We start from the raw sequence: 72,089 nt of genomic DNA, 5'->3' as shown, positions 1-72,089 counted from the left end.
ACTAAATTATCCCAAAGTAAGAACTTGTTGGCTTCATTTGATCAGGGGCCTCATGTCGTGGGCGTTGCCTCGGCTGCTCATATACGGCCTAACACATAGCCTAACAAGCAAAGCTCTGAAATCATTCCTTCACCTTTGCACCAAGTAATCCCTAGCGATCTCAAACGATCACTCTTAGCTGCAATTGCCCCAGAATTACTTGAATTATTACAAACTGCCATACAAAAAGAGTCTAAACCTTCACTGTTTATGCCATCCGTGCCCAGGGTAACTGGCAAGGGTTCTGCTGTTAGTCAAATATCAAAAAAACGCCCGGCCAATTTCTGCTTATTATTAAAATGCAGGCCATCGCCGTGCAATCAATATGTATTCAATTGTAACTCCATTCTGAACATCTTTGCTGATGTGTCGGAATTAGAAGACATCAGCTTGCATGACTTAACTTTGGTGGAATTTTTCGATAAAGCGAATTTGCATGTGGTGAAAATCTGGATGCATTCTCGAGTCATCCAGAATGCTATTTGGTCTGCAAGAAGGCATCTGTTTGATCTGAGTTTTGAGGTCTCTCTAGAAACAAACACCAATGTTGAAGTTTTACAACAGCCACATCCTATTAATCTGCACCAACATATCACTTATGAAAGTCTCACTTGTGGTCAAAAAGAGCCCAGAGTCCTAACTGAGAATAATGTTCAACATTAACTAGCTCTGGCGCAGAAGCCAAGTGAATTTATATTAATAAATTGGAACTCTAGGGGCTACTCTCATCTGTTGATTAACGATCTTAGCTCTTTAAGCAAATACAATCCAATTTTGCTACAAGAAACTTGGTTAACATCTGTCCCAATTTGGGACGCACATGATGTCCTAATAAATGCAGCACATAAAGGTCTCTGTGGAAGACCTTTTGGCGGGTTACTCATGGCAATTCAAGCTAACATTAATACCAGTATCATACCTTGGGCTTCACCCAATACCTTCATCTAAATGTCGAGGCTGAGATTGGTTGCTACATCGTATGCCATAATAAATGTATATTGGATCCCGGTGGGGATCACGGATGAATGCTTTCTAAAAGATCTAAGTGATATGATCAATATAATTCTTCTTGACAACACTGTGCACACATTTATGATTGCAGGGGATTTAAACCTTGATTGTATTTCTAGCAGTAACAAAAATAATCTAATTCAAACCAAAAAATGGATGCAATTTGTGAAACATCACAATCTACTTAGACTTAATTGAGCATTCAAATCCGAAATCCCCCCGGGCTCGACGTGGCAGAGGGCTGTATCCTCATCCATCATTGACTATATATATATGAACTTTAGTCTTTTTTCTGATGTGACAGATTTTGAAATTGTAAAATCAAATATGAGTGATCATAATCAACTAACTGCCAAGTGGCTGTTTGGTATTGATCCCAACATGCAGAGAGACAAATTTCATCATGGCCAGCTCACTGTCAATAATGCGGGTAACAAACTCTGATGGACGGGGAAGGCTTTGGTCTGTCTCCATGCACGGTTGGATCATGAAGCAAAAAAAACTTGCTTAAACCTTGGTGATCCCAACATCTGTTACTCTGACATGATCCAAGCCATCTGTCCCTCATTGCCTGGCACCAGGTCTAAATTCATAAATCAATCACCTTCTTTGCACGCTTTCGATACTGAACTCAGAGACCGCAAGCGTTTATTCAGATTTCAAAAGAGAGAAGCGTGGAAACTGCCTGCTAGCATTCGATAAAGTGAGCTTACAAACATCAAAACCAAATAAAGAAACTGGGTCAAGCTTAGACGTGCAAATGTATTCCATACGGATAGCCAGCTGTTACTGGCTACCGTTCAAAGCAAAAACATTGCCAATATTTGGTCTCTTCTTAATCAAGCCATTACTGGGCCTCAAGTGGTCATCCAAGCTAATGAAGTTTCAGAGGATGATTGGATCAAGTACTTCTCTGCTTTATATAAAGTTCCAGATGGAGGAGTTCCACTAGATACTATCATCTGCCCGATCAGTTTCCATCTAAACTTCGACTTGGACGACATTCGCTTCTTTATTAAGAAGGCTAGTCGGTCTGGTGCTTGCAAAACTAATGGCTTGTCCAATAAGATGTTGAAAGACCACCCCGAAATTTGGGCACACATATTGTTTCAAATTTCTACCATCATTATTAATACACAGACTCTTCCCCCTTCCTGGACTCATTCAATCATTGTCCCCATTTTTAAAAAAGGGGACAGGAAGGAACCATCTAGCTATAGACCAATAGCGTTATTAGACGCCCCCGGGAAGATTTTTTCCCGATTAATTTTGAGAGAGTTTCACAAGTGGACCTCGCAAGTTCAACTTAATGATCCCTTTCAAGTGGGCTTTGTGGCAGGAATAGGTACCATTCCTAATATCATTACATTGAACTTACTTCTATCTGGTCATGCTGCACGAAAACAGACTTTGTTCTTGGCCTTGGTCGATTTCAAGGTCGCTTTCGATTCAATTGATCATTCCCTCTTATATACTAAATTGGTTAAATGCAATTGCCCATCATCTTTAATAGTCCTAATCGTACTGCTTCACACTAACACCTCCATGCAGGTTAGACTCACCTTGGCGGGCGACATGACAGCGAAGTTCTCTACGTATAGAGGTTTGAAACAATGGTGCATTCTGGCCTCTTCTATATTTAATTTCTTTATATATGACTTGGGCGTTGCCCTCAGCCAAATTAAGAGTGACCCTCCCGGTTTGGGCCCACACAAAATCCCCTACCTCTTTTACGCAGATGACTTAATCCTTATCTCGAAAACTCACAGTGGGTTGCAAAATCTCTTGGACTGTCTAGAAAATTATGTGGGCATGAATCACTTGAAAATAAATACGAATAGAACTCAGATAATGGTCTGTAAATGGCACTCAGGTACTAAAGTTAAACCCTTCAAGTGGAAATTGCACAATATTCCCCTTGATAAAGTACCCATTTAGAAATATTTGGGCATATCCATTGTTGACACATCTTCAAGTCCAGGGCACGATGCAGAAATTAAGGGCAAATTACAATCTTTGGTTGCTCAAGCAAAAATATTAATGAGTAAATTTGGAAAATTTACAATAAAACATGTGTTAGCTTACTATTTGCAGAAGGTACTTTCGATCTTAACTTATGGTTCTGAAGCTCAAATTCCAAAAAATGACACATGGTGGGACAAATTAGAATGGTCCTTTTGGAAACAAGTTTTACATCTTCCAACATGTACTCCTTTACCATTAATTTGTTTTGAATTGGGCTCCCTCTCAATGTCCTCCTATGTCACGTGGAAATATTGTGCTTTTTTTCGGAAATGTCTTTTATCATCTAATCATACCGATATCCTAGGCAAAGTGGCCTCTCATGTGCTAAATCAAAATCAGGCATTTTCCCAGAAATGGTGTGAATTTACTATGAATGCACTAGCTGATGCAGCAATCTCGCTGGAGTTACTATTATCTAATGAAGGTCGCTCGAAAATGAAACTCCATCAACATGACTGGTGTGTCAACCAAAACGATGCTTAAACTATAAGGACTTTAAGCGAAACCTGTTTGACCATAAGCGTTACAGAGTCATGGCGGATTACTTGATCAAATTTCCTTGTCCAAGGATTCAACAGAAGCTTCTCCGCTTCCGTCTGAACCTACGACCAACTTTAGATGTCTTAGCTCGTAGAAACTTATTTCCATAAATTGACAATTTGTGCCGATTTTGTAAAAATCCAGATCAAAAAGAGACATTGGAACATTGTGTGGTTTATTGTCTGCAATTGAAAGCTATTCGTAAGAGGTATTTTAAAAACCTTTTTGAAGAACAAAATATGTACATAGAAAAGGATATGTGGCAATGCATTTTTTCAACATCTCAGCTATCCATAAAGATAGCCACTGTACAATTTTTGGATGCTCTGTTTCCTGATAAGTGTTACTGAATTGATTTAAGAATTGTTGTTATCAGAAGAGATTTGTCAAAATTAACTCCAATTGTACAGTGATAAGACCAGCATTCCTTTTGTTTTGCATATGTTTTTTGTTTGCATGTACTGATTAGTGAGGTTGAATTTTTGTCTTAGTTTTATTACAGTTTTCTTTTTGTATCTTTCTTGCTCATGAAAAATAATTTTAAGGCCATTTTTATACTGTATTCTGGTTTTGTATGTTGTGAAAATTTGAAAGGTTGATTGTATCAACCAAACAAATGAAAGAAAAAAAACAAATTATTGATGTGCACAGTGCATGCAAGTACACAGAAAACCTAACCAAACCTACTCTACCAGGAAATTACCTACCTAGTCTAGGTTATAAGGGGAAAATCTCCGGCATACACACAACTGACCCTCACACTAAACAACAAAACATAAAAAGCAAATAATAGACAACATAAATAAATGATTATCAAACAGCCAATGACTTGGAGAACCTTCACCTGTCCTGGGTAGATCCCTTCCCGGAATTGTCCAAAGTCACTCTCTCCAAGTGTCCATAAAGGAAACAAAGCCTTGAATCAGTTCCTGAAAGTTCCAAAGGAAATAAAAGTTCACCCAAATAAAAATCTACTGGCAACAGTTCTTTATCTATCTTTTGAACAGTTCACCTTCCAATTCCAATAAAGAAAACAGCACCAACGGTAATCCTGGAGGGACTAAATACAGTTCAAAATACAAAAGTACTGCTTCTACTTCAACCACTGTCCATATGTTTGTAGCCTCTGCAGCGTCTTTAATATCATTTGTCTGGATGCTTTTTCTTAGGGTGTTGGTCTCCTCTCGACAACCTCCCTCTGCTACGTTCACTGTGGAAACAGGCTTCTTTGCTCCACAGTATTCTACTGCTTCAACAACCTTCACTATAATGTGCTCTGACAATATTATACCACAGTTCTGTTAGCTCTACTTCTACTTGGTACTTAATGATTGTTAAGCAACTTAAAGACAAGACTCTTCGACCTCCACAGGTAGGCAAGGCACTCTTCCTTCCTATTCAATAAGAAAGGGTCAGCCTCTTCCGTCTGTCGGTGGGATTTACCAACCTAAACAAAACAAATGAAAGTCTGAGTCAGAAATTTCAACTTAAAAGTCTGTCTGTGTCCAAAATGTATCCTTGCCCTCAGAACTAAAGCTAAAAAATGTGTAGGGATATCAACAATAAAATAAATGGTGATCAAAGTTCTGAGCGGCTTCAAGCTCTTAGCATCCTTTCCACCTCCCCTTCCTCAAGTTCAAGAAACTTTTACAAATCCTTGGGGTTCCCTTCCCCAGGTTCAAGGGAATACCGTTTGAAAGAAAAGGATCTTGAGGGCTCTGCCCTCAAGACAGCATTAAAGTTCATACCGTCTCAGGGTTCCCTTCCCCAAGACTTCAACTTGCCAACTTGTACTTAGTCCTTTAATGTTCAACACAACTGTCATGCCTGCCAAGCCTAGCCTCTCCCCTAAGCCTACTCACACAGCCTAGAGGACAGCCATGTCATTTTTTACACGCTGGCGGCTGTTGGGGAAACTTCCTGGCAAACGAGTTTGTTAATATTTTCAAGCGTTTGCCTTACGCTTAATGTAACTTCGCATCTCATTCATCCCTACCTTTTTGAAGAGAACGTTCACCTTGCATGCGCATAGTACGGATCATGTGGATCCATTCCATGGCATACGTGAGTGTCAGCTGATCGAACGTCATTCCGCGTTACACGCGATCATCAGCTGATGTGTATTTAAATCAGAAGCTTTCCGAGTTCGGCGCTTCTGATCGTTGTTGAAATATTGCAAACGTTCCAGAGCTTGGTTTAATTCAAGCATCTTACTGCGTTCCCTAGCAGTACTCTTCCGGTTTTGCTCAACTCCTTGCCACGCTCGAGCAGCCGGAGCCACACCGCATTCCTCTGCAGTGCTTTCTTTCAGACGGTGGCTGTTCTAGCATTACGCGGAGCAGCTTCATCCCCAGTGCTACTCTACCGCGTTTCCTTGCGGTGCCGCTCACCTGCCTTCAGCCGCTCCTGTCCTGCTGTATTCACAGCTGGGTATTTTCCCTCAGCAATCCGAAGGTGAGAGCGGATTACTCAGCATTGTTCCAGCATTCACCCGGAGCAGCTTCATCCCCAGTGCTACTCTACCGCGTTTCCTTGCGGTGCCGCTCACCTGCCTTCAGCTGCTCCTGTCCCACTGTACTCACAGCTGGGTATTTCCCTCAGCAATCCAAAGGTGAGAGCGGATTACTCAGCATTTAGAAGGGTTCCTGCCAGTCTCTGCTTATTTGGACTTTCTTTACTTTCTTGACTCAAAGTCTATTCAAGGGCTAGACATTGGTTATTATACTCAGATCTTTCTTCTTCACCTCCATTCTCATTGGTCAAGACTTAAGGATTCAGTGCACTGGACTTCATGGACGCTACCCTGTGTGCACCAACCCGAATCTAGTGTGACCCCCATTCCGTTCGGTTTAGTTCCCTTACTAACTTCCTTTCCCTGTCGTTGGTTCTTGTTTATTCCTTGGAGTATCCTGGGTGACTGTCCTATTGAGCAGGTTAGTGTAATTCAGTAAGACCAATTCTTGTTCCCCTGATTTTGAGTCAGTTTGAGCCAATGTATTTGGCTTTCACAATTACGGGCTCCCTGGTCTAGGCAGAGTTGTCAGACCACATGGTCCACCCATCACAAGTCGCACAACCAGGAACCCTAGGCCCTTCAGCCTATTCAGGTTCTTCTGTCTTTGCCACTGTGTACAGATCCACATTCAATAAGCTTCTCCTTGTCAGCCTCTTGGCTTTATGTGCAGGTTCACACTCTCCTGGCTTCTCCTGGTTAGCCTCTTGGCTTTGCCACAATGTGTCACACATCCTCTGCCAGTCTATGGCTTTGCTGCACTGTATTTATGCATAAGGTTCACAACATGGTGGTTTTATTCTTGCCCCACCTTTCCGTCATGCTCTTTCACAAACTTCCACACTTGCTCTCTTGTTCCGTATGTTGCTTTCAAATTAGCACTTTTGCATTTATCTTTCATCAGAGTGTAGCTTTGCTCATAACGTTTTTATTCAGTTATTCAATATTTGCTTAATATCTGTTTCTCAACTGTTCACTACTTGCTTGGCTTTCAATTATATTTCAACAAGCCGATCGCCAGGGTTTTCAATTAATTCAGTATTCAAAAGTGTTCTGTATATCATTCAGGACTATGTTCCATTTGTCCAACCCCCTCTGCATTCACAGATTACTTGTTTCAGTTCGTTCGGCATTCCCATATGCGTATAAGCCTTAACTGGGTGCCCCGGACAGAGTGTTCCCTGGATTGCACTCGATGGTTGTACGCGATCACTTTCTACTGCTTTGCAGGTTCTCTGATCCTCCTGGATCCACAAACTTTTCCCCTCTTGCGGCTTCCACAGAGAGCTTCCCTCGCTCTCCCACTTGTCTGCAGCAGCTGTGGTCTTTGGGCAGAGTGCTGTAGTTATCAGCAATCGGAACTCAACTGGACAATTAGACCCTCTCGTGGCCTGCACTCAGCCTGGGCATCTCTCTCCTTCTCCGGTCTCACGCGGCTCCCACTTCTGGTTTCTCTGACATGCTTCTCTCCAGCCCGTTCTCTCCTCTGCTCTCTTCCATGGCGTGCAGCCTCACCTCCTATACTCCGTAGGAGTCTTAAAGGTCCACAGGTGTGGGTCAGTAGTTAGAATTGCCTGACCTCTATGCAGCCTATTTGTGGGACATGTCTGACTTCCCCAATGGTACTCTCTAATAGTTGTCTTCTTCATCTCAGTAGCAGAGTGGTGAAAATACCTGCTGATGTTCACTACTCCTAGTCGTCTCTTCCTCGTCCCAGTACTATAGTAGGTTGCATGAGGAAAATTGAGAGGAGCTAGTTCGCAGTAGTCCATAAAGACAGGGGGGGTTGAGTTTGTCTTCAGAAGGAAAAGGGGATACCATGTCTCACCTGTGGGTGCCCTCCTCCCAATCCCCAAGGACCCTGCGCCCAGGTGATCCTCCCTGACTCCTCCACCCCCAGGGTCTGTATCCAAGAGCAATGGCCTTTCCCTGGCCACCTGAGAAAGGGATCCAGGGGGAGTAGAAGTGAGGATGCCCTCAGGTTTCTCACAGTGGTTAGATTTTAATAGGTCTGGTTTCACTGTAGAAAGGATTCACCTACTGGCTTGGGTAATGCTTGACCTTCTCTTTACTTCAGCAACTTCTAGAATTATATGATACTTGTTCTGGATGTTACAAGATTCAAGCTTCACAAGAGAAACAGATTTAGATATTCACGACCATTCTTTGATGAATATTATTAGCTTCAAAGAATGGTAAGGAGTTGCATTCCCTTTCATTCATACGGATTGCTGCTTTGAGTCTTGTCAAGAATCATAATTGTCCATACATGACCTCTCTTTAGTGTGATAATACTTGCAACAATTCGTAAAAGTCATTGTTAACCTTCCGAGTGTTTTTCAAACAGCTTTCTCCCTTTCAATTCGAGACACGCGATCAATCTGGTAAAGGTATTTAGTCAACAATGGGTAAAAGGAAAGCTTTTCGTTTATGCAAGCATTCTAATGGGTATTAAATGTGCGTGTGATTCATTTCCTTTGTTGTTAGCACTTCTTATAGCCACAAACAACTTTTACTCGCTCCCACTTCAATGTGACTTGTAATTGAACTGGTTACAATTATCAGCAAGGGGCTTTCAGTGAATCTGAGTACAGAGCTTCACTCACTGGCTCCACAAACAATGCGGTTGTGGGTGGCTTCCACTTCCCGACTTTTCTTCCTGCTACTACTACTTCAGGCACACTTGGGACCCACCCCCCTCTGCAGCATGGGTATCTCCAGTCTGGCCTCGACCACGGGGAGTCTCCTTCACTCCTCTGTCCCTTGGCTTGCTTCTGCACACGGTCCTCGGGTTACAGCACAACCTCAGCTCTGCAGTCACAGCTACTAGGCGCACCTGGGAAGACTTTCAACTTCAGCACATCTCTCTCAGTGCACCCACTTGCACATAGGGTTTATAAACACAGGACCAACTCAGAACCTGCAGGTGAAATCTGTCCCTCTCTTGTCCCTTAAGTGATCAAACTTCCTCATGAACTGCCAGCCTTGTGCTCTTCTTCTAGTACTGCTGCCAGCCTTCCAGCTCCTGCACCAGCTCCTTCTCTTTGCTCCTTCCTGCTGCAGTCTTTTATGCCTCTCAGGTGGGAAACTTACGTCAGGTGCAGGCAGAGGTGTAGCCAGGATTGTCTAACAAGTGGGGCATGAAGCTAATGTAGCTGGGGCCACTGCAGGGACATTAACAACTGTAAATGCCCACAGAGCATTGCGCAGTGAGCATTTGCAGATTTTGGGTGGGCCTTGTCCGCTCAGGCCCTACCCTGTCTACGCCTCTGGGTGCAGGCCCTTAATGTTAATTGCCTGACTCTGGCAAAGGATGTTAGGCCTATTTGCCTGTCTTCTACTTCTGCATGCCTCCTCAGCCCTCTTCTTCGTCACAGTCCCTGAGGGGTTCTGGAACACGTAATTAATTTTAAGGAAATTAGGATTTTCCACGCCTTTTACATTGTTCAAGGTAGTTTTAATTTCCTTAATATTTTTAAAAGAGGGATTTCGAGTTTTAGTCTTATCAGAGGCAGATGGTATAGAAAAGGCCATATATCCTTCATTCCTTTTGGTGTACTCTTGGCATTAAGGACGATGTTTATTTTTAGGGATACAAAAGACCTGTTCTTTTGATATAAAAAGTTGATGGTTTACAACCTTGGAGCTTACCATTTCGGTCTTACTAGGAAAGTGACAATCAGCCAGAACCTCCCCTGGCATAGTGGCAAGAGTATCCCTCTCAGCAAAGAAATGATGTGTCTCATCCCACAGAATCTCCTCACTATCCTGGGCCCTGTCTCCACCCAGGTGATCCTCCCGCAGTACACCACGCCCAGGGTTGGGATCAGCAAGCTTCTGACCTCTCCTGGACCCCTGGGAAGAGACTCTAAGCAAGGTTTTGGTGAAGGATTTGTGCTCTAGCACCTTGAAGCGTCTGTATGCTAGATGGAATTACCAATAAAATAATGCAGGCCAAATAACCAGACAGACTCAAGGGAGATGGTAAAATACTGCTTTAATCTCAAAGAGGTAAAGCAGAGCGCATAAACACTCATCAAGTCGATTCATGCAGGATTGCACTGTCTTTTCAATCACACTTACTTTATATAATGCTGGATGCCTCGGCTATGATGTCATCCTACGTGACAAGTTGCAAACACCTATTGAGGGGTGAGAATGGATTAGGGAAACATGTCTACATATATAATGTATGATTGTTAGTCTGTCATTAGCGGTCTCTTGTCTGTGAGACACACCCTGAGCTACTTCTATACATGTGGTGTAAGGCACTCATCATAGCAGAGAATGTGGCAGCAGAATAATGCTTTGCAACATTGTATGTAAAAGGGCATGGCAGGCTATTCTAATTGGTTGGCAACCCAACTCCAACATTGGACATTTGGCTTGCTAGCAGCACATACATGATACCCAGGTGCTTGGAAATACCCATTGATTCCCCAATTAGTTTACCGTCTCCCATCTGTCGCAGTTTATTAGGCGGTGACACCCAACTCAGGGAGTCCCTTTCCCCCCAATGAATGTGGCTCACAATAAAGCATTTTTCATTTTTGTTTGGTTCACTGTGGTAAGGCCTCTGACCTGTCTTGCACCCAACCCCAACAAGTACCCAGTGCCACAATGGACTAGGAACCAGGCTGGTGTGGCAACACAAGAGCAAAATGACTTTTGTAAAGCACCAACACTGAGATATGGAGTCACACGTATTTCCTTTTAAATCACCCACCAATACAAGAAAAGAACAGTTCAAGGCACACAGTGATTTCAAATGTGATTCTCCAAGCAACCTTCACCCTCCAAACATCAACTAGACTTGACCCCTCTGAATGGAAGGCAGTGGCAGAGAGTGGGAACACATTGGGAAAATCGGATTTGGAGTTTTACTCACAGAAACAATATGAAAGAAAGAAAAGCAATGAAAATTCGTTTTGCCACACCTACAAACAACAGACAGGGCTTTGGGGTTTTAGTCAGCACACAACAGGAAAAATGTTTTTTTTGGATTATTAGCACAGATGCAATTTGAATGAACAAAATGCAAATAAGAAAATTCAGTTTTGCCACACCTACAAAGAACAGGTGGAGCTTATGGCGTTATGGTCAGAGGACAATGGCTACAAAGGGGCAATTTCGTTTTGCACGTTGCATATGGCTCTGATTTAAAATGGTAGCGGATCAATTTTGCACCCGACGGACTCACGTAGAAACAGGGTTTTGGGATTAATCCTTTTGGCAAATCTTTATGTCTATACGAGTTCAACACACACTGGGAAAAGCTTGTTGGTTTCAAATGCCAACAATACAGACACTGTGAATTCAATAGTGGAATTAATCGATTTACTTTGATAAATATGCTAGGGATCTACACAGACATACAGGACATTTTCCTATGTATTTATTTATTTGTATTTGTAAAGCAACTAGCAGCCCAAAGGCATTGAGGCGCTGTTGCATGAAATTGTCTTAGTTACAAGAGGATTACTTAGCTCATGGTTACAGTGAGCATGTAACCTAACAATGATACAATGATACTTTATCGAGGAGCATACATAGCATACATAAGTGGTTACAGTTTTGGTATTTCATACAGTTATAGTGAGAGTTACATTACATGTAGAATGGAACGTACAGTCTATAAAGGGCAATGGCATCAAAGATACTTATTTAAATGAACAGCATTGTTTTTAATGCTTTCCTGAAGGCTAAGTGTGACTCAATATTTCTAATGTCAGTTGGTAATGTGTTCCAATGGGTCGCTGCCATGACGGGGAAACTGGACCTTCCTGCGCTAATTCTCTGGGTCTTAGGAATGTGTTACGCTCACCTTGTATCCACGGGGGCGCCACACGACACCGGATGGGAGACTGTGCGCTGTCCTGGACCCCTTCTGCTTGTTTGTATGTTGGCTGGTGGACAGATCCTGTGACAGGGGAATGGAGGGTTAGGTACCGAGCCTGTGCTGGGGACTCCCACTTCCCACTGACCAAGTCCCATCCCTCGGAGGTTATGCCTCACCTTAGTTTCTTGTGCGTTGAGCTCTCCGTCCTGCGTCTCTGCTCAGGGCGTGTGTTAGTTGTGGGCGTTCAGAGGGCCTAGTTGCTTCACTGGTCCTGTGCCCTTGTGTCGGGTCCAGACCGGCTGTGACACCGACTCTGTTTATGGAGTTCAGGTAAGTCTTTCAGTTTCTGTTCCTTTTCCTGTCTCCTTTTCGCTCTCTTGTGCTCTTAATGTCTCTTTCTGTCTTCTACAGGGGTTGTTGTGGTTGCGGAGCTGCTGCGCCGGATGGATAAGGCTGAGGTAAGTAGTTTAGCGCGAAGCGCGGCGCTGCTCAATGTGAGCCAGTTGCTAACCTGTATTTCTTTCTCGCCTTCTTACAGGGTGCAGTGCGCTGATGGTCCGGTTTGAAGTTTAATCGCCGCCCGGTTATTCAGGTGAGTATTTATTGGTGTTTTAGTTTGTCACCTTTGCAGATTGCGTCGCGCAATGTCAAATCTGCTGCTTGCCAAGTACGGATTATTATTAATGCTGTCCTTTTCTTTTGCAGGTTACGGAGCACTCCGGCATTGGGCGAGGCCGCCGAGCGCAGATGGATGCGCGGATGGACGTAGGAGCTGCTACTCACAGGTAATGTCCTTTGTTAATGCTGTTCTTGTTCTTGCAGGTTGCCGATGGAATCCAGGTTGATGGCTTCAGATTTAAGCCGCGGGGAGTAGCTGATGAGCTGGAGCTGGACACGGTGAGCGTTATGCTGCAGGAGTGCAGAATAATGCGAAGCGGGAATCCCAGTTTGGGCGTGGTTTATATAGCCAACCACACCTGAAGATTTGACTACACCCAAAACACTAGTCTGAAAGGCTCAGTTCTTGGAACTGAGCTGTATAAAGGATCGCCATGTTGGATTAAATAATGAGCCTGGTGCCAAAGGTGCCAGGACTGACTCCATGTCTTCTGTTGATGGGCTTTAAAGGCACGTGGAGCCATTGTGAGGGGCTGTAGAGTCACTGCTGTCAGGGGGCTGTTGCATCTGAGGGGGTCAAGGATAGGGGTCGTGACAGAATGGAAATACTATTGGTGTAAGCAATGCATGTGGGTCTAGCTGATATAGGCTTGATTATCCTTTGGGATTATAGATGCATTTATGTGTCAAGGCAAGAGTTTTAAAGACTATTCGCTCTTTAATGTGGAGCCAGTGAGCCTGCTTCCTGGTTTCAGAGATATGTTCCCTCTTGGAAAAACCAGTGGCGGCCCTGAGGACATTATTCTGGACAGTTTGGAGTTTGGAGATGTTTTTAGCGGAAGTCCCTACAAAGAGGCCATTGCAGTAATCCAGCCGAGAACCAATGATTGCTTTCACAATAGTGAGACAGTTCTGTTCTGACAGAAAGGGTCTGGGTGCATTAAGCAATTTAGAATGGTAGGCAGAGGTAGATGCAATGGCATTGACCTGCCTTTTCATACAGAGGTCAGAATCCAGGTAGACCCCCAAGGTCTTTACAGCTTGCGATACAGGGATAGGAATGTTGTCAATCCTGAAAGAGCTGTATTGTTTATCCAGTTGTAAAAATGTAGGGCCTGTGCAATCTATGGTTTTGGGATAGTTCTACTTACAGGACAGGCCTGGAACTGAGCATCGGGACACTGCTGCCACAGCAAGAGGTTCAGTCAAGTGTCTCCTCTCTTTCCTCCAAGGGGTCCTAGTCAGCTTCTATGGTTCCTGGCTCCTGTCTCCAATGTAAGATTTAGGCATCGCTGATGGGATGTTTCTCACCAGATTTCGGCAGCAGGTTGGATCTCGGAATTAGTGGAAGATCCCCAGTTCTCATGCAAACGAGTTTATTTATAGGACAAATTACATCACTAACTTGTTATGATTCTCATGAAAGGGATTGGCTGGTTATCACTACCCACCTCCCACCTGTGTGTTGATAGGACAAGGGGATGGGGGAGTGATTTGGGAAAGCTGTGGGAGGAGAATGCTTCTTCATCCCATTTTGACAGGTGGGCTCAGCATACTTTAAAACACAGAAATCTCTCAACATGGCAAGTACCCTAAATTTACAAATCTTTAAATGTATGAATATATTTTTAAGAAGTACATTTCAAGGTGAATCAGATAAGACTAGTCTGAAATCTGCACACCCTTCCTATGCAGAGATACAGTTTTTCTTCATTTACTCAGGAGCCCTATCAGTGAAGAATATACCACTCTACAGTCTTTTACTAGCATGCTCTTACCAACTTTTGCATCTCTCGGAATCAAGGAAAGGCCCAAATCACATTTCCATCAATAACTTTAGTTATATTTATCACACTAAAATCATTTTAGCATGGTTACAAAGGGGTTACCATCACTTTTAATAAAAGCCTGGAATTACCGTTGTGACATGTACGCTGCCTATTTTATGCGATAACATGTATTTCTCCCCTTTTAATCAAATGCTGTTTCATAGGCCTCCTTCACTCCTGCCCCCACATTTTTTCAAAGTTTTGTTTCTCTTCAGGCATGTAACTAAGCAGAGGGGCTCAAGTTTAGGTTCCTCCTCCCGCTTTAATACCTGATGACCACACTAATGGACTTTTTATGGGACTTGTCACCTGGAGGTCACTCCTGCTGCAAGAACAGAGATGGGCTTATCTGGTCTTCACCATGTTTCTGATCTAAGAAGTATTTCTTTCTCGTATTTTAATGAAGGGCAATGATTGATGATGACAACCAGGCCTGTCTTCAGGACAGCAGAGGGGAGGTCCTGGAGCTTAATTTCACATGGGGAGAAATGACCGCCCATGTACCCTGCCGCAAATAGCCTTTAAACTTGCACATAATTGTAATTTTGCACAGCATCCTATAAGGCTTTCACAGTTTCAACATACATGAGAGTCGGTTCTGAATTGGCCATATGTATAATGCTGTTATGTGAGAACATCATATTCACACTTTGAAAGTCTGGTGAGCACTTCACTTAGCAGATTGTCAATTTGGATGAGGGAAAAACGAAATGACATTATTTTATTTATTTCACATGAAATGCGCTGTTTCACTTTAGCTGCCTGGAGCATCATTCTGGTATCCCATTGAAGATACTGTGCACTGTGGTTTCTTTATATGTCAGTGCAGCTCTCCATAGATTGTCAGCCACATGTCTTCCTTTTCTTTCCTGAAATGCATTGCGCACATCCTTGCACTTTCGGATTAAGTCCCACTTTCTTTCCTTCATGATTTTGGTTCAAAAGGCCTTATGTCTGACCTCATTTCTCAGCTGGCCTTATATTTCGGTAAGCATTACTCTGGCCTCTGTATTTCTGGCATCACCCCACACATCAGTAGGCCTCATGCCAGTGTCCTCTGTTTGAAGGCTGACCTTGCCAATCTGCAACTATCTTGGGACATTCGAGGCCATGTAGGCACATCATTATCTTAGCTTCAGGCTTAACGAATAGCCCTTGTTTGTGAGCTCTTCATCACGTGTTACAAGACCATGAAATTGTCCCTATCGACGGTGCATTTAACACCATTTGATTCAATTATGCTGGATGCAGTTGCTCCTTCTGGCATTTAGAGACTTGCTCACTGTATCCCATATTAAATTCATGCCCTTTTAATTGTCCAATATTTGGCATCAGCAAATGTTCTTGTTCCTCCTAATCTTTGTGAAATATGTCCTTCCGCATGGTTTGCTCGTAGACTCCATTTGTGCTATTCCTTCATCTCTTGAAATAGCTACTCCTTTATTTCGCAAGGGAAAACAGCTTCTTCATCATCTTTTCATGTTAATAGCCTGGGCTTGTATTTTTAGGTAGCTGGGTTGATTGACATAAGACGTTGTCCATCTTCTTCTAATGGTCATCCTAAATTTTGAATATAAACCTCTTATGAGGAAGCTTCTACATATTCTTTCTACCTTGCGTTTCAGCATATTTACAGTTATTGACCAGTGAGTCACTTCATTCTTGTTTGCTTTCACATGTACTGCATCATAAAGCACATATTTTTCTTTGTGCTTCAATTACATTGTCATTCTTAAGTATTTTCTTCTTTATGACATTTGTTTGCTCTCATTACCCTTCGTTTACTGCATTCTGACAACTCGGCAAGGGACATTCTCCATGGTAGCTTTCCTCTACTGTTTTAACGTGAGGGTATCTTCTGAATGGCTGTCTGAGTGCATATCGTCTTTCACATATTTGACTTGGTATGGACGTATTGCATAAGATTGTCCATGGGTTCCCAATTGCGGCTCCTCATCTGTTATTCCAATAGGGTGGGGATGAGGGGGGCGGTGACTAAGGAGAATGCGTGCACCTGCTCTTCTACATATTCAGAGGATTCCCCACAGCTGTCCTGTCTTGGACTGCTGTTTACAGTAAGTCGCCTCGCTAGGGGGACCCCATTCATAAGGTACGAGAAAGTGGTTTGCAGGAGCTAGAGAATCTGGTCCCGCCGCAGCTTCAAGCCAAACCTCCCGCTTTAGCAGGGACCACATAGAGAGGAGCATTAACCAGAGAGACTCTTTGAACACAACAGACAGGAAGATGGGTGGGACTTAGAGTCACAAGGGAGTGTGGCCAGATCTTTCTGTCGAGAGAAGGTTTCCACTATTTTAATTCTGGGGCACACCTTTTTACTGTTTTCACCCCATTTACCTTTCCTGTTGCAAAGCACTCTGGTTATGACCTCACACATGCAGGTGATTGTTGGTAGGGACCCCAGTATTGGTTCAGTAAGGTAGGCTTAGCCTACACCAATCAATGTGCCCCACTTGGCTTTAAAAGAGTGCTGGATCCCCTCTTTAAGCAGATCACCTGAAGACTTCACAAGAAGTAAGAAACAAGAACTCATCTTTGGACCCCGGCTGAAAGTACAGTCTGCCTTACTGCTTCGACCAGTGAACGAAGACCAGGACATCCAAAGAGGGAAGCAAGATCCCTCCCCAAAACTTCTTCCAGGGAACAGAGGGAGAAATAGAACTCAGAGGACCTTCTGGATGCTCCAGAACTGGTACCCAGCCATCACGGAGAGTGCCCTGCTAGGCTATGCAGCAAGCTCTCTGGATAGGAAGTGCCAGAAGACCTCTGAACCTACAAACAAGGATAAGGCAGCTGCCTGCAACACACTCCACAGCTATGGGCTGTCCTCCTTAAAGGATAACATAAACCTATTGAAGAAGCTGGGAGACGTGCCTCGATCAGCAACTACCAACATCTGCCTTGAAGGACATTTACGTGCCAGTTGAGTTCCTCGATCTGCAACTAACTGCAACGCTGACCGTAGTCAAGTCGCCATCACTTAAAGACATCAAGACATCTTGACTAGTGCTTCAGAACCGCTGATCAGCACTAAGACCACAATTCATGGCCTGAGCCGCCGTGTAGGCAAGCTATCAGCCGTTCATCCAGCTTTGCTCACTGAGCTGTCTTTCCGCCAGAGACCCACAGCTGACTCCTGTCTCGAACTCTGTCACAGAAGCCTGCAAAGTGCACTGAAGCCAACCTGACCCTGCTGAGCACCAAGAACACCTACAGCACAAGGTATATTGTGGTTCTGTCCCCCTGATCCTTCCCAGAAGGGCCCTAGACATATTTTAAGACCCATTGTTCCCTTTGTGCTGAAACCAAGAAACCTTAATCATACCGACTACCCTCCTGTCAGTATCCAGAGTGCATCCCTTTTATGTTCTTGAAACTGTCTGTCCTCTGCATTCCTTTACAGGGTCATGTGGGGTGCATTCAAACGCCCCAACCCGCAGGTCCGTTTCACCTAAAAAGCTGAATTTTTAACACTGACACAAAAACGGCGTTGGTGTGTATTTTTCAAGTTAAAACTGAAGGGCCATGTGGAAAGGCCTACCAGTCATTGCCAAAGGAAAAGCAGCATTTTAAGTCACAAAGCAAGAAGAAAATCAAATGGCCTTTCACATGAAAAACAGGAATTTAAACTCTGACACAAAAGCGGCTTTGCATGTGTATTTGCAGTTTAAATGCGAAAAATATAATACTGCTAACAGAAAAAGGTCAGGGAAAAAGACATGTGTGCGTGTTGACAAAAAGTAATGTATATTATGTTTTGCATGCAAAATAGCAGACATTTGAAAAGAAAAGCCCACTTTGTTTTCCATGGAAAGGTTTCTGTAGGCCAGAGGCAAACCCTTTTGCTGGCTGTCCGACACATGTCACAAAGAACCCCCCCACTGGAAGTCTGGCACCTTAGTGTTTACAACTGCCATAAAATGTGGCCTCCCTGAAGGCTTGGCTCTGTGCAGAGACAAATGGTCTTGGCTGGAGCATGACCAGAATGTAGACAGAAGGCGTGAAGACGGAGGGCTACAATTAAGAGAGGCTGAATCCTCAAATTCAAAGAACAAGCTTCCAACACAAAGAGACTGATAAAAAAAACTCTGGTTACAGGTGGGCCCAGTGCGAACAAATGGCCTGGAGGCAAGGGAATGGCTATTTGTCCCACATGAAGATTTGCTATTAATGTAAAATGACTATTATCATGTAGGCCTTTTCCCCAGCAACCATAAGTCAGATTGTCTTTATTTATGTGCCATTTTTTTAGATAATTTCCTAATGATTTTGGGTATATACTATTCCTCCACTTGCGACTCAGAGAACTGTAATTGCCGTCTAAAATGGGTTTCTGGCAGATCTGAAAATGTTCCACATTTGGGAGTTGGTGAACGGGTGGAGGGTAAAATTAGGAATATGGGGAATAATTGTATCTTTCTAACAATTTTGCATTTGGTGAAAACGGCAGAAAAGTGACACACGGCCGCGCAAAATTGTGCGGACCCGGCTGTTTTCTTTTTTAATTCCCCATGATTAGCTGCCTCAGAAAATATATATATATATTATGGCAGTTGCAGGTAAAATTATGAAGTTTTGCCACATAACTAGATCTTTGCCAAAATGTAACATTAGAACAAATGCAGATTGCAAATATGTATTGCCATATGTTGCTCCGGACCCCTAAGCCAATTCTGACAGGAAGGCTGGATTTGGGAGTAGAGAGAAGGGCATATGTCCAATCCTAGTTGTGAGAACTCTTGCAGGGCACTTCCCCAAGATTGCAAACTAGATGGTGTCATCAATGCTATATAAGGGTAATTGCACTAGGAGGAAGGGACAGAGCTGTGGAAATGTACCATCAGGAGGGCTGCTGAAACGCACCATCTGACAGCTGCAAGGAAACACCAGAGGAGATTTCTGAGAGTGCATCTGGGTGGCGCTGTCTATTTCTAGGAAGGCCTAAAAGCTCACTGGGTCCTACGGTGGAGAGCGGGGGGCCATCTTTGAAAGTGGAGTGACCAGACCTCTGCTCTATCTTTCCAGAGTGAACTAAAATGCAGCTCGCTTTCCTGAACTTTAAACAGAGGCTTTCTATGTAAGTAGAACTGAGCCCTGGGCAAACCAAAAGGTGGGGAATCTGCTTGCCATAGATCCTTTCCCTTTGTAGTGGGTGGGGGTGGACAAAGTGTGTAGATCCTTAGCATACTTAACTAAAAAGATTAATGTAATTAATTCCTCATTTGCTGGAACACTACGGGATGATTTTTGTTAAAATTCGAAATTAACAAAGCTCACTTCCCAGTGTGCGCTGAAAAACTATAGCCTATAATTTAATTGAGTAATCCTTCTTGTTCGGTTGACCCCGACTTCTTTAAGGAAGAGGGGTGTCTTTGTTTTTAAATCAGTCCAATCTTTTTGTCCAACTTTCCCCTAAGACAGGCCTTTAAGTGGGGGGAAGGGCTTAAATTCTTAATTCTAAAATCGTCCTAATTTATTACCGTTCAGCGTCCTCAACACAGGCCTTTCAGTGGAAAGGGTCTAAAATCCCAAATTCCCAAATCATTCCAATTTTTCTGTCATACTTCCCCAAACCAGACCATAGTAGGGAGGTTCTGAAAAACGAACTGCTAAATCACCCTGTCTTCATTTTAAAGCAGAAGTGTTGGTGAAATAATAATTGCCATATGCACTTGCACTAGTTTGTAAAAATAAACTGCTAGCCTTTTAAGCACGCACGGAAGTCAAAATTGAACAGCATTACATCTATCAATGAGTTCACTGGCCAGCGCAAATTATTTCTTGAAGTGTAATTTGTAGAAAGTAAAGAATTGTGATTTGTGTTATTTTCAACTCACGTTTGTGATTTATTTATGTTGAGAGAAGTTTATTGTGTTGTGCCACAGATAAAGTTGTGTTTAACATTTCAGTGCGAGTTTCATAACAACTAATCCAAATAAACCTCAACATATTTCCTGTACACCGGCCTGGTTCTTGGCTCGTTGGTAGCTAGGGGGAGGAATTCAAGTGGTATTAGATGAATTGGAGCTAGGGCTGAAGAAAATAATCTGTTAAACAGTTTGTTGCATGACACCTTGAGTGGGGAAGGAAGGAACTTCCTGTGTTGAGGGTGGCCTCTCAATAAACCATTACAGTGGGTTATATTTCATAGGGTTGCTAGAACTGTCTGTTGTGATATTAATAAATTAATTATTTTTGATACAACCTTGACTGGACAATCTCTTTCATTATTGGGTGATAATTGTATTTTCGCTGTGTTGCAACTAACCAACGATCCGCAACCTTGCGGAGATAAGCCTGCCGTTCTGTTCACGTTACCGAAATTGGACAACGAGGTTTATAATTTGGTGATGTTTCCAATCTGTTTGGATCCGTTCTGGTGTACTAGAGGTGTGGGGCTGTTTGATGGTTTAGAAACCCAATGTCATTTCACCAAAAGACCAGGGGTAGCGGAAGTGACAAAACACAACCCATGACCTCTTCTGACATCACAGAACGTTATGTCATTTGACTCCACCCCAAAGTGACATCACGGGAAGTGATGGAACACAACCTTTCACCTCTTGACAAAACAGGAAGTGGCATCACACTGCATTGTTCCTAAGTACGCTATGAAAAATATGGCTACGATATCACTGTAATGTGATACACATTTCATACAAGAATGGATCACCATATGTATCAGTGGGTACAGGCCCATATTACTGTGAATGCAAGCAGACATCAAAGGTCAAATGATGTGCTATTATATAGCATTTACACTTAAGCCCTTTGTATAGAACAAATATACATACAATACCATCCAACTGGTGTTGGTACTCATTATTCAACCTCAGAAGGATGAAAGGCTGAGTTGGCCTTGCCAGGATTCAATCTGCAGCCTGCAGATCACACACACATTGCTGCAGCGAGCCCTCAAACCACTGAGCTATCTTACTGGCTATAGCTATCTTACTGGCTATAGTAAAATGAGCAATTACAGGTCTGAATGTTCTCAAAGTCAGAAAGCAAATTACACTCTGTAGTGGATACCATTAAACTGATAACTGAGATTTAACAGCAGGCCAGTTCATCTGCAGGTCTGGTGCAAAGTTGGCCACATGTCAAGCCTACGTGGATCTACTTTTCAGGCTTCAGGGGTTATCAAAATACAAACCATTGGGAGGGTTCATAACAGTGTATTAAAGATTTTAGAGTTGCGACGAGAACGCAGCTCACTCACACAGCATCCCATAATCTGGGCACTCGTTACCTCATAAATGCAAACAAACATCCTGAACAGCATGGAGATAGGAAAGGTAGACACATTATAACAACGCGCCTTGAAGCACTCGTGTATAGGCGCCTTATAAATGCCATATGATATCACAAAGCATTCATTGTGTCACAATGAAATCAAGGGCCACTTTATGTGCTATGGCCAAACATTTCTACACTGTACAGGCGCTTTTAGGCACAAGGATTTTGTCAAGTGACTGAGGACACTCAGATATAAAGTCTTGTGATCATCATAACAGAGACAACAGCAGAAAAAAAACATGCCATAACTGCAACTTGCGAAAAGCAAAATACATAGTCTGAAATGGATGCTTATTCTGCTCTAGAAGCTTTTTGGAGGTTTTTTCTGCATTGCGAAATTGAGGTGTTTAAGAACAGACTAAATCATTTACTCACCTCCTGAAGTGTGCCTTTACTGAGTCTAGCAATTATTGTATAGAATTCTAGAAAGACAAATTATTTTTTATTCGTATTCTTTCTTATTTGGTGTCACTGCGCAAAGTGTTACACTTGTGGAACCCCCAGTGTTTTTTTTTTTAAGAGGCCTGAACAAGAAAGCGAGCACTCCAGAAACAAAGAGCCACATGGTGCTGGCTGCAGTCCAGGAGCTTCAATGGTTGTAAAATAAATATGTATATCTTTTTTTTCTTTCTTTTTTTAGGGGTAGCAAGGGAGACCTCAAGGGTCGCAGGTGAGACCACCGGCGACCCCAAATGACATCCCTGCATTCACCCCTGGACCACTGGTACCCCAGGAGTTGATTTGTCACACCATGTATGAGAAGGCCATCCAGTCCTGTTTTTTTTTATAGAATTCTGGCACTTGTACTTTTCCTAAATTTGAAAAGGGAAATAAAAAACTACAAGTCCCAGAATCTAAAGCGAAAACCCACCTAGTCATGCATGGCCACGGGACACTTGAGAGCTTGTCTATTACTCGGTGCTGTGCTTGTATGCAGCAACTCTTCTTTGCTTCCACTCGTACTGGATTCCTTACGCTCTCGAGTATGTAGTCAGATCTCCCCCTCTTCTCCCCATCCGGAGTTTCCTCCTCTTTCTCCACCCATCCTCTTGTAGAGGAGCAGCCAAATGCCCCTGCAGGAAGTCCCACCCCCTTCATGCTGATATGCTGGAAGCCACAGATCGTTCCATGCTTGACAACAGTGACTGTGACTATTCGATGGAGAGTCTGTGAAAAAAGGTTTCTCCTAAGGAAACCTTATCTGAAGGATCCACAAAGAGGTGATAATCTCATGGAAGAGATCCCTAAAGGAATATGAAGAATGAAAGAAAGAGAAGTTGAGAGACGAGCATGACACACTGAGAAGACTGGCTGAAGAAGAGAATGCGTGGACCTTATAGAATCTGATGACGAAGTAAAGCATCGAGTAAACGTTCAGATGCGAAGTGAAGATTGCACGTGTGAGGAGCAATGCAGAAAATGCAAGCTGTTCAATAACTGTACAGGTGCAGCAACACAAGTAGACTAAGTGATCATAGAAGCTAGCTATGCGTAGTGAATAGACTGCAGGCGAAGCCGCCATTATATAGAAACTGGACATCAGTGTCATCATTTTAGTAAGCTCAGACCCATGGAGAAGATGGCTGAAAGCTGTGTCGCAGCAAAGAATTAGGCAAGACCGTGGAAGGCTCTGGAAAGGCTGTCTGGCCTGATGTCAGGGCTGAAGCAGCCAAGAACTGGTTATCTAATCTTGTAGACAGTGAACGTGAGATTTCTTGTCATGGTGCAAAGAAAGAACACCATGCCTGCCAAGTTTAATACATTTCAAACAGCCATGTTCTTCGTTGAAGAAAATCGGTGGCGCTAGTTTCAACCTTTCTGTGGCAGATGGGGAGCAGGTGCAAGTGGATCTTGGTCACCTGGCTTAAGCTCCGCCCACCTGGTGCCTTCCTGGTTGCTGCTCTTTTTCCCCATTTAGAAAGCTCTGCCCACCTGGTGCCTTCCTGGTTGCTGCTCTTTTTCCCCATTTAGAAAGCTCTGCCCACCTGGTGCCTTCCGGGTTGCCGCTCTTTTTCCCCAGTTAGCAAGCACCGCCACCTGGTGCCTTCCTGGTTCCCTCTCTTTTTCCTACTTAAGGAGCCCTCCAGACTCTTTTCCTTTGTAGATAGGGAGCAGGTGCAAGTGGATCTAGGTCACCTGGCCTAAGCACAGTCCACCTTCTTAGCCCTGCCTCTTCCTTCCTACTCTTAACTCTTAGATCAAGGGCATCTCTCGCCCAGGCGTCTGAAGCGAAGGGCAGTTGAAGAAAAGGGCAATTTCTGTTTGGACCTGTTCAGACCAGGAGGATCCAGGACCTGAACCCCTGCTCAGACAGCAGGTAAGCATGCACCAACATGTGTTTACTCACTCTGTCCCCACAGGCCATCCCCACCCCTCTGGTCCCCCCGTGATGTTCCCTTGTGCCCCCCCTTCTCGCACACAGGTGTTGCCTGTTTTGCTCTATTCTTCTACCCTGATCCTCCTCACCACCCTCCAGCCTACTTCTCCAGGAGTCTGTCCTGATACATTCTGGTTTCACCATCACCGTCTTGTGGCCAATGCTGGATTTGACTTTTATGGACTTCATTGTTTCACAGTGTGTCACCCTTTCTCATGGTGGCCCTGAATCATGCTGTTACCATCTTCATCTTGTATCCAGGCTTGCAAAATTATGTGTTACTACTGACTTCTGAAATTGTATTCAATCTCCCCTCTTGCTTCTTCACTCTTTTTAACTGCTAACTCTCTGCTCTCTCCTCCACTCCCCTTCTGCCTTTTCCTATCTCCTCCTCCCCTTACTTTCTTCTATGCACTTACTCTATCAGAATTGTCCCTGGACCTAGTATGACAGCAACCTCGTCTGCCTCCTCCCTCCTCCTCTTACTTGTTTCCACCCCATCCTACAGCATTATCTGAAATGTTGTCAGGCCTAGTACGATAGTCGCTTGTTTTGTTCCTCTCCTCCCTTTCTGCCCCCCTCTCCCTAACCTTTTGTTTTCTCCGGCTCTACCAGAAATTTCATGAGGCCTAGTACGGTAGTCGCTTGTTATGTTCCTCCCCACCCTTTCTGCACACCTCTCCGTCACCATAAATATCATCAGGCCTAGTACGGTAGTCGACTGTCTGTTTCCATTTCCTTCCCACTCTCCCCCGCCCTTCCTTATCTATGTCTTAGCTCTTGCACTATCTGAAATGTCGTCAGGCCAGGTATGATAGTTAATTTCACATCCTTACTGTTCATGGCCTGTAAGAATGTCATTGCATTTTCCCTTGTTCCCCCCCTTGCCTTGAAGCGCTTTGAAACACATTGTGTATAGGCGCTATACAAATAAACTATCATATCATATCAAAATATCATAAACTTTGGGGTCCTTCATATTGGAACGCTCTGCCAAAACAACTTTATGGCCACTCTATGGCTCTTTTCAAGAAGCACTTGAAAACCTTCTTGTTCAATGCCAGACACTGCTGATTGATCTTTTCTGCCAACATCTCCCCTGTAAACATGCCTGTTCCATGGCTACCTCTCGGTTAGTTATCAGTATGTTTCTAAGGGACACTTTGCTTTATTTCTTCTCAGCATATATCATTGTTTTGCATGTGATTTCTCTTGTGAGCGCCCTGAGGCCTTCACCTTAGTGGCACAATAGAAGAATCTAGATACATAGACAATTAAATGCTGTAATATGAGCGGAATCTTGGTCTCCTGTCACGTGATCCAAGGATGGAAATAGGGTTTCCAGAAGCATGCTCACACTCCCTTATATTCTCAGAGGCAAGGATAATTTGCAAGGCCAAGTTCAAAGACAATCTTCATGGCAGAATGCATGGATGATGAGAAATGATGGGCTAATTGGGTGGGGAGGTAATGTTATGTTCACCTCCTGGCCCTGGGGTAGAGCATTACGTGCTGCTAGTGAGCCGAATGTTCCAGAAGGGCACAAGAGTGCCAACCAATTGTAGAGGACCATATAACAAAGGGCCTTATAGTTTGAGAGCCAATGATATACCGTGTATCTAATAACTGTCAAAGATGACTTGCACTAGGGGTGGGCATAGGTTGTCCACCTGACCGTAGAGACCCAATCACAACCCAACTCTGTATAGAAAGTATGCTAAGATGTTCCCCTTGAGCCAACGACAACCCCCGTAGGTTTTTTGTATTTGTCATGTAGTATGACAGCATGTTTGAAGAATTTTCACTATAAAAGTGTGTTTTTTATTCAATAAGTTGAATTGAGCGGAATATACGAGAGAAATGATGTGCGGCATTGGTTGATGTCCGTTGTAAGTCCCTGACAATTGATATTAAAACAGTAAAAATGGACTTTGCCATCATCCTGAGTTGCTTTGATTATTTGGTGTAAGGGTTACTCTGCATACCATCCACTGCATGACACGCTACCTGATAAGGGCTATAAGCTCACTTGGTAGCAGAGGATGGTTATGAACTATAGCTCCTCTTTAGCTCCAGTATTTCAGACAATCGGACATCCTCCACCATCTAGACAGAAGCTCGCAGGGTTTCCTGTGTAGAGCGGCCTAATAGAAAATCTTGCAAGACGAACCAAGACGGTGGGCAGGGCCCCTCTTTGACGAAATCCATACCTGGTTTCCACAGGCGCTCTGTGGACGGAAGGCGAAAGTGGTCTGTTGGAGGAGGAGATGAAACCGAGGGCCTTGAATCAAGTGGGCGAATGGTGAGTAGACTAAGGGGAATGGCAAAGTAACGGGGACTGGGTTGTGGTAATTATAAAGTAACTGGAGTAACAGGAAATATTGTGTGAAGAGAGAGATAAAGCGCCTGAGAAACCTGACCCAAGGGGGTCCAGAAGAAGTCGTCTCACATCCCAGTGGAGGTCACTAGGCTACATGTGAACAGATTCACATAAGGAGAAGAGTTAAACTCTGTGATCAGAGTATTGATTAGAGGCGAGAGGAAAAAAGGGTGATCACCGTGTTTTGTATGTGCAAAGTCGACTAGTCTGTCTGTGTAGTATGTGTTGAATTAAGGTGTCAAAGAGCAATACAAAAGGTTATGAAAGAATTAAGATAAAGTCAAGGGGCCTCATTACAAGTACACCGCTCCGGAGTTAACGCGGCTGGTGAAACTATACTAGCACCGTTTCCACGTCCGCCCAATAATGACCCGCGGCCCTGGAAATAGCACCTCCCCCAACCGCCACTGCGGATTTAAGGGTCCCGTAAAGTCCACCTGCACGGAAACCCCTCCGTTACCGGCAATACGAAACACCGCAAGCATCACAACTAGCGCAGTCATGGAAACACCGCCAGAAAAATGGCGTTAAAACCGTGATCACGGTGGCGGTACCGCCGCCACCACGAACATGACGTTAAACAGTACCTGCTGAACTGAATCAGGGCACAGGTGCACCAAATCAGCCCAGCTGGACCCAGCAGCACACTGGTAGCCTACAAAAGGGCCACACCCAGCCCAACACAACACAAAACCATGCAGGCAGCAGCTTTAGTTGCACTTGGACTGGGCCTACTCAACCAACAGGCAGCACTGCACATGATGGCAGTGATGGTGCAGAGGAGGAGGCGGAGGTGGAGGAGGTGCAGGCGCCAACCAGCCATCCCTGCACCTATGGCAAACCCCATTGTCCAGCCAGCACAGCCCCGCAGGCAGCCTGCAATACCACGCATCAGGGCCTCACCCTGGAACCTTACCCCAGGACAGACCCACACACTATACCGGCTGGACCGTCCAACAATCCTGTACATCACTGCCATGATTGAGGACAACATCAGCAGCCACATAGACACCCCCACCGCCACCCCCCCCCTCTCCTGAAGGTTGTGTCTGTGCTGCATTTCCTTGGCACTGGCACCTATCAACACACGGTCGGTGAGCTGCACAGCATATCACAACCCTGTTTTTCAAAAATCCTGGGTCAGGTAGTGGATGCCCTGTTGCGCCATGTGTCGGAACACATAGCCCTACCCCATACCCTCCCCGAGGTCATTGCCACCAAGTTGGACTTCCATGCTATAGCAGGCATGCCAAATTGCATAGGTGCAGTCGACTGCACCCACATTGAGCTGACAGTACCACGTGCAATTGAGATGGTGTTCCGCAATAGGAAACAATATCACTCGCTGAATGTACAGATGGTATGTGATGCCACGCTACTGATTACACACTGCTGCGCACATTTCCCAGGCTCAACCCATGACTCAATTCCACATTGCCACGGTACATGGAACACTATGCCGGACAAAGCACATGGCTATTAGGTGAGTACAGCTGACAATGCTCCGACCCTGTTGAAGTGGTGTGTGTGTGTCGAGGCCAATGGGCAATGTGAGTGTGCCGCTGTGACCGCACATGCATCACCCCCCCTGCCATCAACCAAATAGACAGCGGATCCCAAACATCACAAAGGAAGACATGACAGGTCACCACAGTGTGCCCGTACACACCTTGCCACATGACACACACAGCCGATACTGTCACTGTCCCATACACCTTGTGCCACTGCAAACACCCACTCACAAATGGAACACTGCCCTCCCAATGCACATGATGCCTGTAAATGAGACGTCCTGCATTAACTACTTCATCACAGTGGAGTGACTCTGCCATGTGTGCACATCACTGCACTATGCCATACTCACAATCAAATGTCACCCGCAGGGCAGAGTACACATGCACGTAAATGTGTAGGTCAATATCCAGTTGGCTACATCCACTGTGATGGCCAATAAACACTTCGAACCACTGCATGGCACATGTGCATGAATGAACAATGATACAAGATAGCACAACATCAGGTGAAGACATGATACCACAAACACTGACATGTCCCCCCATCTCCATCCCATGTAGGTGATGCTGGATATGCACTCACGCATTGGATGATGACACCTGTACGGAGACCAAGGAACAGGCATGAAGAGGCGTACAATAGGGCACATATCCGGACACGTGGAATGACAGCCCAGTGAAGACGGGTAAAATCACGCTCGTATGTGCCATGCTGCACAATCTCTGCCTGCGCAGGAACATCCCAATGCCCCCAGACGCAGATGAAGAAGATGGGGATGGGGATGGGGATGGAGATGGAGATGGGGATGGACATGGGGATGGGGATGGAGATGGGGATGGGGATGGAGATGGGGATGGAGATGGGATTGCACCACCTCCTCCTGGGGGTGCACTTGATGGCCAAAGAGGACGGGATGAGCTGATTTGCATTTACTTTTGGGACACAGCACATTCACAGCAATGCATGGACATTGCTGTACTGCAAATGAAATGATAGATGTCCATACATGTATGTTTTGATTTCAAATGATGATATATTGATGAATTAACAACAGGGAAGGAGGTGCAATGGTTAGGGAAGCTGTACACCCGTGCCCACCCACCACCCAAACTTACCCACCCCACCCAGGCCCCAATGTTCAAATACCCAAAACAACCTCCCCCACCACCCAAGCATACCCACCCCCACCCAGGCCCCAATGTTGAAACACCGAATACAACCTCCCCACCACCCAAACATACCCACCCTCACACCCTTCAAGCCCACATGTGTCCTAGAGTGCCCCACACACATGCCATCACTTCCGTGTGCGCTTCTGTGCCTGTGCATCCTTGCCCGAGAGCCCCGTTAGCCGACTCGAGCGCCTCCTTGGACTGGCAGTAGTGGAGCTGGATGGGGTGGTGGTATTGGATGGCACAGAATCAGGTATAGATGGCATACGTGCAATATTTGCCTGTTGCCCAATCAACATGGACTATATGAGCCTCGAGGTGTTGTCATTACCCTCCCGCACATGGCGTGCCAGGGTGACAATAGTGCTGGCAAAGCATCCGATGGACCTTGAGAGGCAACGCACTGATGTGCTGTAGCACTCCCTCTGCAGCCTAGATTCCTCGAGCTGCCTTGAGGGTGGCCTGCTGCTCCTCCATCCGCTGCATGCAGGAATTAAGCTCTGCCATAGATGGGGTGGGTGACCTCATGGGACTTCGGAGTGATGTGGGGCTAAACTCCAGCTGATGGAAGGATCCCAGGTCATCAAATGTGGGCATCTCCCTCTGTGGCCCACTATCAGAGTGCTCTGCCGGGGCACTGTTGTCACTACAGGCCGCCTCCTCTGCAGTGCATCTGCCTTCTGTGTTGGTTTGGGTGGGCATGATGGGTTCCCGTGGCACCTTTGTTGCCTCGGGCAGCGTGGAGACGCTGGGGATGTCGGTGGTGGTGGCCAGCACATTTGTTGCAGTTGGTACTGGGGGCAGAGATGCCGAACTGCTGGCAGCATCCTCTTGTGCAGGGGCGGTGGCTTGGACACATGCCGGTGCAGATTGACTGGCCTGTTGTGCAGTATCACTGTCACTTGATATGGCTGTGGGGACACAGAGGACATGCAATTAGTGTTGTGGTGGTGCCTGATGGGTGCATCACATGCATCATACAGGTTGATCATTCAATAGTGTTAGTTACATGCATCTGATTGTTGGGGGTATGCATTGTTGTGATATTGGTTGCCATATGGATCATGATGGGTCCTTTGGCCCAGTCATGCACTTCCTGGGGGGGGGGTGTTAATGGGTCCTTTGGCCCAGTCATGCACTGCCTGGGTGGGGGGGGGTATTGTTAATGGGTCCTTTGGCCCAGTCATGCACTGCTTGCGGGGGTTGTTAATGGGTCCTTTGGCCCAGTCATGCACTGCCTGGGGGGGGGGGTTGTTAATGGGTCCTTTGGCCCAGTCATGCACTGCCTGGGGGGGGGGGTTGTTAATGGGTCCTTTGGCCCAGTCATGTCATCAACATATACTCATGTGGCATTCATGTTTCACCGCTTACCAGCATCTGCAGATAGGCTCACTCCTGCCTCAGCCTCCCCGATCCCATGGATGCCCTAAAGGTGGAGGACACTGCTGCAACGCTCCTCCCATGCTTGCAGCCTCAGTGGGGAAGGGGGTCCTCCACCTGTCCCACTGCTGCGTTGGCGGTGTGTGGAGATCAGGTTCCGAACCCTCAGCCTGAGGGCGTCCCACCGCTTGTGGTAGTCCTTGACGCTCCTCACAGTCACGCCCACAGCAGTGCACTTGCGTGCTGCTTCCGCCCACACTTCCTTCCTCTGCTGCTGTGTGGCACGCTGTTGATCGGCACTGAACAACATCTCTGCATGCTCCACTATATGCTCCACCAGAACAGTTAGCTCTGCCTCACTAAAGCACTGTTTGCGCTGCCTCTGAGCTGGAATCCTGGCAGACATGCTGGTGGTCCCTTTTGCCTTCTCACAGTGTGGATTCTGCTTGTGCTGACTCTGGATGGCAATGGATTGTGCTTTATATGATGGCCGCCTCTCTGTTTCCTGTTTTGGCGATCATGGTATTTCCGGTTCCGTGTCCGTGGCGACAGAGGCGGACACGGGTTTTGCGCTACTTGTACCAGCGCTATGTCTATTTCCGTGGCTTTTTCCGTGACGGCGGTAACAACCGTTCCGCATCCGTGTGGTGCGCGTGACTAACAGCACGTAATCGGACGGTCTTTCCGCAACCTTGCGGACACGGAAACTTTGTTACTGCCGTCACGGAATCACTGCGGTCCAATCCTGACAGGTTGTGATGAGGCCCAAGGAGTTATACTATCTATCTAGGGAGTGGTTGGTACCAATCCAGAGGTAGACGGGGATAATTGAAAAGTAGAGGTCTGAGCAGCGATTGTTGGAGCGCGCTCATATTTGTTGTTTTAAAAGTGTCGAAAAGTTGGCAAAAGTATTTTATAAAGTCTGGTAAGTATTAACAGTCAATTGAGACTTGTCATAATGGGAGACACTCCACTGATGTATTTATGTAAGCACTGGCAAAGCACATGCCCAAGCTCAAACAGTATAGTGTGTAGTGGGTGAAGGGCACGGCAGATAAGATGTTCATGCCATGGCCACAAAGGGAATTATTGTCAAAAGCAGTATTGCAACACATGACCACATACTTGCGCGCTGCGTACATGGGGCAGAAATTGGAGAAAAGGTTAGCTATTTTAAAGCTTTGGAAGATGTATCCAGAAGAGAGGGAAGATCCCCCCCTGAAGAGTACATGCTTAACCAGTTTAAGGAGGAAGGTTCCGAGCCATCAGCTCCCCTTGCCTTTGCTGAAGTAAAAGGCGCTAGAACGGAAGAAATGGGGCTGTATCCTTTAAAGGAACTGAAAGCGGCAACGGGTATAGTAATCCGATATATGAACTGCCTGCATATAGTAATGACGATAGTCCAGAGTAGATTAAGAGAAAAGAAGAGATCTTTAAGATCATATAGCACAAGGAAGAGAATAATGAACAATCGAATGTATCGACAGAAATAGAAAGAGAGATTAAGAGATGAAAAGGAGAGAAGGAGAAAGCTGTTGAGGTAACGCTTGTGCAGAACAAATGGATGGGAGGACAGATATTACTCAAGCTAGATGGGAAAAGCATTGAGGAAGTAAGGCAAAGAGAAGATCAGGATGAACAGTATTGGAAAGACAGGGAACGAGAAAAGAGACTGAAAGATGGCGAGCATAAGAGAAAGAGCAGGGAGCAGTGAGAACAGATGTACAAAGAGGAGCAGGAGAAAAAAGAGGAACGGGCAGAGGAGCAAAGAAAGTACGACAACAGGCAGAGAGCAATTGAAGATAGGGACAAACGAGAAAGGAAGTGAGAGTAGGAAGCGCAGAAATAAAGGGACAAAAGGATACAGAGATGAAGGGAAGAGGAAGAAAGGAGAGCAGGAGCAAAGAGAGAACAAAAACAAGAGGAGGTGAGAATTAGAAGGGAGGATAGAAAGCTAAGAAAATCAGATAAAGAGTTAGAACACAGGAGGAGACAGCAGGATTTTGATGTTGGCATTTTTCAAAAGGAGCCCGTAAGGCTAAGCCCAGCAATATGATGGGACAGAGTAGAAGAGTTCCTGCCGTTAAAGGGAGCAACGTCAGGGGCATCTGGAATAGCAATAGACAAAGAAAACTTTGATATAGGAAGTATCAGAGACAGGATCGATAAGGCCTATCAAGAATTATAGGAATGTAGCAAATCTGAGAACCGAGAGAAGGGGGATCAATCCGTAGTATTTCAATCACAAGGCGAAGGAGAAAATCCATATAGCCTCGAGCACAGAGCCTTATCCTTAAGAAGATTGAACTTAGATAAGGGTTAAGGGGACGAGAGTAATACTAGGTAGGGACTGGACATGTCAGACAAGGAAAGAGAATCCTTCCTTGGGGAAGAGGGAGGAGGCACATGTGCCCCCGAGGGAAGCCTGCAGATGGACAAGGATGTAAAATGGTCAGATCTAGAGCAACTTAAGCATAGGATGCCAGATGCCAGAGCATATCCAGAACGCCCCAGAGAACAATCGTATAGTGAGGAGGGAGAATCACCACCATATGTGAGCAGGTTGAGGTCATTACCGACAAGGAGACGGACAGGGACAATGGTCCCTGACATGGACAGGCAGACGATGGGAGCCGACTGCGGATTAGGGATCACGCAGTTTCCCAAATTGGAAAAAGCGGAATGAAGGCCACAATATAATCCATGGCAACGGATGGATAAGGATAATTTAAGGTACAAGCTCCCGAGTTTGACATTGGGTGTGGGAAAATTGATTTATGTGTTAGAGAAAATTATGGGAGAAAATACGTTGGCCGTAGGGGACATTAAGGGTCTCTTAGCAGCCAATCTTGGGGAAAGAGCTGATGACATATTGAAGAGATCAGGCTATTCAAGTGTGACAGTACAGAAACAGCGCAAGATGGAGCGCTGTTTAATATTTGCAGGGCAGATGTTTGGAGGGCTCCCAGGGTGCAGTATCCTGACACATCAGATATGGGTGCAATTGTGACACGTAAGATGAAGGAAGATGAAAATCCTATTGCCTATGTAGAAGATCAGCTGAATGCCTTTACCAGAAGTCCCGCCCCCATTTTGCCTATATTTTGGAAGCCAGACATCGCAACATGAGCAACACCGGTAATGATGCCTATACCACAAAGAATCTTTGAAACAAGGTATCCATTGAGAAAGCCCTATATGATGTACCCCCAAAAAGATGACGGTCTCTTGAGGGAGATCCCCGAAGAAGTGTGAATATGAGTGAAAGAGAAGATTGGCGGCGTCACATGAAGTAAAGGTGACGCACTAAGAAGAATAACTGAAGGAAAGGATACATGGTCTTTATAGAATCTGATGACGAAGTAAAGGATTGAGAAGACTTCAGTAGGCGGAATGGAGATTGCACGTGCAAAGAGCACTGCAGAAAATGCCTGCCGTTTTATAACTGTACAAATGCTGTAACACAAGTAGACTAAGTAATCGTAAAGGCTGGCTATATCTAGTGAATACACTGCAGGCAGTTGCCTCCAATATGTATATATATAATCTGGATATTCGATGTCGCAACTTTAGTAAGCTCAAATTTATGGAGAAAGAAGGATTGAAGGCTGAAAGTGTGGCACAGCAAAGAAAACGGCTGAAGATCAAGGAAGGATCAAGAAGGCTGCCTGGCTTGGTGTCAAGGATTGGGGCATCAAAGAACTGGTTATCCATCCTTGAAGATACAGAGAACGTGAGAAGGGGGACAAGCCCCTGTTAAGGTTCGAAGAAAGGACACCATGAGTGCTAAGTTGTATTCATTTAATACTATTAAATATGAAAAAGGATCCAAAGCATGGTCTCCTGTCACATGTGTACAAGAGGGTGGAGCGACCTCTGACGGGCCCATGGGATCAGAGCTCACCCTCAAGTACTTTTAAGACAAGATAGCTGCATCTTGAGGAGGATGGGGTGCAGGATTATCTTACTCCAACACAAATCAATAAGGGCAAGTCAATGGTTTGGCAAAGGGAAGTCCATTTAATGACAAGTACAAAAAATGGGGAAACAAATGGAAATCAACAGTGATGGAATCGCCTGTCTCGCTTCAACTCCCAACTTCTTCATTCAGACAGCAATAGTTATAGGACATTCTCATCATCATAGACGTGTAACACTCAAAGTTTGTCATGCAATTCTATTGGTCGGGAAGGGTAACATAAGTATAGGTGTTATATCTGTATATGGTAACAGAGCGGGAGGACTGGATAACTCTTATCGGGTGGGTGGGAGTCTACGCCCATCCCTCTACATCACTCGTGATAGACGTCACTACAAGTACAACGTCTTATTGGTTCTACTAGCTATAGGACCCTAGATTATTTGGTCCATTGTGATTGGGTCGGTTACACCTCTAGGCATAAATCCCCACTTTAATTAGCAGCATGCAGAATGGACTGTGGATGGCCGCGAAACTGTAGCTTCTTATCAGGAAAGGTTATGGCATCCTGGGGTTCTGGGTGACATTAGACGTTGGTACCTCTTCGCGCTCGGCTGGTCACGTGTCTGTTCACCGTGAATCTGCTTCATTTTCCTTCTTTTCGTGTATTTGATTCTTCCTTAGCCTCGCCACCTGCCTGGGGCCTCCTTATCTCGACCTTCACTGGCTGGCTGCTATGCTTTGAAGTTTCAATTCTTCGAAGTTGCTGCTATCCTCCCTTCCTTAGGTTGACCTTGAATTCCCAGGCATGAGCAGCTTCTTACTGAATTTAAATTCCGCTCTTCCCTTCTAGCTTTAGCTGGAATATGAATCTCGGCCTGTTTTACCCCTTGCAGCCTGGGCTTAATTCTGCTTTTACAGAAATGCTCTCTGTTGGTTCATTTGTTCCTCATACGTCACGTACCTTGGCGAGTATGTTCCTGATACCTCAAAATGGGGGGCTGGAGTGCAGGCCATGTCTGGGACCTCCTCTAGAATCCCCACTCTGGTCGGTTCATCGACCACTCCTGCTTCCTCCTTTGAGTTCTTGTTACTTTGTTCTTCTGTATCTTGTTCATCGTCTTCTGGGTTTGTACATGATGGTGCGAATACCAGTGTTTTTGGAGTCCATATTTATATCACTCCTTTCAAGCTTCCTGCTGTTTTTACATGTTCGTCTTTGTTCCAGGTCATAAGTTGACATTGTCCATTTGGACTGCAATAGATCCATTTTCCTTCATACTTTCTTTGTTTTCTGGGATACACAAACTTTGTTCCCTCTGGCGCAAATTTGCTGGCCTTCACAAAGTCTTTTATTTCTTCCTCTGTCAGGTCTCTCGGCTTCCATCCTGGTTTGACGTCGATCATGATCTTCATCCCAATGGCTTTCTTCGCAGTTTTCTGGCATTGTGTGATGATTATCTTGATAACACAGAATCCTAGCAGTATCATCAATAGCAAGGCTCCAAGAAACTTGAATATGTCTGCCATCCATTGTGGGACCCATGAGAATAGAGTTCCAAACCAGCTGTCATTGACTACTTCGTCAGTTTTGTTGATCATCTGGTTCTGTAGGTTTGTCAGCATACTTATGGCTTCTGTTAAGGTTCCATTTTCTTAATCGTGCGAAGGTATAAATGTGCAACATGATTCTCCGATTTTTGCGCAAACACCTCCATCCATCGCTGTTTTCATGTCAGGTACATATCTGTGCTGGAGGGTCATCAATCGGATTGCTTTTAGTTCTTCTTTAATCACGTTGAACCCTTTTATGATAGTTGTTGATGGTCTGCAATAACTCCCATCTGGTTATCTGCAACCTTTTTGTATTTACTCCAACTTGGATGTGTGGCAGGAAAATCATTGTGAATACTGATGAGGTGAGGCTAAACAGCCTGTGCTCATGTGGGATTGCATGAAATGCTTCTTCTGATTGGGCAGAAAAGTAATTCTCTCTCTTCATTCGGGATACCAGTTCCACAGACCTCCTCTTCCTTAGGTGAGCATCTGCCTTCCGGAAACTGTCAACATTCAGGCCACTTTTCAGGATCACAAGTGCAGGAACGTGGACGTTCACTATTGTGCATATGCCTCCCCAGATTTTCGGCAGTCTTATGTATGCCTTGGATACACACACCCAGTAATGATCCATAATTACTGCAATTCCCTGAGTCATTCTGGGAGCTTCAAAGATTCGTCTGCAGTTTTGATTCTCTCCCACCTTCCTTGTGCCATTGTTCCTGAAGCACAATTTTGGGCTTTCTACTGGCACTATTTGCAAGGGTCCTCCTCTGTCTTCGACCCATGTCAGCAACTTTACCAACTTTGGCCATAGAGGTTTGCATAACCTCTGTGAGTTCTCTATTGCTTCTTGGCAGGCTACAAGAACCATCGAAGCTCGGCAGATCACCACTCCTTCTTCCCATCCGTTTGGGGAAACCACTGTGCCCCAGATCTGCATTTGGCCCCTGTTCTTCCAAATTTGAGCCTCTTCTGGAGTCTTTCCTTGGACGTTCAGCCTCAGGTTTATCTCCCATCTTGTTCCTGATCCTTTAACTTCAGGCTTCTCATACTTGATCACGTGATTCCTAGTATGAGCTCTATTTCTCGTCTTAATGTCCTGGACGTAGCCATCTTCATCGGGGTAGTCCGGTTCAGTTGCCCATATCAATGAGGCGTCCCTCCCCATAAACTGTCCTCTGACGTTGCACATTGCCACGTGTGACATACAGTGGGCTGTTGCAACATCAATTTCTACACCCACAAAGATCTTGGATTTTCCCATGCTGTACGGTAGAAGTGCACAGACGAAGCATTCTCCTTCTGATTTTCTTCTTCCGACCTCCTTCATGTGTTGATACCAAATGTTGTTTCCTAGATGTGCTGTCCAGGTAATCGTTTAGTTCATTGCTATCTTCGTGTGGGATTCTCTTGATTCTTAGTGTCTTTCTGTAGTTAGCTATAACTACATCTCTAAATGTGTCTGTGTGACTTTTCCTTGCTGGAGGACTGACTCTCAGGCATTCTGGTCGGTGAAGCAGTTTTCTTCATCTACATCGGTGTGCTAAGAGGCGGTTTTGCATTTCTCTTCCTCTCCTCTTGTATTCTTTTGTAGAGTGCCTTTACCCACCATCCATCTGACATCAGCCCGACGTAAGGCCGCATCGTGGGCCTCGTGCTTGTTGTTTGTGTTGGAACTGGTGTGCTTATCACTGCAGTCTCTGTGGTTCTATTTTTCAGTTCCTCATGTAGTTTCCTTGCTCTAGCTATAAACGGGAATAAATGATCTATCAGCATTTGCGTCCTTGCAGTGAATTCTCCCGTAGCCGCTTCTGTCTTCTTGAGGGCTCTTGCAATATCTTCTTTAGTCGGCATTTCATTTGATTCTTTTCGGTCACCTTTACCATTTTCTGGGACTGGTTGTTCGGTAGGCAGTGTCGTACTTTCTGTTGTCTTCGTTCGAGGTTCTGTAGCCATTGACACTTGCCCTTGTTCGTGTGCATTCAGTGTGTGTGTGTGCGTGTAGTAGTCAGTACTACGTTTTCATACATTCCGCGCTGATCCTGTCTCCAGCTTTTCTCTTCATTCGTTACCTCAAGTGTGTATGAATCACTACTAATTACATTAATTTTTAGATTGTTAACCCTACCATCAAGTTTTCTTGGAACCGGAATAACTATATAGAGTCTGGGTGCTTTTGTGGGATTCACACATTCATTATCTGGTGGGTACACTGAAAATGGAACGCTTCGTGCACCAATAAAGAATGCAGTTCTGATTGTTAATGACAGAAAAACAATGATAATCACTATGCATATTCACATAATTGAGCGGTATGACAATTGCCAGCATTTCCTTCCAGGGAAGCGGGGCGCCCCTCTGTTTGTGGGAGGACCAAGTTACTGTTTTGGGCTCCCATTTCAATCATAGCAGCTGTTAAGGTTCTGTTCTTTTCTCTCAGAAGGTTTATAGCATAAAGTGTCTTGTGCTTCGTAAGTGTCCCCTCTCTTACGGGTGACGATTGTCTCTGGTTACGGGACACAGTTCCCCTGCTAAACTATGCAAAAAGATTAGACAAACACCTTTGGTAAGTCACATTTGTTTATTCAAAATAGGCCAAATCCCAGTCCACCCCCCGAATTTGCTTCAGTCCTGAAGACATGTTGGATCCTGTTCAATGTAAAAATGGAAAAAATGGAATCAATCAAAATCAGAGTCAAAAAAATAAAATAAAAATAAGAAAACAAGACAGTGAAGTTCTCGTCTCCGCTCTCTCAATCTGTCCCTCAGTGGAAAGATGAAGTGCTGTGTCTCTCTCACTTGGATCTGTCCCTTGGCGGAAAGATGAAGAGCTGCCTTGGCTTCCTTGATCTGTGCCTCAGCGTAAGGCTTCACTGGAATCTCCTTAGATATTCTCTTTGAAAGTTGGACAGCTCCACTTGGAGCATGATTCCATGGAGGAGTGTTCCCATATGCGCGACATTGGCTGGATCTCTGATGAAGGTGATGACGTCAACCTCGGCAGGTCTCCCCACCATTTCTGGAAAGTCAGTGACTAGGCGAAACAGGACATTGTGCGCCAGTCGCCTGTCCTCGGGAAACAGGGACATTTGTCCTGCTTTGCTGGGTTCTGGATCACAGGCCTTTCTTTTGACGTGAACAGTCTCTACACTTTCCTGCTGCATGGATTGCGACCACGTAGTTTAGTTTGACCCACAGCTGGTTCAAATGTTCAGGGTTTCTTGGATGGATGCCCAGTGGATGCAAGGATTAAATTCAAAACCCTCTGCATTGCCCACAAGGCTTTCTGGGGCCTGGGTCCAAAATACCTTCAGCTATCCCTCCACAAATCCCTCCCCTCTCGAGCTCTTCACTCCACTACCTCCAACTCCCTCAGCGTCAGTCGGTTTTCTAAGAAACGAGCTGGGGGTAGATCTCTGTCTTCGGCTGGGGCCTCCCTTTGGAACAGCCTCCCTGCCACTCTAAAACTTGAGGAGAAGCATCTCCGGTTCCGGAAGCACCTCAAGACCTTCCTCTTTTCTTCTGCCTTTGCTCCCCCTGTCCCCTGCTGATCTGTTCTCTCTTGGCACCGTGCACCTGGCCACCCTCTGTCCTTCGGGCCCAGGTACCTGCTCATCCTGCCACCCTCCCGTACTGCCTCCGGGCCACCCCTTGCACTGGGTCTGTATCTGTACCCATACAGCCCCCCTTTTTCTTCCTGCACTTATCAGACCTACCCTGCCTGCTGCCTTAAACCTAGCACTTGCAAATTTCTGGCTTCATTACCACTGTTTGTTGCCTTTATTATTTATTTATTGTTATTTATCTGTTTCTCCACTGCTTCGCACTTTCCACTTCTCCCCCCTTCCATGCACTTTTCCCCTCGCCCCTCTCCCATGCACTTGCGTGTTCTCAATGTCACTGGGCCTAGTAAAATCGCTGTTTTGTTCTCCCCTGTTCCCCTCCCTTGCCGCGCTCTGAAACACTTGTGTACGAGCGCGATAGAAATAAAATATCAATCAATCCCTAATGTATGTAAGCGTGTCAGTGGTTCTCCCAACAACTGCTGGGCACTCTTCGATTATGCAAAAGAAAAGCGTATTTGTGAGTTCATCTATGATCACCTGCGGTGGAAGCATTTGTGTCCTTATCACTGTATCCTGGCAACACAGTGAAGGCTTCCGCAATGACAGTCAGCAGCCGCCGGATTACCTTCTTGTTGGCAGGATCTTGAATTAAGTCTGTGACACTGGTGACTCTCCCTACAAGGGTCGGATATGTCTCTAATACTAATTGGAAGAAGGTGTCTACATCCCTTGTGAGATTTCTGCTGGGAGATACCATAAATTCTGCTAAACAAAGTCTTGGTGTTGGTTGCTTCAGGATAATGTTTTAAGCTCTTAAACGAAAAGTCTTTGCTCACAGCCTATCAGAGTCTTGTTTTCCAACAATGCTTAAGTATGGCTTGATTCAAAAGTTTGTATCATCAACGTGTTGTGGCTTAGATGCGCAATTTTCTTCTTCACCCTGCAACTATGATGCACAGTGTCCATTTTAAAACCCTTGCTCCCTTTTGTTCGGCGGAAATGTCCAGTTTTTTAAGCCACAATTTACAAAGGAGTTCTTTTGTCTTGGCTTTTCTGCTCATGCGTCCTTCTCCCTCATCATGGATCTCATCTGCATGTGCTGAGGTTCTTCCCCGTTGTCTGTGATTTCTTCGCGGTGGGGTGCAGCTAGAGGGATCTCACCGATATAGGGTTTAATGTCATTCAGAAAGATCCATGCTCTCCTGCCCTGCAATTTAACGGCTGACAGAATGCAGTCCTCTACGATAAAAGGGCAGTTGAATCTTGGCTCATCCCACCTTTTTCTTGTGTGGTTTCCTACCAACACGGCGTCTCCAGGGAAGATGGGTGACGTACATAGACCTTGAACAGTGTCTGTTTCAGCATCTCCTGCTGTGTTTTGTGCTGCCCTGTACCCTTTTCGTCGTCGCTGTAGTTGGACTGAAATGATAGTAAGGCTTGATGTCATGCAGTTCAGGTATTCCTGCAGCTCGGTTCCCAAGACCTCTCGGGTTGCCTGGGCATCACATCTAGCTCTTTCTTGAGGGGTGAAGGGGGTGTTCATTCTCCTTCCCGTGACTATCTCGTGCGGCGTAAGATGATGGTCAGAGCCTGGTTGGTTCCGAAAAGCATACAATGCCAGTGGTAGACAGTGCAGCCATCCCCTCTTTAGAGTAAGCTTCAACTTGGCTATCCTTTCCTTTAACAAGCTGTTGAGCCTCTCACAAATACCATTACCTTCCGGATGATACGCCGACGAGAACTTGTGCTTTATACCAAGCAGCAAGCGGATCTGCTCAAAGACTGCGTTAACAAAATGAGTCCCGTTATCTGACCTCATCACCTTACTCACCCCCCATCTAGGGAACACTTCCCTCACCAGGAATTCGGCAGCACAGGTTGAGTCTGGGTGTGTACAGGGACCTGCTTCTATCCATCTAGAGAATTGACACACCACTACAATTAAGTACCTGTACCCGTTACACCCTTTTTTTTTTAAACACTCTTTATTGGCATTTTGATATAACAATTCCCAAACTCCCACTCCACCTTTCCCAACCCCCAAAACCCCTCCCTCCCACAAATGTCAAAACTCAACCAACAGCTCTCAGTTTCCCCCTCTAACCCTACCCCCTTTCCAAAATCCCATATAAGTCCTCCTTTTTCCATAAGGCACAGCAGACAAGCACCAAAAGTCCATAGTCCCGTGAGGTTAGAGGCATTCCATCTGCTACCCCCATTTTCTAGTTCCCCCCCTCATCGCGGCCTCTTCCCAGCACTCATCGCTTCACGGCGGGCGTAAGTCGTTATCCTTTGCAAGATCATTCAACAGTTGGGACCAATGAACCGTTACCTCCACCGCATCCCCTTCCACTTCCAAGTTCTGCAGCACCGTCAACTCCGCTAGACCCCACCTCCTTACATCCTTCCTCCATAGCTGGACTGTCGGACCCAGGGGGGACTTCCACGCAATCGCCTTTCGGCGTTTTGCCAATATTAGTAAAAACCGACCCATTCTATTCTGTAACTTGTTACGTTTCCCCCCGGCAGGTTTCCCCACAAACAGATCTTCGGACGTCGCACCTGACTGGCTCCCAGTAGCTCATTCATGCCCTTAAGCACCACCTTCCAATACTGCACAATTGCCCCACACTCCCACACCATGTGCCAAAACCCTGCCTCCTCTGACCCACACCTAGAACACTCCCCCGAATGCTCCCCATTCATCGCCTTGAGCGCCAATGGGGTAATATACACCCTATGTAGGATATTAAGTTGAACCAACTGGAAGCGGGCATTCCTCGAGGACGTCCTCACCAACTCCCAGACTCTCTCCCATTTCTCACTCGAAATCGAGCGTCCCATATCTGCTTCCCATTTCTCCTTCACTTTCAACTCCCTTTCCATCTCCCTCTCTCCAAGAGCCTTATATATTCGTGTGATACGTCCCCTCCCCTCAACCCGATCAAGTAGGACTCGGAGCACCGATCATGGCGCCGGCTCCTCCGGTATCTCCTCCCATAGCTCCGCCATCCTCCTAACCACCGCCCCATATGCCAGAAAAACCCCCGGCGGTAGACTGAACTTTTCACACCACTCCCTGCAGGTGAGGAGCTTTCCCCCCTCAAAGAGGTCCCCCACCTTTTCGCATCCTTTCTCCCGTAACCTCCATATCCCTACCCTCCCAATTGCCTGCCGGAATTTCTGGTCAGCCCCCCATGGGAGGTTGGATTCATAACGGCCCTTAATCCCTGCTCCACCCACATACTTCCTCCATGTCTCCCTTACCGCTTCAAAAACCACCGATGTCCCCACATTACCCCATGGGTACCACAGGAGCTCCGCAGGCCGGCAACCACACTGCACTGACCCCACCAGTGTGCCCAGGAGCTCTGCCTCCGGATGATCCCACACCAGCACAGATTGTAATTGCGCCGCCGCAAAATATTTTCTATAGTCTGGAAGGCCTTATCCCATATCCGTCCTCGGTCTCCGCATAATCTGCAGGGACAACCGTCTCCTTCCCGAGTTCCAAAGCAATTCCCTGACCTTAACATCCAACATCCTGAAAAATACCTTCTTTGCCACATATGGTATATTCGTGAAGAAATAGAGGAACCGCAGGAGAATTACCATTTTTTTACATAACGCCACCCTGCCCATCAATGAGAGTGGTAGAACCTTCCAAAATTGGATAGAGTCCCCTATTTTGGACAACACCCCCCCCGTATTGTGCACAAACGTGTCCACAATGTCATGGAACACCCGGATCCCCAGATACCGAAAGGATTCCGTCTCCCATCTTATACCCAACTCTGGTAGTTCCTCCACTGAATGACCCTGCAACCCTCCCAGCGGGAATAGAACCGACTTCTCCGGATTTATACAAAACCCCGACATAGCTCTAAAATTACGCAGAATTTCTAAGAGGTCCGGGAGGTATAATCTGGGGTCCCCTACATATAACAACAAGTCGTCCACGTTTAGGGATACAATATGCCTCTGCCCGTCCACCTCGATTCCAGCCTCACCCATCTCTTGCCGTAGGTACGCCGGTGGTTCTAAGGCCAGGGCAAAGAAAATTGGGGAGGCCGCGCACCCCTGCCTAGTCCCCCTCCCCAACTCTCACGTGTCTGAAACCCAGTTATTAGTCTTCACCATCGCCCGCGGCTTAGTATATAATAAAGACAACCATCTATTCATGCCCTCCCCGAACCTGAATTCCCGTAACATCTGAAATAGCCACTTCCACTCCATAGAATAAAACGCCTTCATAGCGTCAAACGACGCTATGGCCATGTCTCGTTTTGTAATTTCACTCGGTCCATCACATGATGTAGTCGGGAAATATTACCCAACGTACTCCTACCCCCTATAAACCCACACTGATCAGGATGTACCAGTTTCGGAGCAACCGTCGACAGCCTGGCCGCCTCAATCTTCCCCAGGATTTTCCCGTCTACATTTAAGAGCGAGATGGGCTGGTATGCCGTGCAGTCCCTCTGGTCCTTCCCCTCCTTTCGAATCACTGTGATCACCGCTTCCCTCATCGACTCCGGGAGACATCCCTCCTGGAACGCCTCCTCATGCACCCTCTGAAGTTGCGGGACCAGTAGATCAGAGAATTCCGCATAAAACTCCACCGGGGGCCCGTCGCTACCCGGCGCTGTACCCCTCCGCATAGCGCGTATTGCCCAACGTACATCCTCCTCCCCTATGGGGGTGTCCAGTTCCTCCCGACTATCCTCCCCCAACTTCAGCAACTGGAGCATCCCCATAAGATCCTCCACTTCCACCTCCATGTATCCCCTCTCACTCGTGTAGAGTCCCTTATAGTATGCCGCAAAGGCTGCATTGATCTCCCTTTGTGTACCAACAATCTCCCCATCATTGGTTCGGACCTGGGTTATAACGCGGCTCGGAGCCTCCCTACTAATGAGCCATGCTAAGAGCTTGCCCGCCTTATCTCCCTCACCGTGGAGTCTCACGTCCGGTCTGCTATCATCAAAATGTGACAGCTCTACCAAAGTCTTCCGGTGTAGCTCCAGTACTTACGCCAAAGCTTCCTCTACCTCCGCCCCGTCCTCTGCCTCCTTATCCAATCTCGCTATCTGGGACTCCGTCCGCTTCAGTGTCTCCGAGAGGCGCTTCCTCATCTCGACTACCGTGGCTAAACATTTCCCCCTGATGGTCGCCTTAAAGGCATCCCATAATACCCCCCTAGTGCCCACCGTACCCTCATTTAATTCAAAATACCGCCCAATCTCCTCTCTAAGCTCCTCAACAAATGCTCCATCCCGCAATGTCTCCATCCGCAACCGCCACAACCGCCTCGGTGGGGCCTCACTGGGCTCACACAACGTCGTCACCAGAAGGGAGTAATCTGAAAGAGTGCGCCCCAAATAAGTAGTCTCCCCAGAATAATGGCAATATTCCCTTCCCACTACCATATAATCTAGCCTTGAGTAAGAGCCATGTACACTCGAGTAATAAGAGAACCCCCTCTCCTCCCCATGTTTCTCCCTCCAAAGCTCCACTAGATCCAATTCCCGCATCACCTCCCGCAGTGATTCCGCCATGTTCTTCTTTGCCCCCCCTAGTACCTTGCCCGTCCAGCCGGTCATCCAAGTGACAATTAAAATCTCCCCCCATATTATCATTTCCCCCCCGTAGGCCCACATCATGTGTAACACCGAAGGGAAATACTCTTTGTCATCCACATTGGTCGCATATGAGTTGACCAAACATAGTGACCTGTTCTCCCATGTGCCCCATGCCGAAAAGTCCTACCTCCCCCATCCGTTATCCCGTCTCCAATTTCAGCGGCACCCCCTGTGCCCCCCAAATAAGAACCTCCCTTGCCTGAGTGGAGTACGTTGTGCCCCGTATCTGACCCCCCCACTGTCTCTCTAGCTTCCCCAATACCTCCACATTTGCATGTGTTTCCTGCAACAGGGCCACCTGTATCCCCTGCCTCTTCAAATATTCTCCCACCCTCCTTTGCTTCTGATAGCTCCCCAACACACGGACATTCCATGACCCAACCTTCAAACCTCCCATCTTACTCCTTCAGTGCATCAGAATTTTGCCCCCAAGACAACCCTTGTCCCGCCCACCGGACCCGACCTCCCGTGGCCTCTTCCGCTCCAACTGCTGTGCCAAAATTCCCCTCCAATTTATTAATAACTCTCCCACCCTCTGCACCAAACCCCAACTTGGTGCCTCTTGACCCTCCCGCCTCCCCCCGACCCTCCCTACTCCCTACACCCCACATGCCCCCCTAAACTTCACCCCTACCCTTCCCCTTTCCAGAGCTATAGACCCACTGGCCCACTCAGCCCCACTTCCTCCCTTCTCTTTTGACTAGTGGTCAGTAGTGTTGCTTCAATTAAGGGCGTCACCACCCGTCCCGTGCAGCTCGTACCCGTTACACACTTGACTCATGTCGACATAATCGATATGTAAGTGCTGAAAAGGCCCATTTGGCCGGGGATGACTCCTCTCACTACTTTTAATGTGTGCCCAGCAGTGAATTGCTGGCAGATTATGCAGTTCACCATAAAGAATGCAATATGCTCCGCTAAATTCGGTATAAACCAGTCTTCTGCAAGCGTTGCAGCAACATTTTCTTTTGACATGTGAAATGGGTAATGCAACTGTTCCAATGCTATTTTTAGTATGGCTACAGGCATTACTGGTTTACCAGTGATGCTTGCTGCCACAATCCATCAGAGGGGTTTAAAGAACACCCTCAACGCCTCCATAGGTTCTTTTCCTCCTGAGGTGCCTCTCCTTGAAGCTCCATCAGTTGAGTCTGCCCCATATTACTATAGGCCTCTGGTGTGGCTCATGCTACCATCATACATTCATGGATGCGCGCCACTTCTACTTCCATGATCAGTTCACTTTTAGACACCATAAGCTTGGCTTCCGTGTCTGCTGCATGGTTTCCGCAATGCACGAAATCTGTCCCTTTGTGTGTGGGCGGCGCATTTCACGACTGCTATGCCCACTGGGAGCTGTAGTGCCTTAATCAGCCTGTCCAATAAGGCTGCATGCTGCACTGGCGTGCCGTCCGCTCGGAGCTAGCCCCTCCTTTTCCAGCGTGCTAGTCCTGCATGCACTGTGGACGTCACATAGGCAGAGTCACTGTATACCGTTACTTCCTGGTCTTCATGATTCTCAATGGCGAGTATCAATGCCAATAGTTCTGCAGCCTGTGCTGAATAATGAGATGGTATTCATGCACTGACGAGTACTTGAAATTCTCTGTTTGCTATGTGTTTTATTATGGCCACGCCTGTATATCTTTGTCCGTCTTCTTGGTCGATTCTCGAAGACCCACCAATAAAGACCATTTCCCCTCCCGCCAGGGCATTTTCTTTCACCCTGGGGATTTCATTGTAGAATTCTTCGTAGTTCGCACAGTCATGTATCCGCTCGCCTTCAGTGACTGGCTCAGCTATGAACGTAACTGTGTTTACTGTTTTACATCGAAATATTTTGAACGATGGATTAGATATGATCTCTTCATATGCAGAAGCTCTATGAGATGTCAATCTGCCTTTTGGTTTCTCTAAGATGGCAAATAATGAGTGCTCGACGTATAACGTCATGGAGCATCCCAATACAATGGTTATCACCTTCTCTATGGCAAATGCTGCGGCAGCTAAGCTTTGTTCGCATGGGAAAAGGCTTCTCATTACTGGGTCCAGATTCCCACTGTAATACACCAGGGGCTTGTACCCCAACAAGGTTCTTTGGGCGAGCACCGCCGTCATAACGCTGCTATTTGTGTGCAAGAACAGGTAGAATTCCTCTGCTTAATTAGGAATCCCGAGAACTGGAGCTGTGCAAATCACTCTCTTGAGTTCTGTAAACCCTTTTTCCATTGCCTCAGTCCATTCCATTTTTTCCTTTGTCGCCTGGGCCGTGTTTAGGGCCTGGAGCAAGGGCTTGGTATACGAGCTTTAATCGAAGACCCATGCTCTAACATAATTGCACAGGCCTAGGAAGCTCTGCATTTGCTTGATTATGAGTGGCTTAGCCGTGTTCATGATAGCTTCAGCCCTTTCTGGGGTGACCTTTTTTCCCCTCATGCGAAATTAACTGGCCTATGTTCAGCACCTCTTGTTGACAGTATTGTAGCTTTTCCTTCTCAACCTTATATCCTTTCTCAGCCAGTATAGTCAGTAGCTGGATAAAATCGCGCCTGCATTGCTCTTCAGTGGTGCTGCAGATCAGATGTCATCCACATAGCGCAAAACAACACTGTCTACTGCAATATTGCTTAGGTCCATTTGCAGGACTCTGTTGAAGATGGATGGGGGCTCACAATACCCCTGTGGCAACCTCGTGCTTTTCAGACGCATTTGTCTGAAAGTAAATGACATCAGATCGTGTGAGTCATGGTGCAGCGGGATTGAGAAAAAAGCATTTTTCAAGTCAATCACCGTGAAATATTTTGCCTCGATCGGTATGTTACACAGGATCGTAGATGGATTAGGGACTAATGGGAACTCGACTTCGACAATATCGTTTAATGCTCTAAAATCTTGGATTAAATGCCAAGACCCTCCCTTTGATTTCTTGACGGGGTAAATCACTGTGTTACACAGTGATTTTGACGTCACTAGGATGCCCTGATCCATCATGGCGTAAATTGTCTTTGCGATCCCTTCATCCGCTTCTCTGGACATGGGATATTGTCGCGCTATTGGTAAAATTGCTACTGGTTTCAGTTTGATTTTCACTTCTCCCACCCCCTTTAGGAAGCCTACGTCATAGGGTCCTGTAGTCCATACTGAGACAGGCACCTGGGCCATGTTGTCATCATAGTATGCGGGACGGATCAGCGCCAACCTCATTGTCTGTGGCACTTCTCGTTTGATCATTTTGACCCAGAATATGAGACTTACTTCCACCCTCGTCTCTTCAGAATCAGGGTGTTCTTCGAACAGATCGTCATCGGTGACGTCAGTCACTCGATACCCCTCTTCAATTGCGACAATCGCGCACCATTGTCTGCCTTCATCATCGTATCCTTCGACCAATGCTACTTTCTCTCGTACTGCAGCAATATGTATCGTCAAGGGAAATACTTGTCCTCCTTCTTCATGCATAGGTATTCTTGGTCTGAATAGAAACTCGTCAGGGGTTCTCATGGTCCTATCTGCAAAGCCTGGCAATCCCCCCATAAGCACACGCATGCCATATGCGAAGACTTCTGGTTCTAATGGTATAGCTCTTATGGCTATGCGTCCGGAGTATGCTCTGATCATTTCACACACGTTTGAATAATGCATTCCTGGAGTGGAGCATACTGTGCCCTCCTCCGTGAGCGAGATTGTCATATTCAATTTTGTCATTAAGTCTCGACCCAAAATGTTCATTGGGGTCTGACGTGAATATAATAAGGGTACATTCATCTCACATTTTCCTACGGAGACGGGGAGATTGTCCGTAAAGGGAACTCTGCTGTGAGCTCCTGTAAAACTCTGAGTATCTATGGCCTGGCCGGACAAGGAAAACTTGCCTTCTCGTATGCACGAGCGCGTTGCACTCGTGTCAACTAAGAAGGAATATTCTTTCCCCCCTATGGCGATATTCACCCTTGGTTCCCTGTTAGGGTCTGGTGTCACTGATAGGATAGAGCACATCAGAGTTCCCAGTGAGCTGTCCTAGTTCATATATAAGTTCGGTCCACTGTATACTCATGGATTGTCTCCATTCCCAGGGTTGCCTCCCCTTCCGGAGTTTGTGCCCTGAGACATTTGCGGTGGTGACTGTTGGGATTGCCCTTGTGGTAAGTTCCCCATGCCCGGGGGTTGAACCCATTGTTGCGCACCTTGCAGCAAGCCTGGTGCTTGCTGCTGCACTGGGTGATTCTGTGCACTGCCCTTTTGTGGGATAGCAGGCGGATTCACCATGCCTGCTCCCATTCCTTGTCCATTTTGCCACGTGCCTTGGCTTCTGCACGAGCACGCCACATGCCCTGTCATTCCACACAGCCAACACATTGGCGGTGGTCGGGCTTTTTGTCCATTCGACATATCTGGATTGCCCATCTGCACATTTTGAAAGCCTTGTTGGTTACTCTGGAAACCTCCCTGATTACTTTGAAACCCTCCCTGATTACTCTGCCATCCTCTTCCTCTAAATACCCTTCCCCCGGGTAAAATCCTGTGTTACCCTGTTCTGTGGTGGGTTAGTCGCCTATTGTACGTTTGGTTCAGCTGGGCTTGTCAGCATGGCTCCTTCGAGAGCATACTTTGATAATTTCTTTTGCACCAACTTTGCTACCTCACCCTTACGAGTTGCCTCCTTTTTTAAATTCTTTTCTTGCAACAATCTACAATAATGTGCAATAGTCAACTGTATTTCAGCCCAAGGTTTAGCCTCTACTCCTACCAATTTCTTTTGCTGTTTCTGCACTGGTTCTGGCAACCCTTGGCACAATATGTGGTAGAATACAGGGATAGATTTCGTCCAAGATTCATGCGTTTCGAGCACCCACGCGTCTTGGAAATTCTAGATATAAATAAATGGATCTTCTGACTCCTTCATTTTTCGAGTCATTATAGTTCCCATATCGGAAGTGTCTGGGTACAGTACTCGTAGCGCTTTCCACACTGCGGCTCTACAGTTATTAAATGCCGCTCCGTCATGGGTAGTGTTAATTATGGTTACACCAGGGTATCCTGCCCGCTTCCACGCATCGCCTGCTCTCTCACCAAGTATAGCGATTAGAAGGCGCTTAATGTCCCCTATAGCTAACGTGACACCCCCTGTCATCTTTTCTAACTCGTGTATCCACTTCCCGGCTCCCGATGTCAGCATTGGAAGCTTGTTTTTCAGGTTCTCTCGATCGATGTGTGGCCATGGAATATATTGTGGTGTTACTCCCCATTTTTCTAGCAGCGGGAATTGGAATGCACAGTCTTCCTTCTCTTTCCCCATGGCTCTCCTGTCTATCGCCGGGGTAACATTCCCACATCTCCGCCTACCTGGCAATGTCCTCAATCTGTCTACATAGGCGGGTGCCGACACCCCCCTCTGACTGTGGGGTGTTCCTACATGTCGGTCAGGCTGCGTGGCAGACTCTGATGTCCTTGGTGTGGACTTGCTAGCGTCTGGCCATCGTACCCCTTTGTCCCTCGGGAGCCGCTTTTCGTGCCGTCTCCCTTCTTCATTTGTCTCGTCCTCCGTCTCCTCTCCGGAGTCGGACATTGATTGTTCCGAATTCACACAACTCCTTGCATCTTCGTCGTTCTTACTAATTTCTAGCCTGTCCAGGGACAGTCTCCTGCTCCCACTACTTCAGGTGACATCTTCTGTGTCATACAGCTGAGTGCTTTCCAAGCGCTCGTCTTCCCTTCTCCCGTGGGAGTTTGGTTCCAACCCCATTTCATCGTATATTTTATCGATTGTTTCCCCGATGCTTCTGGTGTCGAAGTCATCTTCAATATTTGCCCCACTCATGCCTGGTACTGAGTCGTACGCATGAAAGAGAATGTCTTCCCATTCTACAACAGGATTGGGTTTTTTAACTTCCAGCTCCAAATATTCAAGATCCTGTGCCCTCTGTTTACGCTTACGTTCTATATCATCATCGACTTCCTTGCGCTTCCTCGCTTCTTCTCTATCTTATCTTCTTCCATTCTCCTTTCATTTCTACATTCATTTGCCCTTCTAACTTCCACATCTTTCCGTCTTTTTATCCTCTTTTCACGTACTCTTTGCTCCTCTTCCAACCTTTGCAGGTTATGTCTGTACTAATCACAGGCTGGGCACTGTTTGCGACTGAGTGGTTTTCCTTGCTCTTCGCGATATAGCCGTTATCGCCTCAGCCTATCCTTCTTTTTTATCCTCCCATCCCTTATTTTCTTATCCTTTTCTTTCTCCCTTCTTTGTGTCTCATCAGACTTCTCTCTCGGTCTCACATCATCACTTCCTTTTCCATCGAGTTTCAACAATATCTGTCCTCCCATCCGTTCGTCTTTTGTGAATGCTATCTCATCTGTTCTGTCTTCACTTCCTTTCCATTTCTTTCCCTCTCTCTCTTTGTCGAGAGGTGCACTAATCTGTGCCTGATCCTTCCTTTCATCATCGCGTCTCACCTTGTCCCTCGGCACTGTGGAGGTAAGATTAATTTCCTGATCCTTCCCCTTAATTTCGTCACTACTGTAAGTAGGAGACTCATATGCGGGGTTGCTAAACACCGTGGCTGCCTTGAGCTCTCTTAGAGGGTAGAGTCCCTCTGACTTACTTCCCTCGATCTCTGGCTCAGGCGGGGCTGGTTGGGCGGTAGGCGCCTCACCCCCCTCCGTGCATACATTTAATATCCAGTGTGCAGGCGGCTCTTCCTCCTTCGACTGTTCGAACATTTTCCAAAGTTCTAGAATAGTGAGGCGTTTCTCTATTTTTTTACCTGTATATGTGGCATGTAGATAAGTCATCATATGTTGTAAGACGGCTTTAGATAAGGACCCATTCTGTGGCCATGGCATAAACATCTTGTAGGCGGCACCCTCAACCCACTCTGTACTATATTTCTTAAGCTTGGGTGCATGTTTAGGCAATTGTTTACATAAGTGAGTGAGTGGGGTAATCTCCTCCATGCTTGAACTCTGTTTCTAACAATACTTTCATGCAATTTCACCACTCCCAACAATATGAGCGAGCACCAAATACTGCAAGCTCCAATCCAATCTTTCCCACCAAAATTTTATATCACCAATTTGCTCAAGAACATCAATTCAGGTGCGATTCCCTCTCAATTACAGAATCGCGTAAAACCCAAACTTCGTTTCAAACAATCAATGATTACAAAATTCTTTACATGTGACATAAAACAGAACATGTACAACAGACACTTGACAGACTAGACAGAAACCAGATGGACACAAATATCTCTGCCTTCTAATCAATACCCCGACATTGGGGTGTAAATGAACTCCCTTAACAACGTCTTTAAACGTGGTCATATCCTAATAGTCCCCTATTCTGTGGGCTCTGAGTTCACGTTTCTTCTGACCGCTATATTAAAGCGCAGGAACAAGGCGAATCCTCTCACTTTTATCTCAGGCGTCCTCCCTGGTATCCTCTGTTTTTCTCTCGGGTGTCTATCCGGTAACCTCTGTTTTCTCTCGGGTGTCTATCCCGGTAACCTCTGTTTTCTCTCTGGTGTCTATCCCGGTACCCTCTGATTTCCCAATTATACTCGAGTCATTATCCCCTTATATATATATACAGTCTTCTCTACTTTTAACTAATTTGTTTTTCTCCGCCACCCTCCGTTACCTTTCCCTTACTTGTTCTAATGCCTATAAGACATTTGCCAAAGTATTGAATTTTTCGGTTCACTCACCCCTCGCAGGGTTCCTCTCTGGATCTTTGGGATCGCCACCCCTCCTTTACTGCCTCCTTCGGTCTTTTCGTCTGATCGGCTGCCCGTAGGAATGAGAAGGGTTATGATATGATATGATATGGCATTTGTAACGCGCCTGTACACAAGTGTTTCAAGGCGCGACGAGGAAGGGGGGGGACAAGGGGAGACAGACAAGGATCCTACTAGGCCAGGTGTGATTCAGATCGCGCAAGTGCAAGGGTAGAGGGGAAGGGAAAAGTGCATGGGGAAAGGGAGAGGGGAAAGTGCAGTACAGGGTTATTAGCATACAGCATACAGGATAAATAACAAGGGCCAGCTGGTGGCAAGTGCGAGGTAAGTGCAGACAAGTGCTGACAAGGGGGGCTGTAGGGATACAGACACAGTCCCGCAGTGCAGGGGTTTCCGGGGAGGCAGTGCAGGGGAGAGTGGCTGGGCCAAGGACCAAGAACGGTGAGTGGCCCAGTTGCAGATTCAGTGCAGTTTCAGTAGTATTAGCAGGGGAGAGGGGGAGAGAAAGCGGAGGCAAAGAGGAAGGTATTGAGGTGCTTCTGGAACCGGAGATGGTTCTCCTCAAGTTTCAGGGAGGCAGGAAGGCTGTTCCAGAGGGAGGCCCCTGCAGCGGAGAGAGATCTGCCCCCAACTCGGTGTTTGGAGAAGCGGCTGACCCTGAGGGAGTTGGAGGCGGATAAGCGAAGAGCTCGAGAAGGAAGATATTTAGGAAGAGAGAGTTGAAGGTATTTTGGCCCAAGGCCCCAGAAGGCCTTGTGGACAATGCAGAGGGTTTTGAACTTGATCTTCGCAGTCACTGGGAGCCAGTATAGTGATTTCAGTCCTGGAGAGATACAGTCCCTGGACTTGAGGCCAAGGACAAGTCTTGCAGTCCTGTTCTGGATGAGTTGCAAAGGGCGGAGAGTAGAGGCGGGCAGATTTAGATAGAGGCTGTTGCAGTAGTCCAGCTTTGAGAGAACCAGGGGTCTAGAGACAGTGAGCTTCTAGGGGAAGGAGAGGAAGGGAGGGATACCTCTGAGGAGGTGTAGCTGGTAGTGTGCCTTCTTAGAGACGTCGGATATGTGAGGAGAGAAGGAGAGTGTGGAGTCAAAGATGACCCTGAGGTTTTTTGCCTTGCAGGTAGGAGCAGGAAGAGGGCCCAGAGAGGCCGGCCAGAGAGCAGCAGGGAAGGAGGGAGTGGGAGTGCCGATGAGTAGAATCTCAGTCTTACTGGCATTAAGGCAGAGGTCGTTGGCGGCACACCATTCCTGGATAGCAGAAAGATAGTCAGAGATGAGGGAAGGAGAAGAGGAAGCCGAGGGTATTCTGGAAATGAGCTGGGTATCATCCGCATAGCACTGGAAGTAGGGGCAGAGAGCGGCGATGCGGTGGGTGATAAGTGCCAGATACTGGTTGAACAGCCAGAGAGAGAGGTTAGATCCCTGGGGGACACCACAGGTAGAGAAAAAGAAGTCAGATAGGAAAGACCCCAGTTGGACCTGGGAGGGTCGATTTGAGAGGAAAGAGGTCTGCCAATCCAGAGCCTGACCAGTGATACCCAGGTTATCACGGAGACGGTTGAGCAGGATGGTATGGTTGACAGTATCAAAGGCAGAAGAGAGATCAAGCAAAATGAGAACACATGGAATGTTAGAGTCAAGGTTCGAGAGCAGGTCCTCACGGATGTTCAGGAGAACAGTTTCCGTGCTTCTGGCAGCTCTGAAGCTAGACTGATGGTCATGAAGACTACCAACAGATTCAGCATGGAGATTAAGCTGGGAGATGGCCAGTTTCTCCAGGAGCTTGCCCAGGAATGCTTTGTAAGGCAAGTTTCTTCAGACCCACTGCAGTTTTTTTTATGGACTTACACTATCATTGTGGTCAAGTGGCCACTATCACATGTCAAGTGGCACAGCGAGTAGGGTGCTCGCTTTTACATCCGTGCAGAGCTTGCTAATGCAGGTTTGAATCCCAGCAGGGCCAAACTCGGCCTTTCATGAGCACCACACACCGTGGGTAATAATAAGCAGCACTCAGATACCCGAGGCTTCGTAGCGCTATATAAATGCGAAATTATTATTATTATCCACGGGAAGCTTCTCAGTCTACTCAGCCTAATGGCGATAGACTTGTGATATTGCCGAAGACCTCGAGTTACTTCATGTCGATGGTCAATAGGTGTCCTATTAATAATCAAGGATCAATAGTCGATGGATCGTAACCAGCCTCTGCTACCAAGTGTACAAGAGGGCAGAACGACCTCTGACGGGCCCATGGGGTCAGAGCTCACCCTCAAGTACTTTTAAGATGAGATAGCTGCACCTTGAGGAGAATGGGGTGCAGGATTCTCTTACTCCAACACAAATCCATAAGGACAAGTCAATGGTTTGGCAAAGGGAAATCCGTTTAATGACAAGTACAAAAAACGGGGAAACGAATGGAAATCAACAGTGATGCAATCGCCTGTCTCGCTTCAACTCCCAACTTCTTCATTCAGACAGCAATAGTTATAGTACATTCTCGTCATCATTGACGTGTAACAGTCAAAGTTTGTCATGCAATTCTATTGGTCGGGAAAGGTAACTTAAGTATAGGTGTTATATCTGTATATGGTAACAGAGCGTGAGGATTGGATAACTCTTATCGGGTGGGCGTCAACGCCCATCCCTCTATATCACTCGTGATAGACATCACTACAAGTACGATGTCTTATTGGTTCTACTGGCTATAGGACCCTAGATTATTTGGTCCATTGTGATTGGGTGGCTTACACCCCTAGGCATAAATCTCCAATTTAATTAGCAGCATGCAGAATGGACACCCAGGTGCCGTGTGCCCCAAGATTCAACCTGCCTCCCTTCCATCAATCAGTACTTTAGGGCTATGTGTCAATTAGTTGGCTGAGGATGGCCTCGAAACTGTAGCTTCTTATCAGGAAAAGTTATGGCATCCTCGGGATCTGGGTGACATCAGACGTTGGTACCTATTTGCGCTCGGCTGATCACGTGTCTGTTCACCGTGAATCTGCTTCATTTTCCTTCTTTTCGTGTATTTGATTCTTCCTTAGCCTCGCCACCTGCCTGGGGCCTCCTTATCTCAACCTTCACTTGCTGGCTGCTATGCTCTGAAGTTTCGATTCTTCAAAGTTGCTGCTCTCCTCCCTTCCTTAGGTTGACCTCGAATTCCCAGGCATGAGCATCTTCTTACTGAGTTTCAATTCCGCTCTTCCCTTCTGGCTTTAGCTGGAATATGAATCTCGGCCTGTTTTACCCCTTGCAGCCTGGGCTTAATTCTGCTTTTACAAAATGGAGTCGCACTTGTATATAGTTTGCTTTATTGAGGTAGATATATAATTGGTGCTTGCTGCTCTATTCTTCTACTAATCATTCCAAGCCTATTTACAGGCATTTGTTAGTTGCATATTTCATCTCACTTCATGGTTATGTTTCTTTACATTTCAACATCGCCTCTTCTTCTAAGTCCATTACATCTATATTCATAGCTGTTTGTCGATTGTCTTTTATGTTCATCTGTATGCCTGTCCGGGCTCTTATGTCTTCACCATTCGCCTTCCATTAAGGATCTTTGGGTCTCTTCGAGGACAGTCTGTAGGTACTCTTCATTTCGTGTCAGCTGCTGGTACGGTTGTCTCAGCGGGTACCTCGCTGCCCATGGTTGTCTGGTTATAGGCACTTCAACAGGTATTGCTCTTCTGATGGGCACTGGGCAGAGTCCTAGTGCAGCTCTCTGTTGGTTCATTTATTCCTCATACGTCACGTACCTTGGCGAGTATGTTCCTGGTACCTCAAAATGGGGGGCTGGGATGCAGGCCATGTCTGGGACCTCCTCTACACATGGGTTAGGTGGAAATAGAAAATGGGCGTGCAACACCAGACCTGAAGATAAGAACGTGCTTGCACTCCCTTGTATTCTCAGGAGCAGTGATACTTTGCAAGGCCAATTTCAAAGAAAATTCAAATGGCAAAAGGCATGAGTGATGATAGATGTTGTGTTATTTGGGTGGGGAGACATGGTCAAGTCCACCCACTGACACCTAGGGTACCAGTTTACGAGCTGCTAGCCAGTCGAATATTCCAGAAGGGTACAAGCGTGCCAACCAATTATAGAGGGCTGTATAACATTGAGCCCTATAGTTTGAGAGCCGATGAGATGCTGGGTACTTAATAAATGTTGAAGAGGACTTGCACTAGGGGTGGGCATGTGTTGTCCACCTGACGATAGAGATGCAATCACAATCCAATCCCTTATAGAAAGTATACTTAGATGTTTCCCATAGTCCAATCATGATCTCAAGTAGGTTTTCTTAGTTTGCCACGTAGTATGACGTCACGTATGACACATTTACATTATAAAAGTATGTTTTTTTATGAAATGTGTTGAGTTGAGCGGAAGGAGACTGTGCTGTATGACATCCGTTGGTGTCCGTTGGTGTCCGTTGTAACTCCCTGTTTTAGACAATTGAGATTAAAACAGAGTCTTTTTGCCAACTCCCTGACTCAGACTTATTATTTGGTGCAAGAGTTATTCTGCATCCCCCTCCATTGTATGATGTGCTACCTCAATTAAAAGGACCAAAATAGTTCACTTACATTCAGGACATTCAAGAGCGTTGGAATAAACAGTGGCATTATTTTACCACAATTTATGTCAGGGGTTGCCCGAGCAAGTACAGAGGCAAATGAAGAAACAAGTGGGAATGGAGGTGAAGCCATGGGCTGAAATACAGCTGACGATAGTGCATCACCGTTGGCTATTACAGGAGAAAAATAAGGAGAAAGATGAGGCAAGGAAGATTGAAGAAGCAAAAGTAGTTCAGAAGAAATTGTCAAAGTATACCATGGAAGGGGCGGTAGTGACAAGCGGAGAAGGGTTGGAATGCAGCAAGCGGTGGGTATATTTCAGGCGAATAATCAGCACCCGATGGACCAAGGAGGGAATGGGTTCATGCCACGAGACAGAGGCATGGGCTATAGAGGGAGGGGTGGATTTCAAAACAATCAAGGTGGGTTTCAAAATGCACAGAATGAGAACCAGAATGTGCAAGGAGGTTTCAACCAAAGGGGGACTAATTAGACAGGCTCCTCCTGTATGTTGGACTTATGGGATGACAGGGCACATTGCACACATCTGGGTGCCAAGGGTATGTACAGAAGGGCCAATTCTCAAGGGGGAGGCAGCTTATCCGCCACCATACAGCACACAAACTAGGGAAGGGTTTGCCCAAGATCAGCCAGTGTATCAGACACAAGGACCGCAAATACAACAGACACAGCAACCAGAGTAAGTGCAAATGAATCCACTGTAAGAGTAGTCGCAGCACACTCGCATGCAGACACAACAGTATGCGAACACAGGACAGCTACAGACACCTAGAATTGGGGGTGTCATTGTGGTGGGAGGGAATCCTTTCACAGGTACAGAGGTATGCATGTACCCATAATAAGACATCTCAGAGGGTGGCTTGATGTGTTCAGTACTATCAGTGACACCAGACCCCCAAGAGGAACCGAGGGTTGATGTGACGATAGGAGTCAAATCATTTTCTTTTCTAGTAGACACTGGGGCTACTCGATCATGTATACGAGAGGGAAAATATACAATGTCGGGTATTACCATGAATGCTCAAGGGTTCTCTGGAGCTACGAGTCGAGTTCCTTTTACTGATAAATTGCCAGTCTCTATAGGACAGTGTGAAATGTCTGTTCCATTGTTGTATTCACGACAGACACTAGTTAACATTTTGGGAAGATATTTGATGACAAAGCTTAACATGATGATTTCATTTACTGACGAAGGTATAGAGTTTTCCACTCCTGGAATACACTATTTAAATGTGGGTGAGTTTATACTGGCATTCACAGGGCAACTGGCTATGCGAGGCGTCCCAATAGAAGCAGAGGTTTTTCTTTATGGGGTGAGCATTCTACTGACATGGCTGCCTGGCTTGGTGGGGAAAATAGTGAGGATAGCTGAGGAATTCTTCTTCAGACCATGGATACCAATGGACGAAGAGGGGAGACAGACTATCCCTCTAGAATTAGAATCAGCCATAGTACGAAGAGAAATGGCAATGCTCGAATGAACAGGTGATGAGGGTAGACCATGGGGGACAGTAATAGCTCTCGAAGAAGGGTGCAGATTGGCTGACATTATTGATGATGACATGTTTAGGGAAGACCCAACAGATGATGAAGCAGTGTTCTTTATGAGCCTTAAATACTGGATAAGAATAGAAAAAGGGGAAGTCCCACAGCAAATGGTGATAATGCAGCAGCGTCCAGCATTTTTTGAGGAAGACTTGGAGAAGGTGCCACGCGTCCTATGTACTGCAGGCCCTTATGATGTAGGATTATTAAAGAGAATAAGGGAAGTTAAAATAAAGCTGAAGCAAGGGGCAATTTTACCTCGAGCAAGACAGTATCCAATGTCCAGGGAGGCTGATGAGGGTATATTCAGTACCATTTCAGCATTGATGAAGCAAGGTATTGTGGTGCCATCAGAATCATTGTGCAGTACTGCGATGTATCCTATCAAAAAATCAAAGGGAGGGTTGTGGACATTCATACAGGACATGAGACTGATTAACCAGATTGTATATGCAGAGTTTCCTTTAGTTCATAGCCTGGCAATGATACTATGCAGTATCCCAGTGGGAGCATGTTATTTCACAGTGATTGGTTTGAAAAATGCATTTTTATCAATCCTGTTGCACAAGGACTCACAATACTTGACTTCATTTACGTTCCGCCAGACTCGTCTGAAACCTACTAGGTTGCCTCAAGGTTACTGTGAGTCCCCATCGATCTTTAATGGAGTCCTACAGATGGACTTAGGCAATATTGATTCGAAGAGTGCTGTGATACAGTACGTAGATGACATTTTCATTTGTAGCACGACAGAAGATGAGTGCAGACAAAACTCGATTCAGTTGATTACTATTCTGGGAGACAAGGGATACAAGGTAGATAAAGAGAAGCTACAGTACTGTCAAGAAGAGCTGTTATACATAGGACAGTTGATCTCACATGAGGGAAAGAAGGTGACACCTGAAAGAGCTGAGGCGATTATGAAAACTGCAAAACCGCACAAGGTGAAACAAATGCAACAATTTTTGGGGCTATGTAATTATGTTAGAGCCTGGGTGTTTGACTATTATTCGTACACAAAACCTCTCTTGCAGGCTTTAAAGAAAGCACAGGTGAACAAGGAAAAAATAGAATGGACTGAGCAAATAGAGGAAAGATTTGAGGAATTGAAGAAAGCAATTTGCACAGCTCCTTTTTTCGTAATCCCCGATTATGCTTAGAAGTTTTTCTCATTCTTGCACACAAATGGGACAGTCATGACAGCAGTGCTTACACAGAGGACTACATTGGGGTACAAACCTCTAGCGTATTACAGTGGGATTCTAGACCCAGTTATGAAAGGACACTTTCTGTGCGAACAGTCATTGGCAGCCGCCGCGTTAGGAAAATTGAGAAGTCTACAAATATTGTAATGGGCTGCTCTATGATGCATTATGTGAAACATGCTTTGTTTTCCATTTTAGGGAACCCCAAAGGTACATTGACATCCCAGAGAGCATCTGCTTATGAAGTAATGATTTCAAATCCAACGATTAAAATTGGCAGATGTAAAATAGTGAATCCTGCCACATTTGTAGCTGAGCCAGTGGCAGAGGGAGACCATGTGTATGACTGTGCGAATTGTGTTGAGTTTTACGATGATATACTGCGTGTGAAAGAAATTCTCTTTATTGATGGTTCTTTGAAAATTGATCAGACAAGTGGGGAAAGACATTCTGACGCCACTGTAGTGAGGCATAGATTTAATGGTGAATTTGAAGTTGTAGCAAGTGCAAGGCTACCGTCTCATTTCTCAGCACAAGCAGCAGAATTAGTGGCGCTTAGTGTCATGCTCAAAAACCATGCAGGGCAGGAAGTGACAGTGTACAGTGACTCCGCCTACATGACGTCAACCGTACACGCAGGTCTGGCACATTGGAAAAAGAAGGGCTACCTCCGAGCGGATGGCACTCCAGTGCAACACGCAGCATTATTGGATTGGCTTATTAAAACACTTCACCTCGCAGTAGCCATAGTGATAGTTAAACGCACAGTGCATACTAAGCGAACAGATGTTATCTCTTGCGGGAACGAAGCCGCAGACGCAGAAGCCAAAAGGGTTGCAAATTCTTCAGATATTTCAAGTTTTGATACTCCGAGTGTAAAGGAGAAGGTCGTCACAGTTATGATAATGCAATAAGGGTCTAATCATTTGCCAAAGAGCCCATTAATGGAGATTCAAGGAAGTACACCACAGGAAGAGCAGGAATTAAGGAAATGAAGGGGGGGGTTCTTTATCCTCCACTGAAGCATTATAGAGACAGGGTAGCACTGGAAAGCCAGTATTGCCAGTAGCATTATTAAAGATTATTAAAGGGAGAGTCTTGCTGCTACGATTGCGGAAGACTGGTGCATTCTGAATTTGTTAGAACGCGTTGCATTCTATGTAGTGAATAGCATTGTGTGTCAGATGTTTCCTGCTGGGCATACACTGAGAATGATTAGAGGAGTTATTCCTTGACCGAATGGTCCTTTTCAGCATTTACAAATCGATTATGTTGATATGCTGCAGGTGTGTAATGGATACAGGTATCTGATAGTGGTGGTGTGTCTCTTCTCTAGGTGGATCAAGGCAGGTCCATGTACACACCCTGGAACCACTTGCGCAGCAATATTTTTAGTACGTGAAGTCTTTCCAAGATGGGGTGTGTGGAAAGTGCTGAGATCCGATAATGGGCCACATTTAGTTAATGAAGTATTTGAACAAATAGGGCTTCTATTAAATATTAAACACAAGTTTTCTTCTGCTTATTACCCGCAAGCAAACAGGATATGTGAGAGACGCAACAGCCTCCTTAAAGAAAGAATAGCCAAGGTCAAGCTAACTTTGAAGAAGGGATGGCTATATTGCCTGCCCTTAGCTTTATATGCCCTAAGGAATCAGCCTGCATCGGACCACCACTTCAAATCACATCAACTAGTAACAGGGAGGTGATTGAGAATGCCTCTTACACTTCCATCGAGGAGTAGAAGTGATGACCTGAATACTGCTAAGTTATTAGGTGATGAGCTGCATAATTATTTGACATGTATGACCTCTAGCATCTCTCTCATTTCAGATCAACTCAAGCTTCAGGGGGTCGGTCTCAGAACACAGATGAATACCATTCAGCAACCGGATCTCCTGAACTATTATCGGCCCCTAAACTATGTGCTGGTAATGCCGTACTAATCAAAAACTTCACTAGGAAGTGGCATGAGCTGCGATTTAATGACCCCTTTTGTGTTGAAAATATCACCTCATCAGCAGTGAAGGTCCAAGGCAGGCGAGCTTGGATTCACTTGAACGACCTAAAGTTGTATAACTGTGAGACCGAACCTCCCCGAGTTGCTGATCCAGAAGCAAGACAAGAAGAAGAATTTCAGCATGTGCAGACTCGATCGATCACGAAGAAGAAGGACAATGAAGTGACCAGTTAATGAATGCAGATTCTGCATTTGGACTTTTACTTGGTCCGACACTCCTTATAGATATTATAGTGGGAGTGCAAACCCTTGCTGAGCGTCACAGGAATCATTTGACAAAATGTTACTTTAGAAAAGTATTGACATATTACAAATATGACTGATATTGAATTTGAGTTTGACGATTGGAAAGGAGACCAATTTCCAGATTCATTTCTCACTGAGTTTCTATTTGGTTGAATCTATGATGCTCACAAATGGAGATGTCCACAGACTTATATTTGCTGTTTTTGTATTTATGCTTCAAGCTTATCCTGCTCTTGTCAGAAGAGATGTTGATGTTCGCACTTTTCAACAGGACCCTAAAAATTGCCCTGTAATCAGGAGACTGCTCGCAGCGATAATAGAAGAGATATTACAGGTGCACGAGTAAAAGTGTTTTTTCCCTTAAACAATTGTAGTAAACATGAGGAATGTTGAAGCAAGTACAATTTTAGGGAATGAGCAAGCCTAACCAATTCCAGAATGCTACACATGGTGGGGGTTAATATGTTGGTTTGTGATATAGGTATGTACAACTACACTTTGGGCCTCATTACACGGACGGCGGTGGACCAAGGTGCTACTAGCACCTTGGTCCATGCCGGTAAAATACCGACACCGCCTTGGAGGAAAGGGGAATTACCGCCCTATTCCAAGGTTGGTGGGGCGGTAATTCCCCCTTCCCCCATTGCCCTTCCCCATTCCCATTTTTGCCCCATAGGGCATAATGGGGATGGGGAAGGTGCTAATTACGGCACCGCAAATTGCGGTACCGTAATTAGCTCCCTGGTCCCTTTGCAGGTTGGTTTTTAACGCCTGCAAAAAGCAGGCGTTAAAGTCCCCAACCCGCAAAGGGACCTCGTAGTAAGGCGGTAAGGGTTAACAGTCACCGGTACCATTAACGGTGACCGTTTACCCTTACCGCGTCCATGTAATGAGGCCCTTTGTGTCTTTCTGTTTCCCCTGTTTAGCATTCCCTATTAGACAAGTACTCCCATTGAGGTACAGGCCACTATGATTACCCCTACTACAAGAACTGCTTTTGATTTGTTTACTTCCACTAAGGTAGAAGCTCCTGTGGTTCTCCCCAACCAGAGAACTCTTTCTGGTAGACTTCTTGACTATTATGCAAGCACTGACTTAGTGGTTTCGAGACATAAGAGAAGTGCAGAGGAAGATATTGAAGGGATAAATAACTATCTAGATAATGCATCACACTTGGGTAATAACATGTGGTATCAGCACATGAAAAATGTGTCAGAGAGAACATCTAAGGAGAGCTGCTACATCTGTGCTCTCATAACCTATGCCATGAATGAAGCACAAACTTTCATCTCTAGAGAGATTCCAGAACACGATGCCAGGTGCCTCATTCATCTTGCAGCATGCATGACAAGAGGACAATTTCAAGGAAGTTGGGGCACTTTGCGATGGAGATCAAAATGGTTGTTTCCATTACAGGATACTTATATAAAGACTACACAGATGGAAAAAGAAGCTGCATTGAAAAACAAGATGCTTATGTATCCTGCGACAGGACAGGAAGAGGTAGTCGTTGCAGAGATAAAGAGACTGAACTGCCCTAATAAAATAGAATTAGCTGGATGGCCTGGATGTTGGGAACAAACACAAGTCTTAGTCTATGCACAAGTGAAAACGAAGAAAGGATGGGAAGAAGTACTGATGTCCTTCAGAGCTCATCTACTAAAGTCAGAATATCTACCAGAAGTGTGTAGAGAGTGAACGATGTATGTAAAGTCATCGGCCAACCATGCCAATCTGTTAACATGGGTAGAAGATGAATCAGGTCCGATGATGGTAATCCCATTGGCAAATGCGACATTGTGCTTTGGAAGAAAGGGAAAGAATCATGTGGGAAATAACAAAGGCTGCAAAACTACAGTTGATGTTACTAGAATGGGAGCAGGGACAGCCATCTGATGGATCGATATTGGGCTTGTGAGTTCAGAGCCTACATGAAGCTGCCCAAGGACTAGGGAGGGACGTGTTCCTTGGTGCTCATCCATGTTCCAGCATTAGTGATTCCTCAGAGTGACCTGAACATTGGAGAATTTCCGAAAGTAGATGCCCATTTGAGAAGGAGAAGATTGTTCAAATTTCTCAATTGAACAAAGAGGGAGAACTATTTCTCAGCTAAATCTATAGAAGCCTTTGATGCTATTCTATATGAGCACAGGTTGTTTAGCCAGACTTCAGCAATATTCACAACTATCTTCATGCCTGGGATCCAGACGATGACGAATGCTAAATGGTTACAGATAACCAGATGGAAGCTCCTGCAGGCGATCAACACCACCATAAAGGGATTCAATTCTATCAAGGAAGAATTGGGGCCTTACAACTGATGACCCTGCAGAACAAATATGTCCTTGACATGATCACTGCGATGGAAGGAGGAGTTTGCACCAAAATTGGACCATCATGTTGCACGTTCATGTCTTCTCATGAAGATGTAAATGGGACCTTGACAGAGGCCATAACATTGCTGACAAAACTAAACAACCATATGGAAGATGAGACAGAAGACATTGCAGATGATAGCTGGTTTGCATCTATTTTCTCATGGGTTGCACAATGGGTGGCAAATATCTTCAAGTTTCTTGGAGCAGTATTAGTGATGGTGATGTTTGCATTCTGTGTGATCGGGATAATAATTACACAGTGTGAGAAGACATCAAAGAAGACAGTAGGGATGAAGATTATGATCGGTGTCGAATCAGGGTTGAGACCCAAAGAGTTAACAGATGAAGATATCAGAAAATATTTATAGGCCAGCATCATAGCACCTGAGGAAACGAAGTTCCTGCATCTGAGAAATCACAAGAAGTATGTAGGACGATGGGTCTATTGTAATCCGAATGAACAGTGCAGCTACATGACCTGGAGTGTAGATGAACATGTAAAATCAGCTGGATCTCTGAAAGGAGTAGTAAAGATCTGGACCCTGAAGAAGCACTTCTTCAAGAGAAGAAATCAAAATGTGGAGGTTGGCGAAGATGTGGTCGATGAATCAACCAGAGGAGGGAGTGTAGAGGAGCCGCCAAGTGCCGTGCAGGAAGACTTGCCCCTTCACGCCTATATGCTGTAAGCCAGAGATATTGCCATGCTTGACACCAGTGACTGTGACTTTGACTATTCCGCGGAGAGTCTATGAGAAAAGGTATCCACTAAGGAAACCTTATCTGAAGTATCCACGAAAAAATGATAATCTCATGAAAGAGATCCCTAAAGGAATATGAGAATGAAAGAAAGAGAAGTTGAGAGACGAGCATGACACACTGAGAAGACTGGCTGAAGAAGAGAATCTATGGACCTTATAGAATCTGATGAAAAGGTAAAGCATCGAGTAAACGTTCATATGCAAAGTGAAGATTTTTTTGTTTGAGGAGCACTACAGAAAACGCAAGCCATTCAATAACTGTACTGATGCAGCAACACAAGTAGACTAAGTGATCATAGAAGCTAGCTATACGTAGTGAATAGACTGCAGGCAAAGCGGCCACTATATAGAAACTGGATGTCGGTGTCACAATTTTAGTAAGCTCAAGCACATGGAGAAGATGGCTGAAAGCTGTGTCGTAGCAAAGAATTAGCCAAGACCGTGGAAGACTTTGGAAAGGCTGTCTGGCCTGATGTCAGGGCTGAAGCAGCCAAGAACTGGTTATCTATTCTTGTAGACAGTGAATGCGAGAAGCCAAATTATTTCTTGTCAAGTGTGCAAAGAAAGAACACCATGCCTGCCAAGTTTTATTCATTTTAGACAATTGCTGTAAAATGGCCCAAATAGTGGTCTCCTGTCACGTGAGCCAAGGATGGAAATAGGTTTTCAAGAAGCATGCTCACACTCCCTTATATTCTCAGAGGCAAGGATACTTTGCAAGGCCAAGTTCAAAGACAATCTTCATGGCAGAAGGCATGGGTGATGAGAGATGATGGGCTAATTGGGTGGGGAGGTAACGTCATATCCGCCTCCTGGCACCTGGGGTAGAGCATTATGTGCAGCTAGTGAGCCAAATGTTCCAGAAGGGCACAAGCATTCCAATCAATTGTAGAGGGCCATATAACAATGGGCCTTATAGTTTGATAGCCAATGATATACTGTGTATCAAATAACTGTCAACTATGACTTGTACTAGGGGTGGGCATAAGTTGTCCACCTGACCGTAGAGACCCAATCACAAACCGACCCCTTATAGAAAGTATACTTAGATGTTCCCCTTGAGCCAACCACCACTCCCATATTTTCTTCGTATTTGCCACATAGTATGACGTTATGTATGACGATTTTTCATTATAAAAGTGTGTTTTTATGAAATAAATTGAGTTGAGCGGAATATGCAAGAGAAATGCTGTGCAATGTCTGTTGATGTCCGTTGTAACTCCCTGTTTCAGACAATTGATATTAAAACAGTAAAAATGGACTTTGCCCTCTTCCTGAGTTGGTTTGATTAGTTGGTGTAAGAGTTGCTCTGCATCCCATCCACTGCATGACACGCTACCTGATAAGAGCCATAAGCTCGCTCTTATTTCCGGAGGCGTGTTAGGAAAGGGGACATGGTGCTGCAAGCTGCCTGCATAGCTGTGCTCCAGCCCACAGCCCCACACCTCAGAGCAGCGGATGTGATACAGAGGACGCAGCACACATTTGACAGGCTTTGCGGGCGGGCTCCTTCTGTGCAGTGTGGGTGGCAGCTCTGTGTGTGCTTGGGACACAGCGAGGGCGGGAGTGGGGGCACAGCGCCTTGAGCTGGCCGCCCTTCACCCACCTCCAGACTGCAAGGCCGGCAGAATAACCAGTTACTGCTATTTACCAAAGCTGAGAACTGCGCATTAGGACACAAAACGCCACTTGCGCTTCCAGGCGCTTTTCAAAGTTCCTGAAAGAAGAAAGAGAGAACACTACAAGTGACGGCGCCCTGCCTGAGAGTGAGGCTCCCAGAGCCGAGCAAGAATGAGTTCCACCCCTATGCCCGCTTTGGCCAGGCCGCTGCAGAGGTACCGGCCTACAAGTGGTGGGCAGTCTTCAACATAAAAAAAAAGGAGGGACTCCAAGCAAGAAATCTACCCACGGCCGTGCTTGGAAGAAGCCCGTATATATAGAGCAACCAAGAAGCCGGAATATGGAACCTAGTATAGGTAAAGGGACAAGACTGGATAAAGTTTAGACATATATGGTTGCTAATACAGCTAAATATACATAAAACACATCGCAAGCTGGGAGGTGAAAGGATTTAATTCACATCCTCTACAAAATAGAAAATAGATTTATTAATTGGATAAAATATACCATAAGGATTATAAAATCTCATAATATATCAAAAACATTGAGATGATAAAATACAATTCAAAACATACTGATACATAAATATCAAATGATATTCACTCGTAATAATGTGCAACACAACCAGACCCAATCACATCACCAATCACTCCATTCATACTAAACTCATACAAAACTAAAGTGCATACTTCAAAAACAGTAATGATCTCAAAAATACACAAGAAATGCATCAACATCAGCAAACAACTTGTACAAAATATTCCAGCACCATAAATGAATTCTGGTCAGTAACAGGTACTGTGATACTAGAAGATAAAGTGTCCGGAAATAGGAGACCTTAGTATTGCATATTAATTGACAATACGATCAACACAGAGAAAGATCAATCAAAGAACCAACATGTTTCTTTCCATCTTCATGATTGAAATAATTGAGTGGAAATTCATCAGGGTAAGCTGAGGTATGAAGTCTTCAGTGGTGAATGGTACTGGGCAGTTACACAACTCTGTATACCAGTCTTGACCTAGCACCTAAACAAAGGAGCAACAATTACTGTTCTCATATCAATCAATTCAGTGGGTTCAGTAAATGCATATATAACGCTCAGTCAATGGGCGTAAATGCAAGATCAAATGACCATATTGATAGAAAATTCACCTATAAGTGGTCAAATGCAAAGAATGAGCAGACCTACAGGGCATGGAAACTAAATCAATACAGTTCCAGCCCAATGTACATTGTAAGAGAGCGAACAACAATTAAAAATATCCCATGAATGGTCTGGAACATGTTGGTATACCATCAGGTTCAAATGCACCACAAATCAAACGCAATCTAATAATACCAGACTGCATAGGATGGAAGGAATTGCTTCGATTGTATTCAAAATAATATAATCCGAACCCAAGTAGCACATTGAAGGATAACAACGATCTACTAATGTAACAAATCCACATGGACTTAGGTAAGGGAGAGAGGAATGTCAGAAAGATGCTATAAACTGAGAAGAAACAGGCATAGAAACCTCTGAAAAAGTACCACGAATCTGTGTAGTAATCACGGCAGAGTAGAAATTCCATCGAATGGGACTTACTATGCTGTGAACCGGATTCATCTGTGCAAAACAGTGAGTCAGTCGTATAGTGTTAAACCGCGCACTGCAAGACCAAGCCCAATTCCTGGAAAGGCTCACCCTACAAGGGAAGAGAGCACAACAACAAACAAAAGGATTGCAGGTATTAGATATATATGATGTCCAAGTAAAATGCCACAAACTAGTACCAAGCATCATATTGGAACCAGAGAATGGTAACACTCGAATATCATCAGTAGCAGATGAAAAAATGATGAAGACCAAAAACACTTACTAGCTAAATCAGTATCAGCAAAGGCGTGGTTTAAAGTGGACCCGTAATGTGCCCAATCCCATAATTAGGGGAAATTCATACGGGAGAAAGATACTGCTACAGACGTATATCCAATCCGGCTGTTCATTGTGCCTAATAAGTAGATAAATCCATGGGCAAAAAATGCCATCACTAGATTGAATAATCAAAAAAATCATCAAGACGTTGCATCATGCGCAACATGTCGCCAGCAAAGGTATATGCACCTAACGTAACGAAGAGTGTCAAAAAAATGCAAGCAATAGTGAAACGCATGCTATGGGAAAGAAAATATCACAACGCCATGAAAGCGGCAAGAGTCATTAGCCCGTGTGGAATATGGACCATATGACGTGTATCAAGGTACTAAAAAAACAAACAAAACGAGCAAACATGTGCCCGAGTCCCCATGATACAACATTGCAAGAAGAGTGCATAACACGTCTAACACCGTAAGTATGTTAAGCGTACCCGTGTGCTCTACCACTGGTCTATATGAGATCACGTACTTACCGAGAGCTAGCGTTCGACTCCCGTCCATTCTGCGAGTGAAAACAACATCTCGGAAATAAAAGAGGGACTAGTAAACCTCGATGCGCCTGCTCAATATAAACCGCACAGCATCCTGGTATCAAACGAATGGAACAACTAGTAGAAATGAAATGCGGGCAGCCATTACGAAAAGGTGAAACCAAACACACTAGTATATTGTAAACAGGATGATAGAAAGACACGGAAAGAAAAAATCAGTGTACGAAACATATTCTGGTAACATAATGGAATAAACCAAACTGTTTCATTGCATGCTAAAGTGAACCAGAAGGAATTCGGAATAAACCAAAAAAATAGTTATACGCTTCCGGAATAAACAATGGAGCACGGGTGAACGGTGAACAAGAGTGGTGCCTGTTGTAATGTAATAACAACCACAGAACTAGATTCACAGTATAAGGTCTAGTTGTTCATTCAGACCAATCAAGTGGCTTTTAGTTAAAAATATTAACCTCATTTCCTCTTTCGCCAAGATACTTCTGCTTGTAATGCCGCCATTTGCAGTGCGTATCTTCTTTAAAATTGTCCATTCTAGATCTTCACAGTCATGGCTGTTCAACAGAAAGTGACCGCGCATGGGAGCTGTAATGTTTTTATTCATGATACAGCTCTTGTGTTCAGTGATACGGGTCTTCACTTTACGTTCAGTTTGTCCAATATACAATTCAGGACAAGAACACCAAATGGCATATATCACTCCATTGGTATTGCAATTGGTGAAGGATTGTTGTTGCCAAGGTGTTGTAAGACCTATATCCACAGATGTGGTACGTTTAGTCGATGAACAACATTTGCACATGCCACACGGGGCATGGCCTCTTGGTCTAGTTAGACCCCATTGTTCAGTGATGGTAATTTGTGGTTCGGACTGGTTGCTGATGTCATTCCTGGTTATAAGTTCTTTGAGGTTACGTCCGCGTTTAAACGCACATTTGGGTGCCGGAATCAGGTTTTTGCCCTTAGATAAAAGATGCCAGTTCTTCCTGACTATACTCACAATCTTGTGTGACATAGGACTGTAAGTACTCACAAACACCAAACTGTCAGGATCTGATGCAGAAGATTTGTTCTTATACTCTAAAAGGGCTTGTCGATGGTTGTTAGAGGCCCTTTTAAGAGAACGTTTTACAATTTTGCGAGGGTAACCTCTTTGGACGAGATTCTCACTTAAAATAGCCGCTTCTTCCCGGAATGTTTCGGGATTGGTACTGTTCCTCTTCAGCCTCAAAAATGGGAGTTGCGGCAGCGTACTTCGCTGGAGAGGTATATCTGGGTCTCCCAGTCATGGGCACCCCGGTGCACATCGGCCCTGGGCATGTCTACGTACCCTCTGCCCCTGGGAATGTCTGGGTGCCCCCCTGCCCCTGAGCATGTATGGGTGCCCCCATTGCCCTGGGCATGTCTGGCTCCCCGCTGCCCTGGGAATGTCTGGGTCCCCCCTGCCCCTAGGCATGACTGGTTCCCCGCTGCCCTGGGCAGGTCTGACTCCCCTCCACCCCCCCCCCCCGCCCTGGGCATCTATGGTGCCGTCTGCACATGTTTACCTTGAATTTGCAGGGGTGTAAGAGGGGGCGCAGCGAGTGTGCTCGATCCATTTAGACCGACTTGGAGGGGGAGGGAGGAGTGAGCGGGCTGGGGGCTTTCCCGAAGATATTCTTTTTAGAGTGATTTGTTGGGATGGAGACTTTTACAGCACGAATTTAAAAAAAAACACACATTGGTTTATTTTAAGAAAAGCAATTTAAGTTGCCTTTGGTTCTGTAGAGGAAGAAATAATGAACCCCAATAAATTGCAGGTCACACAACCAACAGCGCACAGGGGTGTTTTGTGCACCTGTTCATGTTCGCTGCATTCATAAAAAAAGCATGTCTCCTAATTCTCCAATAGGCAGGCCCTAGAAATCCAAACCCTGCCCTAAAAATCTCACTTTTTTATATAACGCTGTGTGAATCAGAATATGAATAAACAATTCAAGAAAGACATCAAAATGGTTTGCTGAGACAGAACAACAGGCAACAAGATACATTTATCACACACAGTGCCAAAACATTTCTGGAACAAACTCCAAATAGTGTGTGTGTGACAAACCCCAAAATCTATTAGGATTTGTCAAGGGATTCACATAATTTCGTGTACATATTCAACAAGACAATATAAAAACATATAGAACCATTTTAAAGGACAGGAAAATAATTTTGCTTGTGTTAACAGCATAAATATGCTGTAAATTAGGGGAGTAGTGAGTCTACACCAGGTGTTTCAGCCGTTTTTTCGGTGGGCTAGATGTGCCTCATCGTTAA

The sequence above is a fragment of the Ambystoma mexicanum genome, chromosome 9 (assembly GCF_040938575.1).
Source record: "Ambystoma mexicanum isolate Mex_15411 chromosome 9, UKY_AmexF1_1, whole genome shotgun sequence".
In the NCBI taxonomy this organism is placed as follows: Eukaryota; Metazoa; Chordata; class Amphibia; order Caudata; family Ambystomatidae; genus Ambystoma; species Ambystoma mexicanum.
Note: the sequence above shows the minus strand (reverse complement) of the source record.